Source organism: Chlorocebus sabaeus, chromosome 7, assembly GCF_047675955.1.
Source record: "Chlorocebus sabaeus isolate Y175 chromosome 7, mChlSab1.0.hap1, whole genome shotgun sequence".
Taxonomy (NCBI): domain Eukaryota; kingdom Metazoa; phylum Chordata; class Mammalia; order Primates; family Cercopithecidae; genus Chlorocebus; species Chlorocebus sabaeus.
Genome location: NC_132910.1, coordinates 11,462,886 through 11,534,974, shown reverse-complemented (window position 1 = coordinate 11,534,974; position 72,089 = coordinate 11,462,886).

Below are 72,089 nucleotides of genomic sequence, written 5' to 3'. Positions count from 1 at the left end.
AAAAAATTATCACAGTCATAGATATGTACGCATCTAACGCTGGAGCTCCCAAATTTATAAAGCAATTACTATTCTACCTAAGAAATGAGATAGACAGCAACAAAATAATAGTGGTGGGCTTCAATACTCCATGGACAGCACCAGACAGGTCATCAAAACAGAAAGTCAGTAAAGAAATGATGGGTTTAAACTTTATTCTAGATAAAATGGACTTAGTAGATATTTGCAGAACATTCTACCCAACAGCTGCAGAATATACATTCTATTCATTAGCACATGGAACATTCTCCAAGATAGACCATATGATAGGCCACAAAATAAGTATCAATAAATTTTGAAAAACTGAAATTATATCAAGTATTCTTACAGACCACAGCGGAATAAAGTTGGAAATCAAAAGGAAACCTCAAAACCATGCAAATACATGGAAATTAAATAACCTGCTCCCAAACAATCATTGGATCAATAATGAAATCAAGATGGAAATTTAAAAAGTCTTTGAACTGAGCAATAACAGTGACACAACTTATCAAAACCCCTGGGATACAGCAAAGGCAGCACCAAGAGAAAAGTTCATAGCCTTAAATGCCTACATCAAAAAGTCTGAAAGTTCAAAAATAGACAATCTAAGGTCACACCTCCAGAAACTATAGAAACAAGAACAAACCAAACCCAAACCCAGTAGAAGAAAAGAAATAACAAAGATCAGAGCAGAACTAAATGAAACAAAAGAAATACAAAAGATAAATGAAACAAAAATCTGGTTCTTCAAAAAGATATATACAATTGATAGATCATTAGCAAGATTAATCAAGAAAAGAAGAGAGAAGATCCAAATAATCTTAGTTAGAAGTGAAATGAGAGATGTTACAACTGATACCACAGACATACAAAAGATTATTCAGGGCTACTGTGAACACTTTTACAAGCATAAATTAGAAAATCTAGAGGAGGTGGATAGATTCTTGGAAATATACAACCTTCCTAGATTAAACCTGGAAGAAACAGAAACTCTGAACAGCCCAATAACAAGTAACAAGAGTGAAGTGTTAATAAAAATATTGGCCAGAACCAGATGGATTCACAGCTGAATTCTATCAGACATTCAAGGAAGAATTGGTACTAATCTTATCAATACTATTCCAAAAGATAAAGAGGGAGTCCTCCCTAAATCATTCTATGAAGCCAGTATCACACTAGTACCAAAACCAGGGAAGGATGCAACAAAAAAGAAAGCTACAGACCAATATCCCTGATGAATATAGATGCAGAAATCCTTAACAAAATGCTAACTAACCAAATCCAACAATATATTAAAAAGAGAATCCACCATAGTCAAGTGGATTTAATACCAGGGATGCAGGGATGGTTTAACATATGCAAGTCAATACATGAGATACACCACATAAACAGAATTAAAAACAAAAATCACATAATAATCTCAATAGATGCAGAAAAAACATTTGAAAAAATCCATCGCTGCTTTATTATTAAAAGCCTCAGCAAAATTGGCATAGAAGGGATATACCTTAACGTAATAAAAGCCATCTATGACAAACCCGCAGCCGACATAATAATAAATGGGAAAAAGTGGAAAGCATTTCCTTTGAGATCTGGAACAAGTCAAGGATGCCCACTTTCACCACTTCTATTCAACATAGCTCTGGAAGTCCTAGCCAGAGCAATTGGACAAGAGAAAGAAATAAAGTGCATCCAGATCAGTAAAGGGGAAGTCAGACTCTCACTGTGTGCTGATAATATGATTGTATACCTAGAAAACCCTAAATACTCAGTCAAAAAGCTCCTAGAACTGATAAATGAATTCAGCAAAGTTTCGGGGCACTAAATTAATATACACAAATCAGTAGCTCTACTATACACCAACAGCAACCAAGTTAAGAATCAAATCAAGAACTCAACCCCTTTTAACATCAAAAAAATAGAATTCTTAAGAATATAGCTAGATGACTGAATAGGAACAGGTGTGGTCTGCAGCTCCCAGTGGGATCGATGCAGAAGACAGGTGATTTCTGCATTTCCAACTGAACAACCTGGTTCAACTCACTGGGACTGGTTGGAGAGTGGGTGCAGACCATGGAAGGTGAGCTGAAGCAGGGCAGGGCGTTGCCTCACCTGGGAAGCACAAGGGGTTGGGGGATTTCCCTTTCCTAGCCAAGGGAAATCATGACAGATGGTACCTGGAAAATCGGGACACTCCTGCCCTAATACTGCACTTTTCCAACAGTCTTAGCAAATGGCACACCAGGAGATTCTATCCCATGCCTGGCTTGGCGGGTCCCACACCCATGGAGCCTTGCTCACTGCTAGTTCAGGAGTTCGAGATCAAACTGTGAGGCTGCAGCCTGGGCTGGGGGAGGGGCGTCTGCCATTGCTGGGGTTTGAGTAGGTAAACAAAGCTGCTGGGAAGCTCAAACTGGGTGGATCCCCCTCAGATCAAGGAGGCCTGCCTGCCTTTGTGGACTCCACTTCTGGGGGCAGGACATAGCTGAACAAAAGGCAGCAGACAACTTCTGTAGACTTAAAAGTCCCTGTTGACAGTTCTGAAGAGAGCAGTAGTTCTCCCAGCTTGGAGTTTGAGCTCTGAGAATGGACAGAGGGTCCCTGACCCCCATGTAGCCCAACTTGGAGAGACCTCCCAGTAGGGGCCTCCCAGTAGAGGCACACCTCGTACAGTCAGGTGCCCCTCTGAGATGAAGCCTCCAGAGGAAGGATCAGGCAGCAATATTTGCTGTTCTGCAGCCTCCACTGGTGATACCCAGGCAAACAGGGTCTGGAGTGGACCTCCACCAAACTCCAACAGACCTGCAGCTGAGGGTCCTGGGTGTTAGAAGGAAAACTAACAGGCTTCAGAAGGTTGGTAATAACAAACTTCTCTGAGCTAAAGGAGGATGTTCAAACCTATCGCAGGGAAGCTAAAAACCTTGAAAAAAAATTAGACAAATGGTTAACTAGAATAAACAGCATAGAGAAAACCTTAAATGACCTGATGGAGCTGAAAACCATGGCACGAGAACTACATGATGCATGCACAAGCTTCAGTAGCCGATTCGATCAGGTGGAAGAAAGGGTATCAGTGATTGAAGATCAAATGAATGAAATGAAACGAGAAGAGAAATTTAGAGGAAAAAGAGTAAAAAGAAATGAACAAAGCCTCCAAGAAATATGGGACTGTGTGAAAGGACAAAATCTACATTTGATTGGTGTACCTGAAAGTGAGGGGGAGAATGGAACCAAGTTGGAAAACACTCTTCAGGATATCCAGGAGAACTTCCCCAATCTAGCAAGGAAAGCCAACAGAGAAAACCACAAAGACACTCCCTGAGAAGAGCAACCCCAAGACATATAATTGTCAGATTCACCAAGGTTGAAATGAAGGAAAAAAAATTTAAAGGCAATCAGAGAGAAACGCAGGGTTACCAACAAAGATAAGCCCATCAGACTAACAGTGGATCCTTTGGCAGAAACTCTACAGGCCAGAAGAGAGTAGGGGCCAATATTCAACATCCTTAAAGAAAAGAATTTTCAACCCAGTATTTCATATCCAGTCAAACTAAGCTTCATAACTGAAGAAGAAATAAAATCCTTTACAAACAGCAAATGCTGAGAGATTTTGTCAAAACCAGGCCTGCCTTACAAGAGCTCCTGAAGGAAGTGCTAAACATGGAAAGGAACAACTGGTGCCAGTCACTGCAAAAACATGCCAAATTGTAAAGACCATCGATGTTAGGAAGAAACTGCATCAACTAATGAGCAAAATAACTAGCTAACATCATAATGACAGGATCAAATTCACACGTAACAATATTAACCTTAAATGTAAATGGACTAAATGCACCAATTAAAAGACACAGACTGGCAAACTGGATAAAGAGTCAAGACCAATCAGTGTGTTGTATTCAGGAGACCCATCTCATGTGCAGAGACAACTATAGGCTCAAAATAAAGGGATGAAGGAAGATCTACTAGCAAATGGAAAACAAAGCAAATAAACAACAACAAAAAAGCAGGGGTTGCAATCCTAGTCTCTGATAAAACAGACTTTAAACCAACAAAGATCAAAAGAGACAAAGAAGGCCATTACATAATGGTAAAGGGATCAATTCAACAAGAAGAGCTAATGATCCTAAATATATATTCACCCAATACAGGAGCACCCAGATTCATAAAGCAAGTCCTTAGAGACCTATAAATAGACTTAGACTCCCACACAATAATAATGGGAGACTTTAACACCCCACTGTCAATATTAGACAGATCAACGAGACAGAAGGTTAACAAGGATATCCAGGAATTGAACTTAGCTTGGCACCAAGTGGACCTAAAAGACATCTAAAGAACTCTCCACCCCAAATCAACAGATTATACATTCTTCTCAGCACCACATTGCACTTATTCCAAAATTGACCACATAGTTGGAAGTAAAGCACTCCTCAGCAAATGTAAAAGAACAAAAGTCACAACAAACTATCTCTCACACCACAGTGCAATTGAATCAGAAATCAGGATTAAAAAACTCACTCAAAACTGCACAACTACATGGAAACTGAACAACCTGCTCCTAAATGACTATTGGGTAGATAAAGAAGTGAAGGCAGAAATAAAGATGTTCTTTGAAACCAATGAGAACAAAGACACAACATATCAGAATCTCTGGGACACATTTAAAGCAGTGTGCAGAGGGCAATTTATAGCACTAAATGCCCACAAGAGAAAGCAGGGAAGATCTAAAATTGGCACCCTAACATCACAATTAAAAGAACTAGAGAAACAAGAGCAAACAATTCAAAAGCTAGCAGAAGGCAAGAAATAACTAAGATCAGAGCAGAACTGAAGGAGATAGAGACACAAAAAACCCATCAAAAATTAATGAATCCAGTAGCTGACTTTTTGAAAAGATCAACAAAATAGCTAGACTGCTGTGCCCGGAACTGGTTCCTTCCAGTGGATTCTTGGTGTCGCTGACTTCAAGAATGAAGCCGTGGCCCCCTGTGGTGAGTGCTACAGCTCTTAAAGATCGTGTGTCCAGAGTTGTTTGTTCCTCTTGGTGGATTCGTGGTCTCACTGACTTCAGGAGTGAAGCCGCAGACCTTCACAGTGAGTGTCACAGCTCTTAAAGGTGGCGCGTCCAGAGTTGTTTGTTCCTCTCAGTGGGTTCGTGGTCACACTGACTTTAGGAGTGAAGCCGCAGACCTTCACAGGGAGTGTTACAGCTCTTAAAGGTAGTGCAATCCCAAAGAGTGAGCAGCAGCAAGATTTATTGTGAAGAGCGAAAGAACAAAGCTTCCACAGAGTGGAAGAGGACCCGAGTGGGTTGCCACTGCTGGCTCGGGTGGCCACCTTTTATTCCCTTATTTGTACCCACCCACATCCTGCTGATTGGTGCTGTTACAATCCTTTAGCTAGATACGGAGCACTGATTGGTATGTTTACAATCCTCTAGCTAGACAGAAAAGTTCTCCAAGTCTCCACTCAACCCAGGAAGTCCAGTTGGCTTCACCTCTCACCACTAGCAAGACTAATAAGGAAAGAGAGAAGAATCAAATACATGCAATGAAAAATGATAAAGGGATATCACCACCGATCTGACAGAAATACAAACTACCATCAGAGAATACTATAAACAGCTCTATGCAAATAAACTAGAAAATCTAGAAGAAATTGATAAATTCCTGGAAAGATACACCCTCCCAAGACTAAACCATGAAGAATTTGAATCCCTGAATAGACGAATAACAGGCTCTGAAATTGAGGCAATAATTAATAGCCTACCAATCAAAAAAAGTCCAGGCCCAGATGGTTTCACAGCTGAATTCTACCAGAGGTACAAAGAAGAGCTGGTACCATTCCTTCTGAAACTATTCCAATCAATAGAAAAAGAGGGAATACTCCCTAACTCATTTTATGAGGTCAGCATCATCCTGATACCAAAGCCTGGCAGACACACAACAACAAAAAAACAGAATTTTAGACCAATATCCCTGATGGACATCGATGCGAAAATCCTCAATAAAATACTGGCAAACTGAATCCAGCAGCACATCAAAAAGCTTATCGACCAAGATCAAGTTGGTGTCACCCCTGGGATGCAAGGCTGGTTCAACATTTGCAAATCAATAAATGTAATCCATCACATAAACACAACCAAAGACCACGTGATTATCTCAATAGATGCAGAGAAGGCCTTCTACAAAATTCAACAGCCCTTCATGCTAAAATCTCTCAATAAACTAGGTATGGATGGGACATATCTCAAAATAAAGGGAACTATTTATGGCCAACCCACAGCCAATATCATACTGAATGGGCAAAAACTGGAAGCATTCCCTATAAAAACTGGCACAGGACAAGGATGCCCTCTCTTGCCACTCCTATTCAACATAGTGTTAGAAGTTTTGGCCAGGGCAATCAGGCAGGAGAAAGAAATAAAAGGTATTCAATTAGGAAAAGAGGAAGTCACATTGTCCCTGCTTGCAGATGACATGATTGTATATTTAGAAAACCCCATTGTCTCAGCCCAAAATCTCCTTAAACTGATAAGCAACTTCAGCAAATTCTCAGGATACAAAATCAATGTGCAAAAATCACAAGCATTCCTATCACCAATAACAGACAAACAGAGGGACAAATCATGAGTGAACTCCCATTCACAATTGCTACAAAGAGAATAAAATACCTAGGAATCCAACTTACAAGGGATGTGAAGGACCTCTTCAAGGAGAACTACAAACCACTGCTTAATCAAATAAGAGAACACAAACAAATGGAAGAACATTTCATTCTCATGGATAGGAAGAAGCAATATCGTGAAAAGGTAATTTATAGATTCAATGCCATCCCCATCATCTACCAATGACTTTCTCCACAGAATTGGCAAAAACTACTTTAAAATTCATACAGAACCAAAAAAGAGCCCTCATTGCCAAGACAATCCTAAGCAAAAAGAACAAAGCTGGAGGAATCATGTTACCTGACTTCAAATTGTACTACAAGGCTACAGTAACCAAAACAGCATGGTACTGGTAGAAAACAGAGAGATATAGACCAATGGTACAGAACAGAGGTCTCAGATGTAACACCACACATCTACAACCATCTGATCTTTGACAAACCTGACAAAAACAAGAAATGGGGAAAGGATTCTCTATTTAATAAATGGTGCTGGGAAAACTGGCTACCTATATGTAGAAAGCTGAAACTGCATCCCTTCCTTACACCTTACACAAAAATTAATTCAAGGTTGATTAAAGACTTAAATGTTAGACCTAAAACCATAAAAACCCTAGAAGAAAACCTGGGCAATACCATTCAGGACATAGGCTTGGGCAAAGACTTCATGACTAAAACACCAAAAGCAACGGCAACAAAAGCCAAAATAGACAAATGGGATCCAGTTAAACTAAAGAACTTCTACACAGCAAAATAAACTACCATCGGAGTGAACAGGCAACCCACAGAATGGGAGGAAATTTTTGCAATCTACCCATCTGACAAAGGGCTAATATCCAGAATCTACAAAGAACTTCAACAAATTTACCAGAAAAAAATCAAACAACCCCATCAAAAAGTGGGTGAGGGATAGGAACAGACACTTATCAATAGAAGACATTTATGCAGCCAACAGACACATGAAAAATGTTCATCATCACTGGCCATGAGAGAAATGCAAATCAAAACCACAATGAGATACCGTCTCACACCAGTTAGAATGATGAACTTTAAAAAGTCAGGAAACGACTGGTGCTGGAGAGGATGTGGAGAAATAGGAACACTTTTACACTGTTGGTGGGACTGTAAACTAGTTCAACCATTGTGGAAGACAGTGTGGGAATTTCTCAAGGATCTAGAACTAGAAATACCATTTGACTCAACCATCCCATTACTGGGTATATACCCAAAGGATTATAAATCATGCTACTACTATAAAGACCTATGCACACATACATTTATTGCAGCACTGTTCACAATAGCAAAGACTTGGAACCAACCCAATATCAATCAATGATAGACTGGATTAAGAAAATGTGGCACATATACACCATGGAATACTATGCAGCCATAAAAAAGGGTGAGTTCATGTCCTTTGTAGGGACGTGGTTGAAGCTGGAAACGATCATTCTCAGCAAACTATTGCAAGGACAGAAAACCAAACACTGCATGTTCTCACTCACAGGTGAGAACTGAACAATAAGAACACTTGGACACAAGGTGGGGAACATCACACACTGGGGCGTGTCATGCGGTGGGGGGAGGTGGGAAAGATAGCGTTAAGAGAAATATCTAATGTAAATGATGAGTTAATGGGTGCAGCACAGCAACATGGCACATGTTACACAGTATACATGTGTAACAAACCTGCATGTTGTGCACATGTACCCTATAACTTAAAGTATAATAATAATATTAAAGAATATAGCTAATGAAGGAGGTGAAAGACCTCTATAAGGAAAACTGCAAAACACTGCTGAAGGAAATCATAGTTGACACAAACGTGGAAACACATTCCATGCTCCTGGATGTGTAGAATCAATATTGTGAAAATGACCACACTGCCAGAAGCAATCTTCAAATTCAATACAATTCTACTCAAAACACCACTATTATTCTTCACAGAACTAGAAAAAACAATCTAAAATTCATATGGAACTAAAAAAGACCCGACTTAGACAAAGGAAAACTAAGCAAAAAGAACAAATCTGGGGGCATTGCATTATGTGATTTCAAATTATAAGGCCATAGTCACCAAAACAGCATGGTACTAATATAAAAGTGGCACATAGACCAATAGAACAGAATAGAGAACTCAGAAATAAAGCCAAATACAGCTAACTGATCTCTGACGATGCAAACAAAAACATAAAGTGGAGGAAGGACACCCTATTCAACAAATGGTGCCAAGATAATTGGCAAACCACATGTAAAAGAATGAAACTGGATCCTCATCTCTCTCTCACCTTGTACAAAAATCAGCTCAAGATGGATCAAGGACTTAAATATAAGACTTGAAACCACAAATGTTCTAGAAGATAACATAGTAAAACCCCTTCTAGACATTGGCTTAGGCAAAGACTTCATGACCAAGAAAACCCAAAGCAAATGCCACAAAAACAAAGATAAACAGATGGGACTTAATTAAACGAAAAAACTTCTGCAGAGCAAAAGAAACCATCAGCAGAGTAAACAGACAATCCATAAAGTGGAAGAAGACCTTTTCAATCTAAACATTTGACAAAGGACTAATATCCAGAATCTACAAAGAAGTCAAACAAATTAGAAAGAAAGAAACAAACAATCCCATCAAAAAGTGAGCTAAGGACATGAAGAGACAATTCTCAAAAGAAGATATACAAATGACAAACACATGAAAAAATGCTCAACATCAATAAGGATCAGGGAAATGCAAATCAAAACCATAATGTGATATCACTTTACTCCTGAAAGAATGGCCATAATCAAAAAATAAAAAAAGAATACATGTTGGCAGAGATGTGGTGAAAAGGGAACACTTTTACACTGCTGGTGGGAATGTAAACTAGTACAATCCTATGGAAAACAGTGTGGAGACTCCTTAAAGAATAAAAATTAGAACTACCATTTGATCCATCAATCCCACTACTGTGTATCTACCCAAAGCAAAAGAAGTCATTAATCAAAAAAGATACTTGCACACACATGTTTATAGCACAAAATTCACAATTGCACAAATATGGAAACTGCTCAAATGCCCATGAATTTATCAATGAATGGATAAAGAAATTGTGATATAAGGCCGGGTGCAGTGGCTCACGCCTGTAATCCCAGCACTTTGGGAGGCCGAGGTGGGCGGATCGTGAGATCAAGAGATCGAGACTATCATGGACAACATGGTGAAACCCCATCTCTACTAAAAATACAAAAAATTAGCTGGCCGTGGTGGCATGGGCCTGTAGTCCCAGCTACTAGGGAGGCTGAGCCAGGAGAATCACTTGAACCCGGGAGGCAGAGGTTGCAGTGAGCTGTGATCAGGCCACTGTACTCCAGCCTGGTGACAGTGAGACTCTGTAAAAAAAAAAAAAAAAAAAAAAAAAAAAAAAAAAAAAAAAAATTCATGGAATACTATTCAGCCTTAAAAAGGAACAAAATAATGACATTGGCCAACATCTGGATGGAACTGGAGACCACTATTCTGAGTGAAGTAACTCAGGAATGGAAAACCAAACATTGTATGTTGTCACTTATAAGTGGGAGCTAAGGTATGAGGATGGAAAGGCATAAGAATGATACAATGGACTTTTGGGACTCAGGGGAAAGGGCGGGAGGGGGTTGAAGGATAAAAGACTACGAATAGGATACAGTGTACACTGCTCAAGTGATGGGTGAACCAAAATCTCAGAAATCACCACTAAAGAACTTACTCATGTAACCAATTACCACCTGTTCTCCAAAAACATATGGAAATAAAAATAAATGGGCAAAAAAGAAAGATTTGCAACTAATGTATATATACACATTATACACACCTGCATGTGTACCCACACACACAGACACACACACACACAAAATAACCATGAAGGTTAAAGCTAAATCTTTAGTTTATATGGTAACTCCCTTTATCTTGGGTATTATTCTATAATTACTTTCTTTTTCCTCTCCCTTCCCGCTTACTGCCTGACTCATTTTTTTTTTTTTTTTTTTTTTCTGTGCTTTAGAAAATAGTTTTACTGTGTTGATTACTTGCATTGTGGTTTAAGTCAATTATTTTTGGATGCAGTTGGGGGCATAAATAAATAATGCCCAAATAAATAATAGACTTGTTTTTAGGCATCCATATTCTCTCCTACAAGTATTCATTGTGCGAGTTAATTGGAAATAGAACTAAATATTACTTTCATTAATTAGTATCCCTTAACTTTCCTTAGCGTACTTTATAGAACCCATGAAGTGTCTGTTGTCTCCTAAGATATCTAGAACAGTACTTTTGGTTAGACAGCATTGAATTCTTTCTGTATTTTAATGAGTATTACATATAGATATTTTTTTGTTCGGCATTCCATATTGTTCCTCTGCTTTGAAATGAAAATTGCAAATGCTTAAATAAATTAATTGAAAAGTATTTACCATCACTGTAACTCATACACGTATTTTCATGTCCTCAGCTGAAATGCAATTTTCTAATGCTTGGCACAGGTAATACTGTGTAATGAATCACTACTGAGTTCACTTTTAGCTCCTTTAAACTGAAAAAAATCTCCATCAAAACTCCCTTTCTTTTTTCACTTATATGAATATAAAAAATGTGGAAATGTGCAGGCTGCCCACGATCTAAAAAACAATCTCAGAGTTATCGGTACATCTGTTTTTCATAATAACTTTCTAGAAACATAAATTTGGAGCATACAACTTTCTAGAAACATAAATACCAATCCTATATTACATTGGAGCAACTGTGTCCTACTGTTAAAATGAATATTTCAATATACAGATGTGGCTAGTCATGGACAATAATTTGACTCTTGAATTCTACCAGCACCTTTTCTGGTCATTCTGCTTTTTTGGGCATTTGCTTCTCAAAAAACTTTTCATCCTTATGTTGTGTTTCCCAGATAGTATTCAGCAAAACACTACTGAAAGCTGTAATTTGGAAATAAAGATTCTTGATAAAATTCATAAGGAAAAAAACTTACTACACCTCCATTTTGTTGAAGAGTCACAATTTTTTTTTAGCTTTTTCATTTTATTGATGTTCTTTTAATATATGTATTTAAGATTAAACTAGTGTTCAAAACTAATAATCCAGCAATTCTGAATGAGGGCTTTATTTTTTAAAAAATACAAGCACAGTTAGAGAACAGAGATGAAATTGTTGTCAAACGTAAAAATATGAATTGAATTGCTTCTTTTTAGATGAATCTTTAACATTGACTTGACCATATGGACAATGTCTGCAAGCAGAACCACAACATTCACGTCTTTGCAAGTGGGCAATCTGTGTGAGCACCACGTAGCCAGTAGCTGGATCCGCATAGTTTAGCTGGCCAGCCTGGGAGCGCCCAAGATGGCCGAATAGGAACAGCTCCAACCTCCAACTCCCAGCGTGAGCGACACAGAAGACGGGTGACCTCTGCTTTCCCGACTGAGGCACGGGGTCCATCCCACTAGGGCACATCGGACAGCTGGCGCTGACCCACGGTCAGCTGAAGCAGGGCGAGGCATCGCCTCACCTAAGAGTCACAATTTTTATTAGTGTGAGGCTCTGAGAACTCTTGTAGGAAGGACGTATGTTATAGTGTCAAATCTAGCATTTTCATAAAGGAAGTATTTTTCCACTCAATACAGACAGACAAAATATTAACAACCTGAAGAAGTAGTCTACTTGTTATTGTTATTGTTGTTTTTATGTTCCATGGAATATACTTTGGTTAGGGATACTCTAGAAATGCTCTTCTATCATTTGGGGCTTATTCCTGTGCTCTCTGTTTCTTAGGGAATCATGGAACCGTGAGCATCAGAGGGGCCTCTAAAGATCATGTAGCTCAGTGGTTCTCAAATTCTAGTGTTCATTATAACCACCTAGAGAAAATTTGTTAAAACAGATTGCTAGACTGCACTCCTGGAGTTTTTGGTTCAGTAGCTCTTAATAAGGAGGCTAAGAATTTGCATTTGAACAAGTCCTTAAGTGATTTTGGTGCTGCTGTTCTGGGATGATCCTTTGAAAACCATTGAGGTCATCCATTATATCCACCCATATTCCAGTGTTTTAAACTTTCTTAGACATTTTTTGCTCTAAATTTTTCTCAAGTGTCCTTAATTGCCTAGGACTGTCACTTATTCCCAAACTACTAGGTTCGAATGTATAAACCAGGTGGTCACTCATTAGCCTTAGAGTTATTTCGGGAAAGAATAACAGCTTGCTCTCTCAATGACCTCTGCTGCCTCTGGCTGACTTAGTTCCTTAATTATTTATTAGTCTGGACATTCATTAATTTACTTGTTGAATAAATTTTTACTGGATGCATACCATATATCGGGGACTCTTTCAAATCCTGGGTATGCAGTGGAAAACAAAACAGACAAAGGTCCCTGCTCTTATGGAGTTTACATTTTAAGAGAGAAAACAGAAAATAAACCAGTAAGCAAGTACATAAATGAGATCATTTCAGATATGATAAATGAAAAACAAACAAAAACTAAACAGGGGATGTTGAGAGAACTTCTATGATGGACTATCGGATATTGTGGTTAAGAAATGGTCTCTTTGGGGAGATTGCATTTGAGGGAATCCTCAACTATTTGTCTTTTCTTTGTAGATTATTCTTTGGACTCAGACTCTCCTTTGGATTGCCTTCTTTCAGCTTTGCTGCTTTGCTGAAGGCTGTGCATCAGAGGTGCTTCTACCTAAGAGGACTTCCACCCCATGACTTCTGTCACTCGCCGGCCACTCGTTCCAGTACTAACCCCCAACTGTCCCTCCACCTCTTTGACCCTACCAGCAAGACTAAGTAAGATCTCTGCTCACTATCCCTTCACCAACTCCATTCTTGAATAGTTTCTAAGAAAAAGAATGCTCCACTTTTTGAGGTTTGTCTTTCCATCTCTGAAATGTTCTTTAAGAAAACTTTTTAAAATATAGTGAGCTGCATTTAGTTCTCTTGTAATTGCTTCCCCTAATTGAACCCATTGGTGTAATGCAGACCTAATCTAATTCCTTTGCATGTGATGACTCTTCAGATATTTGACAACAGCCACTGTGTCCTCCGCATCTGCAAGATCCTTCTGTCTTAAGTCAAACTTCCTTATTAACTTTGAATCAATCATTCTGCCTGAATATGGCATTGAATCTCTCTCTCTTGCTTTATCTCCTCCATATTCCCTTTACTTTGTCTATTTTTCCTCAGATGTGGAATACATCTTCTATTATTCCTCATAGGGGAATACATCCTCTATTATACATCCTGTCTATTATTCCTCAGATGTGGAATACATCCTCAGATGTGGTTTGAATACAGGAAACAAAGAACTTCTGTGTCTCCTCACTCTACTTACTATTCATCTATGATGCAGCCTACATGCACAAGGGGCTATTTATTTATTTATTTTTGAGATGGAGTTTCACTCTTGCTACCCGGGCTGGAGTGCAATGGTGCGATCTTGGCTCACTGCAACCTCCACCTCCCGGATTCAAGTGATTCTCCTGCCTCAGCCTTCCAAGCAACTGAGATTACAGGCACAGGCCACCATGCCTGGCTAATTTTGTATTTTTCGTAGAGACAGGGCTTCACCATGTTGGCCACAGTGATCTCGAACTCCCGACCTCAGGTGATCCGCCTGCCTCGGCCTCCCAAAGTGCTGGGATTACATGTGTGAGCCATTGTGCCTGGCTTTATTTCCTTGTTTTTGAATATTAAAGTCACTTTAAAAATTTAAATTGAGTTAAATCAATTCCTGACCTCTTCTCCAACTATTTTCTCTTCACATTTGTTGCAGTGAAAAATGCCCCCTTTATTGCTGCACTTACTTCGCATTAACTGTATATCAGACATTTTTCTAAGGCTTAAAATACATTTAATTCTTAAACAACTATTGCAGGATGGCATTATAATTAACCCCACTTTATAGAAAAGGAAAGCAAGTCACAGTGAGGTTAAATCACTTACTTAAAGTCACATGACTCTTTGATTGTGGCCATGGTAGGATTTGAACCCTGACAACCTGACTCCAGAGTTTGAGCTCTGAACCATTATTCTATAATGCTCTCAATCCCACTGCCATCAAGTGCAGAACCCTTCATCATCCTTGTAACATTTTATGTCTTTAGATTTACTCCAACCTCTCATATCTGTCAGAATTCTTCTGTGTTCCTGGCAGTATCATCCAATGTATTCAATATCTCAAAAAAGTTCGTGCCTTCCATAAATATAAAAACAATCTATTAAATTACACTCTATCTATCTATCTATCTATCTATCTATCTATCTATCTATCTATCTATCTATCATATTTCATATATCTTCATCAATCCATTTATAAGTGCAATATATTATCAATCATCTATTCATGTGTCCTGAGAACCATCAGGGATGAGAATTTCACTAAAGCTCAAGTTAAATGCTTGTTGTCTGTACCTTCCCTTCCAATATTTTTAAAAATTTTTCATGTTCTAGTGAAGATCCATGATGACTGCCAGAAGCCCTGGATCTGCTATACAGAAACAAAGAACAAGTATCAAACTGGATGTTAAACAGAAATTGTATGACCTTCATGTTTCTTTCCAGGTAATGGTTGTAAAAACAGAGGGTAAAGGTTGGCAGACAATTAAGTGCCACTGAAGTCCTTTGACATTAAGCAGGACATCATAAACATATTTTCAGTTTGGAGGGATTTGACTATTCTGTATCTGGAACAAATGATAGCTATAGATATGACAAAAATCCAGGAGATTGGAAGAAAATGTGAAAGCTATTGTCACTGTAGGATGCTGGGACTGCAACTTTATAATAAGAACTCTGTCATAATGACCCATAAAGGTGCTTTTCCAGTTAGAAAATGAATGCATGTTTTGCATTGAAAGAGGTATAAATGTACCCCATAATATATAACATTACATAACATTTAGCCAAAACAAGTGGTCGCTGTTAGTTTCTTTAGCTTTCTACTAAGTCCAGTGTTAATATACCCACCAATTTTGGATTCCCACAGGGTACAAGACAGTAGCCAGACAGTCTTTTAAACTATCCTAGTATAGGGATATTTGGAGACAACAAACATAGAACAAAATGTTTGTTTTGCTTACTACCTTGTCCCTGGAGCAGGGCTTCTCAATAGAGGCACTATTGACATTTGCATTGGATAACTCTTTGTTGTGGGAAACTGTTCAGTGCATTGTGGATGCTTAGAGAATGTTAGCCTGATCTCAACTCACTAGATGCCAGTAGCGTCTTCTCAGTTGTGATAACTAAAAATGTCTCCAGCCACTGTCACATATCCTCTAGACAGAAAAATTCCCCACCATTGAGAAACACTGAGTTATAACGTCAAATATAACAGACACTCAAGTATTTGTTAATGAATAAAAAATTGGATGAATGAAATTTTTCCTGAGGTCCATAATCATATAAATTTTTCATTGTCTAATATATCAATAATGCAGGAAAGGGGAAGGGAGTTAGAAATTAGGTTTTTAAAAGGAGCAGTTTTGTTAGATCCTATGCCTGGTCAATAGGAACATGCATTTGAGGTTTAATGCTACACAACCCAACAGAAATCATTCTATCTTGTGAGCCCTTGAATTACCCACCTACCAGAAACTTCTCCCTGTTGACAACTAAAATTCCACCAAAGTAGATGCTTTTTACTTTGAAGTTCCATTTTCCTGAAGAGTTTTTTTAAAAAATAAATACACCCGGTAGAATTAATTGCTGAATCCTTATTGTTAACAAGAAAAAGATCATGTATTTGATTTTCTTCTACGTAACTGTGAGCACTGAGGGAGTCCTTGGGATTTTGGAGATTTTAGAGGTCATATTGCAAAAAGGTGAGGGTAAAGACAAACTTCACTAACAACTGAATTTTATCAAGTGGTTCTCATCAGAGTTATTTGTTTATTAAATAAACATACTGTCTCTAGGATGCTTTCTTTGCATGTTCCTTCTTCAAGGACATGTAGAAAACATTAAATGCCCAAATATTCAAAATCATGATACCCCGAAACTTGTTTGCTACTTTAATTGTTAATTTCATGGTTATCATTCTTAAACAGTAGTTAATTTGAAGACTGTATTTTCCAATTTTGTATTTCCAAAATTGTTGATATCTGTGAAGAATGAGTGCTGAAGCCTCTCAGATTTGATTCTAACAAGAAGTCTCAGCTAAGCCGTAGTCTTTAAACATACGCTATTAAGGTGCTTTCTTCAGTACAGGCACTGATAGCTGTTATTTAAGCCCTTGCTTGAGTTGATTTCTGCTTATTATTCATTAAAAAGTATGTGTTAAAACAAGCACCCCCTGATCTGAGCCTCTCACTTAGATGTTGTTTCTCTTTTTCCAGCAGAGTTACAGTAATCATACCTACTAGAGAATGAGGGCATTTCCTTTGGTCAGTATATAATTACCAAGATAGTCATTACCATCACTACAAAGGGCAGCAGGGATGTTTCTCGCAGAGAAAAATTTTACATGGAGCAAGTTGAGCTATTCATAGTGGTAGATAGCTACCCTTCAAGCTATCCATAGGATAGTGTATTCAGTTCAATTCAATGTCCATTTATCATATACCTATTGATATTGAGGGGAGAAGATTCAACTAAATAAAGCTACTTACTGGGTGGAGGAGTAGATTTACTTTCTGAACAGTTAAATGTTATGGGCCATTTTTTATGTGTTCACTTACCTTGTCCTTGACAAAATAAAAGCTAATTATGGGAAAATTAGGAAGATTTCACAATCAGAGATATCAATATCTCTATGGCCTCTCTGGGGTAGGCACCACATTAGTCTTTAATGTTTCTGGAGGTCTTTCTAGACTTATTCATTGATCTGTGTGAGAAAACTTTCTGATGAATGATCTAGTATGCAAAATGTCCATAGTACCTCCTGCAGCTGGTTTCTTTTATAATCTGTGTTTGTCTCATGAAAAGAAAGGGCAATTTATAATTTCTTATTAAATTTCTGGCTTGCATGAGTGTCTCTAGGCTTTTGTTCATGATTTATATCTCAAAGCAATGCAATGGATTGCCCGTAGGAATCTGTTTGCTGGGTGGTGGTCATGTTTGTCTCGGGAGTCTCAGGATCCACTTTGGCAAAAAGGACATATTGTACAGCTTTCTGAGGAGGGGTAAGATATTGTAATGGCCAAAATTTTGAGTATCGTGCTGTTGTTTGTGATGTACACCTTTATTCACTCATCTGGAGAGTTCCATCTTCCTGTAGTCTTGCTATTTCAGATGAAACAGACTTTGACAATAAAGATGAACAACAAATCCTTCAGTCCTGTTTTATTTTTGTTGGGCAGTAGTCTTTCATTGAAGAAAAGAGAAAAAATATTTCAAAAATGTTTTAAGTGCTGTATGTATTGTAAAGTATAGAAACTAACTCTGCCTTGAGGAGTCCTTAAATTTCTTCATGGTAAGGGCTATTGTATTTTTACTATGTTTACTTGAGAATTGTAGATATTTGTCAGGTGGTAGATAGAAACTCACAGAACAAAGCATCCTTCACAATAAAACATAGAAGTGGCTCACGTGCTTCATCAACCAGAGTACAGCCCCTTGTTCCCAAAGGACAAGCTACCAATTGTGTTACCTGTAAGTTCTATGAAGTTTCCTTCCACACCCAAAGGAAGAGGAAAAATATGGCTCCCATATTTCACCATATTCCTCTCTTTTGATGTTTTCTTCCAGTTTCTGCTGAAGAACCTTGTAAGAATTTTTGACTACTTATTAAAATCAAGAATTTAGGAGAAGACATTGGTAGCAAAAATTGTGGCTGAGGCACATGCCAATCACTGAGTTCCATTAATTGGAGGTGAATTATAGTAATGGGATTAATGTTTGCATTAGATATACTCTAGCCCCTTTGGAAATTACTTAGTGGGAACATCCATTTATATTTTAGAAGCAGAAGTGGAAACCAGCACACTTGAATTTTCTTGTCTGCAGAAACTTTTATATTAGTGGGATACACCAATATACCTTACCTACAAATCCTAATCTCTTTTACGAGTGTGGAAGAATATTTAAAGCTGTTTTCCATTTGGCCATAATTGTCTTTGGAAACACTGTTGCTTGAGGACAAAGTGTGTATGCAACTGGCAGTGTATGCCTAGTGAATAAAAAAACTTACATCTACAATGCAGTTTGAATAAACACTCCAATGAATACATTAAGTGCGATACAATAGGAAATATTTATTTATTTTTTCTGAGTTTTGTGACACATATCAATGTGAAGCCTATACAATGGGTAAGATTGTTTTCCATATTTTCAGTATATGAATGTCAAACCTGGAGCCTTTTTAATTGCAAAAGTGGCCTCCTTGGCATTAAATAAACCTTGCATAGATTATGACATTCATTCCACAGCCCAAGAGCTTATTTAGAAAGAGGCGAGCTTGTGTTTTATACCTAAGTCTTAGCTTACATGTTATACACACACACTTTCCTAAGTACAAGCCAAGTTAAACATCATTTCATTGTAACCTTTAAAAATTTTTCAGCATAATGACTAGCTGTGACATGAATAAGTGTGCCAAAAAAGCCCTTCAACAAACCTATTCTCATGCTTCATTTACATTATTCCCAGAACACAAATCGTAAGATATTAAAACTGGATAAGACTGTCAAATGAGATACACTCACCTGACAGTTCTGTCACTTTAAATTGCTTAGTTGTTTATGCCCTGGTTGCAATCTCAGTCCTGTTACTTGTTAATTGCTTAGTCAATGCAATTGTATCACAACAAATTTATCAGGATTTTAAGAGAAGAACTGTCTCTCACTTGGATATGAAATTACTTTGATGGATCAAAGGTGATTATTATCATTAAATGTGACAAGCACAAAATAAAAATTCTAGCTTTAAATTCCTCTGCAGCAAAGGTACAACAAAATTCTATATGAAGACTTCTAATAAAGAAATGAAACATCATGTGAGCAAATGGCCATCAAATATCATCAAATGAAATATTTTTTGAATAATTGAGAAGTGAAGAACACTTTAAATATTGGTTGTTAAGCTGAAACAAACACATGGTACTTATTTGCATGTAACTTATGAATGTATTCATGGGTGTGTGTGTGTGGTCAGATTTGGTGAGTGTTTACTGGGGCATCGGCACTGGTTTCATGACACTGAAGGTTTCCTTAGGCCCTGCCAATGGAGTTATCCTACTCTTCATTTTAAATTCAGCTTTCTCCTTATGCAAATTTGTTTTAACCACTTGTATCTATGTTTACATTATCTTCTTTCATCTAAAATCAAATTCTGAAGAATTTATACCATTTTCAGGTAGCAGAATATAGTAGTAAAAACAGTAGATAAGTGTCTAAAACGGAACTCATTATCTCCCCAACCCTGTCTTATCTATTCCCTCCAAATCTATTCCTTTTCTTAAATATTTATGCTATTTGTTAATATTACATATTTAGATTATTGGCTCAGGTTTCAAATCTTACCATCATCTTTTACTCCTTTCCCTTATTTCATATGTGCAACTCATCACCAAATCTTTTCCATTCTCCTGTGTGCATCTGACACTCCTCTGTATTCATTATCACTTTCAGTTCAGGTCCTCACATTATTTCTTCTTCTTTATGACCTTCAAACTTCACCTCCAGCTCAGTATCCGTGTTGCTACATGTTGCAACACCTAAGAAAGGCCCATAGCACATTTAGGTTACACTGTTGCAACACCAACATTTGCTTCTAAATTATAAATCTGATCTTGTTACTCTTTGCTTAAATCTGCCAGTGGATTCCTATTAACTACAGGGTCAAATCCAAATTTGTTGACTTATAATACCTCATAGGTTCTTGTTATTGATCGAGTCCAGTCCTTCACTGCATTGTCTGATTTCCCCAATACCTTTACTTGTCCCTATATTATGAAAATATTCACCCATATATGATTCCTTGAACCAGTCGTTGCATTTTATGACATAGCTTAAATTTGTTTCCTCTCTTCTCCTTGTATGAGTGTTAAACCGTGGATTCCTTGGAAATCCATAATACTCGATATATCTGTATTATATTTAGTTTCCTTATCCACTGTCTTTCCAATATGCCTTAAAGATCTATCAGCATTTATAGTAGCAATTGATGTTTATGAAGTGCTTGTTATGTGACTGGTATGGTTCTGCATGCCTCATGTACTTTCTGTAGCTTACTTTTAAAGTTCGTAGTCTTGCTCATGATGAGAGACAAACTGGAAGCAGTGAGATTAGGATTGGAATCAAGTGGTTCTGCATCAGACCCTGGGGTCTTAACCTTGCATTATGTGTTCACCCCATTGGAAATGATTTATATAGATGCATACATCTTCCCCTGGAATGTGAACTTGTTATATTCAGGGACTATTCTCTATGTTTTTATTCCCTAAGTATAAAATGGAACTGAATGTAGAATAGACATTCAGTACATATGTGCTGAATAAATGACTAGGAATTAATCATGGGTTCACCTTCTACCTTTTGAATCATTTGAAAAACTCATTCAACATTTTAGAAAATAAAGTTCTTCCTTATATGCAAAACTGGAATTATAATGCCTACCAATATTTCAGAGTGCTCATGGGAAAAATAAATAAGATAATAAGGTAAAAGTGTTTGAAAACATCAAGAGTTACACAAATGAATGGAAAGGACATATTTTTATGAGTAACAATCCAATAAATTGAACAACATGTAAAGGTCTACTATATACAACACTATTATTGGTGATCTTAGAAATATAAAATGAATATAATATAATTCTCACCCTTCAGGTATTTAGAATCAGGTAGCACTTAGTAATTATAAATGATTTTTCCTTTGTAAGTACACAGCCTTAATAGAGATTGCAGATCACCTTAGCCAAATACATACAGAAAAATAATTTGATTCATTCATTCATTTATGCTTTCATTCTTTCAATGAATATTAACGCTGCCCACAGTGTGATATGCACACTGCTAGACCCTGGAGATACAGTGGTGAGGAAGTAAGACAAAGCCCCTGCTATGTGAAGATGAAAGGTAAAGGATATATAAACTCAGACTATAGAACAAAAGAAATTAAAAAGACAGAGAGTAATAGGATACATGCAACTATTTTACTTTGTCTTTTCTTTGAGGAGATGATTAATATTAATATTTTTGGGTAAACATCACTAGACTTAATAATACAGTATCCCTTTAGTATGACTATTTATCTAACAAGATGTAGTGGAGACTGTCAATGGTCAGCCAATATCCCCTTTTTTGCCTTTACAACTTTTGTGCATGCCGGCTTGATTTGAAATGGGCAAGATCTGTGTCTTTGGGCTGCTGGAACACACTTTGCCAGCTCATACTACGGCCCAGCAATAGCTGGTCGTTAATGTCCACTTCAGGTAACCTTTAATCAATAATATGGGTGTGGTGGTATAATTACCCCATCCCTTGGGGATAATTGTATTATTATTCAGAATAATTCTGAAGCATGTATTTTACACTATTTCCCAGGTGTAAAGCTTTAGTTGCCCACTGTGGCAGCTTCTTTCACAACATTCTTTGTACTTGCATTAAGAAACCAAGCAGATCCTAAGCAGCAGTATGATGGTAACTGCTAAGTTGGCTGGCCAACCTTCCATAGATTTGGATGGTAAGGAGAAAATAAGCTCAAATGACTTTAGAGAGCTTATTACTTAGGCAGATAGCAAAAGCAAGATCAAACAGGTGTTGGCTCCCAATGTCCTGGCCACATCACAGGACAACTGAGAACCAGTGCACATCACATGAACAGAGAGTCACCTTACCGTTGAAAAACCAACCATAAATTCACACCAGGCAGTTTTGTGGTTTGTAGCTGTACCCAAAAGGAAAACAGGGTAGAAAGCCCTATGCATCACCAGAAACAGAGAAGCTTCAAAGCAGCCTTCTACAAGGCAGGGTTCTCCTGTAAGATAGGGACACAGGTGAAAAGTGACCACATGATGGATTTGCACAAGCTGCTTATCTCCTCATGTTCTTGAGAAGATTACAGGGTTGGATGGTGATGGAGTCTTGCTTTTTTTTTGGACTGTGATACACACAAAGCCACCACAGCACCACATTACCACATTCCCCAGCAATTTATCAATATCCCCACTCCCCCATGACACCACCTCCTCCCTCTTCTAGTATTTCTGCACCTCCCAAATAACCTCTTTGCACTCAGTCTTTGTCTCAGGGACTGCTTTTAGGCAGTGCAGGGGACCCAACCAAGACATTACATCCACAATTACATCTGGGAAAGCTTGGCTGGACGTGGGGGCTCACTCCTGTAATCCCAGCACTTTGGGAAGCCGAGGCAGGTGGATCACTTGAGGTCAGGAGTTCGAGACCAGTCTGGCCAACATAGTGAAACCCCATATCTACTAAAAAAACAAAACACAATAATTAGCTTGGTGTGATGGCATGCACTGCAGTCTCAGCTACTAAGGAGGCTGAGGTGGCAGAATTGCTTGAACCCTGGAAGCAGAGGTTGTAGTGAGCCAAGATTGTGCCACCGCACTCTAGCCTGGGTGACAACGACTCTGTCTCAAAACAAAACAAAACAAAACAAAATGAAACAAAACAAAGAAACAGAGAAAAGAAAGCTGACTTTGTGGAACTGTTAGAATGACTTTGTTATCACAGAATTTGCAAGATTCGCCTTGATTTCAGCTACAGAGTGTGCATGTGTTTTGAAAAGGAAAAACAACAAACAACAACAAATCTATTCCATAAGATATCCGTTTTGTGAAAGATAGAATCCCTTTTTCTGTTTGTAAAGAAGAAAATGACTTTTGAATGAAAAATTTCGATATCAGGGTTTAAATATGAATGATTTGGGAAGGCAGTATTACTTTAAGAAAAAATAAAGCAGATGTGTGCAGGTATAAGTGTAGACATTTATGGCATAAACATTTACAAAAGATTGTGCATGCAAAGATGGAGTAGGGCTCTTGAAAATCTGTGACATGAACAGATCCCTTCCTAGGCAGAAGACATGTATTTTTTTTTTTCAGCATTGTCAATACCTGCTGTGCACAGGTGGTTTGGGCAGTTGGGTGCTCTTGCACATAAATATTGCTATTCAGATTCAAATTTAAGCATACAGACTTCACATCTCCCAAGGGTCTCAGTATCTGAACCTACCTAGTTCTGACTTCAGGGGCTCTACTCTTTGCATTTTGCTATACTTTTTTCTAATACCTATTAATACCTGGAACAATAATAACAGTAATATTAGCTAATTTTTATTGCATATTTGCTTTGTGCTAGACACAATTCCAAGTGTTTTATGTATATTAACTCTTAATTCTCATACCAACTTATGACATATATCTTAATTCTATCACCATTTTTTATTTTAGGAAACTTGAGCATAGTAAGGCTAAGTTACCTTCCCAAAGTCAAAGATCTAATACATGATAAAGGCACTATTTAAATTCATGCAGTTCTATTTGATTTTAAACACTACTCTTATATTTTACCAGAATCTTTCAAATGATGTTATTAAAAGTACGGTTCAAAAACTAAATTTGATAGTTGCACAAATTCTCTAGGGTGCCTGTGAAAATGCTCTAAATTTTAAATCCACATGTAAAATTTAAAAGACAAGACTATTTAAAACAACTTTACTTATAATGTTAATGTCTGCATGCAGAAATCTTATTGGAGAATTTACCTCAAAGAGTAGTATCTGACAATACTGATAACACAAAGTGATGTTAAAAACAATGAAAACCAATGTTAAGATGCACCATTTCTCTTGAGATAAAAAAAGAAATTAATAAAACACAACCGTTTCTAAAATCAAAAACATGTTTATTTTTCCCACTTTGCTATTAACTCAGTGCTTAAAAAATAATCCATTCTTAATATCTGTTAGAGTTCAAAGATGTTAATTATAAAATTGTTAGTTAAAATCAATGATTTAAAAATATTAGTTAAAACCAAATTGTTGTCTGGCTTTGCTCTAATTAAGATTATTTAGAACTTTGCTAATTTAAATAGGTAGACCTCTCAATATAAAAGTAGATTTCTACACATAAATGGCAATAGCATTGAAATCAGATGATGCTTGTTATTCAGCGTGGGTGGGATGGGAGGAGGAAGGGAATCTACAGCTATTAAATGATGATAATATATAGATAATAAAGAGAAAAAAGTTAGTTAGAAGGCATCAGTTTGCTTGAACTTGATAACATGATTAACTCAAAAACATTCTCCTTGAGAATGTAGAAAGGAGATTGTAGCTGAGCCCCTTGGTGCCAGTGTGTAAGATTTAGGGCTGAACATTAGCTTAACCAAGTTTCTTGGATCCACTTTACCACCTGTGATCCTTTGGAGCCATATTCCCCAGTAAGCACATATAGAAGAGTTGGGACATATTGAAACAACTATTTTAGTATCACTTGATTTATCATAAAAATAGACTAATGTTAGAAGGGAGAAGCATATGGGCTGAATTCAGCTCATGGTGAAAGAGAAACAGCAGGGATAGACCTAGAAAAAGATCATGGAAATTCTGACTTCTGGCTACTAGTACTAATTACCAAAGTTAACGTTACTTAATAGGCATAGGCATACAATAAATGATCAGTTTGACATTCCTCTTCTGATTCAATAATAATTGTTCACCATTTCTGCCCATGAGCAAACAGCCTCTTATTGATTCCTTTTTAAAATAGAGACAGAGTTTTGCACCAACATTTTCTTAGTAGTAAGCAATAAATATAAACTTCAGCTAATTTTAGCAGGATAGAAATGTATTAAAGGTCTATTAGGGAGCTCTCAGTATAGTTGGCAGGAATGGAGAATCAGTTTAAGTGCTTAAACGCAGGATTTACACCCAAGGCACACTTCAGTACTGCTCTGATGATAAAACTGTTGCTGCCTTCATTTGTACGAGGTGCCATAGTTTGCACTCTGCCGACATTTCAACTTTATCACAACTGCTAATGCTGTCAAGAAAGATACCATGCCTCTTGCACCATTAGCTTCTGAATAAAAGTCTGACTTCGGTGCATGTAATTGGCAGAGCCCAGGTCCATTGTTTACACACTAGCTTCAAGGGACCCTGGAAAGTGAACATCTTATCTTTTCTCACTTCTGGGTTGGGAATCCATTTCTGCTGCTATGAAGACTCATGAATTGTGGAATTGCCCCATATGGGAAGGATGCCAAGATCTAAGTGACCGAAAAGAATGATTGTCTAGTCCATGGCATCTTTATGTAAAGCACTTCTGAAGAGCCTCTGGCTTCTGGTCTTGTCAGAAAAATCAAGTTAAGTAGTCTCTGAAAATGCTCCAAGGATTCTTACTAACTCTGTTGCTCAAATAATAGATCTCTCAGAGATATTGACATGATCTTGAATTAAAATTCCTAAACTCATTCATATCTAAGTGGATATCAATAACTCTATCAGCTTTTATAAAGAAATTCAATGGCACTTTTTTCTTAGTATTTTTTTTTCCCCCAGGCTAGAGTTCCATGTGTGATCTCAGCTCACTGTAACCCCCACCTCCCAGGTTCAAATGATTCTCCTGCCTCAGCCTCCCGAGTAGCTGGGACTACAGGTGTGTGCCACCATGCTCAGCTAATTTTTGTATTTTTAGTAGAGACGAGATTTCACTATGACGGCCAGGCGGGTCTTGAACTCCTGACCTCATGATACGCCTGCCTCAGCCTCCCAAAGTGCTGGGATTACAGGTGTGAGACATCACACCCAGCCTCTTAGTATATTTTACCTACAGTCCTAAACTGTAAAACTTCCTTTAAAGCTTGTATTTCTAAAATGTTCTCAAAGCAATAAGAATATGAGTAAATATATTGAACAGTACTTTGAACTTTCTGTATATATGGAGCACACGTGATTGGGCAGAAAATTTTTGTGTCATGAAATTCAATTTTTCGTCAGATATAATGTGTGAGATAACACAAACACAGTCCCAAAATTTGTTTTCCAGCTGCAAGCAATAATTATTTTCTTAAGCGATGTATATTTTCATAACATTAACATAGGGAAATGCCCATTCAACAAAATTTGTCCAAAATGGTAGTTGGATTAACACCATTAATGCTTCTGTAATACGCTCTGTGCGCTTTCAATTTTTAAAGAACATTCATGTACGTAAATGAAGATGGGGGAAGAATATAGAGTTTGAAACCACATAAACATGTTTACCAGCTCTGGATCTGCTATTTAACAACTTTCTTACTTAATTTATTTGACCTCTCTGAGTTTATATCCTTGTCTGTAAAAATGAGAGTGATAGGCTGGGCGCGGTGGCTCAAGACTGTAATCCCAGCACTTTGGGAGGCTGAGACGGGCGGATCACGAGGTCAGGAGATCGAGACCATCCTGGCTAACACGGTGAAACCCCGCCTCTACTAAAAAATACAAAAAGCTAGCCGGGCGAGGTGGCAGGCGCCTGTAGTCCCAGCTACTCGGGAGGCTGAGGCAGGAGAATGGCCTAAACCCAGGAGGTGGAGCTTGCAGTGAGCTGAGATCCGGCCACTGCAGTCCAGCCTGGGTGACTGAGCGAGACTCCGTCTCAAAAAAAAAAAAAAAAAATTAGAGTGATAATATCTTTCATGAAGGACTGTAGTAGGAATTACCTGAGAAAATGCAAAAGCACACTGCATAGCCATGGGCATTTTATGGTCTCAATAATAGTGGTGGTTATTTTCAGTTTTAGATTAGGGTACTGTAATGGAAACAAGAGGCAAGAAAAGGAAAATACTTTTAAGATACTTATTGCATAGACTCTCTGCTTTCTAAAAGAAATGGAGGAGCATTGCTTGGAGTCTCCACGTTCTGGAACCTACAAGGATAACTTGGGCCTTTTCTATAAGATACCAGCATGTACACATCAGGGTTGCCATCAAGAAATAAAGCTAACATACATACATACACACATTAAATAGCTGGGCTGAGGCAGGTAACCATGGGGCAGAAATGGTCAGATTGAAAGAGTCTGATGGTCATAACTACTGAGTTATTATCTAAAATCAAGTAGTCAGGCCAGTGGAACTTCTGGTGGATTTTTGTGTGGCGCTGACCTGGCATATACAGTGTCTTAATCCTCAACTGAGAAATGTGATCAACAGAGAAGCTCACCAGCCACTTTAGAAAATAGCACCACCTAATAACTTCACAAAAAGCAGCAGGTGCTAAGATGGGAAAGACTTGGAAACTTTCGTGTGTATGTATGCGTGTGTGTGTGTGTGTGTGTGTGTGTGTGTGTGTGAGAGAGAGAGAGAGAGAAGAGAGAGAGAAAAGAGAGAAATAGCAGTGAGTTAGAGACATTGAATTTCATATTAAGAAACTTGGCTTAAAAATCTCTTCCCCACTTACTAGTTGTGTAATCTTGGGAATAGTATTTTACTTCTTCCACTATTATTATTATTGAAATAAAGATTAAAGTAGTACTTTTCAAGATAATTACAATGAAAGTTAACTGTATTTAGGCACAGGAAATCATCTAGAACAGTCCCGGTAATTATTTGGTATCTAATAAATATTCAGCCTTTAAAAATTACATTATTATATATGTCATTATTTGCCTATTTTGATTGGTCAGTGCCTATGCTGAACAGGTATCTAAATAGTTTGAATATTATCTAATTATTGAAATAAATTTTATCATTTTACTAAATGCTAAATTCTAATAGCTAAAGCATTCTGAAAGTCAATAACTATTTTCTCAAACAAACTAAATGCTTTTCTCCCAAAGGACTGTGTTTCTCTTTTTCCCTCTTTTCACAGCTCATTTATCCTGATACCTCGACATCGTTATTACATTTGAGCTCTTTCTGAAAGCCCAGCAGGTATTTCCACAAAAGTTCTCTCTGTATGCGCTGTTTCCCCTCCTGATCTCCTCTGTGAAATGCAGTTGAATTATTTATGTGTGCCATGCTTATTATTTATGTGCTCCACAGAGTGGAGAGCAAGAGGGAGTACTAACATTTATTCCCCAAGTGGGAGGAGTCAGTAGAAACAAAAAATGGTAGGCCAAATAAATCACTTAGTAGAATGAAAACAATGGAATCTTCCACCAAATACCATTAGCTCAGGACTTGGAGTGTCAGAAAGAAGACATCTAAACCATTTGGCCCACTCAAATGAAGGACACGAATGTCCTTTCCCGTGGCACCAAGGAATCATGGGTTAAATAAAGTTAGGTGTAAGATACTGAGTAAAGTTGAAGTCCTGAACTTACTTTGATTATTTGCATGGGTGAGCCTGACAAAGACTCAACTCCTAATGACAGAGCCCGTTAACAGGGATTGTTTGGTTTTGGAGGCAAGAGATGGAAAGCTGATAAACTCGGAGAAATTAAGAAAGCCACGCTACTAAGTGATTTTGTTCATCCATGGTGGAGCTTTTAGAAACAAAGAAAAGGGAAATAAAACTCTTCTTCTGAGAAGGATGGTAACTTCTTTCTTTCCTTTCTCTTCCACAGGTATTTATACTGTAGTTATTTTTTAAAACATGTGAAGATTCTGTGTAATGCGAAAATTCACAATATATCACAGCCAATGACCCAAGCAAACAAAAGGGGAAAGTTTTTAGCTCCTACATGTTTCCTGTGAGATTTTGAAATACAACTTCAGAGTATTAATTACAGTCAAGTTAGATGAAACTAAAGGGCTAACCATTGTGTTGATTCAATTTCATAAGGGACTGAGGTTTTAGTGAGATTTCAATTCATTTTCTTTCTTCTGCAGGTTAAGTTTCTGTAAGTATAGAGTGGATTCTGATAACATATGTCTATGTTTTTTTCATTGAATGAGTTTTGCAAAGTTGCCTCAGAGAATTTCCAAATTGAAAAGAAGAGATGTGTATTGGTAGTTTTTATAGACAGAGTGCACCCAAATACAGAAACTATATCTAGATCAACACAAATCTCTCACTACCTATGGGAAATAATTCAAAAGTGTATGCTAGACCAATAGTGGGTCAGGAACATTATCTTCATAAGAAAGATAGCACATTATACTTACTTCCCATTTTCACTATTAATTCTTTGTTACCTTAGGCAAGTCATCTGGGAGAAGGGATTTAATAATAAGAAAATATGTGTGTCCTTCCTTTCCTAAGTTGGCCAAGGGCACATTTCACTGCTTGAGTTGCTCTACTCACTAAGAAATAATTCAAGCTCTGTGCTTCCGTACAATTTATGTTTTACTTGGAACCAGAATGTGAAAGGATCTATTTGCTATGCTCACTTTAATTTTGCTTAATATTAGAAGGCCTACATTTATGCAATTATAATTTTAAGCCCATACATTTATAGATAAAATTAATTTCTTAAAATATATTCCATCATATAATATATTTTATAATGCATAATGATGGGATCCGTTATTCCTTATCCTAAACAGCATCTTCCTTTCTATTCTTTGCATGATTTAGAATATCCAAGAATTAATTACAAAACATTTGTTGAACATTTTTATGGAGAGAGTATCCAAACTTTCTTTGGCTTCTGAAAGCCAAGAACAACCTTAATCTTAGTTTGTTCTGGCCACTATAACAAAATATTTTTGACTAGATAATTTATAAACAACAGAAATTTATTGCTTGCAGTTCTAGAGGCTTGTAAGTCCAAGATTAAGTTGCCAGGAAATTCAGTGTTTAGTGAAGGCTTGTTTTCCTGCTCTAAAGATTGCGCGTGCTTGCTGTGTCCTTACATGGCAGAAAGGCAAAAAAGGGATAGATTTTTCTCATGCCCTCCTATAAGGTCTCTAATTTCATTCATGAAGGTAGAGTTCTCATGACCTCATCATCTCCTAAAAGCCCTACCTTTAAACACTATTGCACTGCAGATTAAGCTTCAACATGATTTTTGAAGGGACACAAACATTTAAACCATAGCAACACTCCTCACAATCTTATGACTACTCATTACTTTCTCTATACTCCCTCCGAGGACAATCTCATCCTGTCCAGAGTCTCAATTACCAACAAATTCCTTTATACCTGATGTAAATGACAAGTTGATGGGTGCTGACGAGTTGATGGATGCAGCACAGCAACATGGCACAAGTATACATATGTAACAAACCTGCATGTTATGCACATGTACCCTAGAACTTAAAGTATAATAAAAAAAAACAAATTTATATTTCAAGTTCATTCTTCTGAGTTCTAGATCTTTAAGACATTTATAATTGAAAGTTCAGAACTAAATGAATTTATCTAATTTGGCCATCTATCCTCTCCCAACCCCCATACACTTGCTCTTTTGTCTGTTGGCCCCAGATTAATTGATCAGAACATTATCAGATTTGCAATCCAAACAAACATATAGGCTTTTCCTTGTTCTTTTATCCCTATGTCCAGTTACAACCTTTCCTGAAGTCTACTTTTCAAGTCACTTTCATCAATTTTCTCTTTTCTCCTTTCCTGCTGCCCTTGTTCTCTTAAACCATCGCCTAGTGCAGTGATTTCCAAGAAGGACCACATACACACACTTGAGGGTGGTCCATGGAAGCCAAGGAAGAATATTTTAGAATTTTTGTTTACTTATTACATAGAAATAAACAATTCCTTTATATTTTACTTGATTTTTTTGAATTTCTACATGGCTTTTATGGCATATACTTTAGAAGAGTATATCAAAACATATTATAAAATATGCATGTATGAGAATGCATGCTTGATTTTTAATGATAAAGGTTCATCATCAAAAATGTTTGGAAACAACTGAGCATTGTTGGAATCTTGTATTAGGTGATTTGTCTCTGTATTTACATTCCCCAACCTATTTAACACAATTATTAAAAATATTGCTGGTATGAATATTGAATAGAACCTTTTTCTTGCCAAAGTAAACTGTGTGCTTCATTATCAACTCCAAATGTACTTTTCCCATTTTCTCTCTCACCATTTTCCCTATCGTATATCCTTTGTATTGTGCCAGGTGAATGTTAGCATTCTGCCAGATGTTCTCTCGTTCATGATCTGCCGTCTTTTTGTGTGGGCTGAGCCTTTTCTTTTTCGCCTAGCAAACTACTGCTCTTTAAGACCCTGGTCAAAATTACTTCCTCCTGAAGACTTCTCTGACTCTGGAAACAGAATTAGTCACATTCTTGTGTAAAAGAAATAAATTTCTGGACAGTGCTATGATAGCACGAATTGGGTTTTATTTTAGGTGTCTCTTCACGATTTGTCTCTTCCTGTAGACTATATCTTTAGATTGCATATTATTCATCCTTATACCATCCACCACTCCTAGTTCATTGGTTGCCATGCAAGACAACTAATGAATTATCTTGCAGAAAATATGCTAATTTAGTGAAAAAATAACAAGAGCTACAGTATCAGAGTATTACTAGAAATTTCACATTATTTTGATATATTTGCTAAGAGTTAGAAAATCAGACTGATGTCAAGATCAGTAATTCAGTTGTGCTGTATTAAAACAAAAACACTTTCTTAGTATATTTGTCTGGGAAAGCCTAATTTTTCAATTTAATCAGTATTTACAGCATATATTTTAGTTCTTGAGGAGTGGAATCTATAGAGACATTTACTTATACAGGATAAAATATATGTAATATTTGAGCAAGATTTAATACTATTTCCTATTGCATCAAGACTCAGTGAGAAGAAACGAGTGGATCACTTTTACAGGTACACTGAACTGACAATAAAGGAGTTTCCATCACTGTAGCACATTTCCCAAATATCCATGAGTTCTTACACTACTTGGTCTTTTCTATCCAGCCAAAGGAGGTTCTGCTCTTCAGTGGATCCCAACAAGTGTCATTGGACAGATATGTGTTCCCTTAGGATGTCCCAGGCACTCAGTCTTATAAGGTCATTTCAGTGTAGATGAGAGTCACCAGCATATCCAAGCACATCAAGCACGGGCAAGTGTGCATAAAACTCGTCTTTTATTTTAAAACATTGGGTTAAACGTTATTCATTCATTTAACATTTCAATGTTAGCAGCAATGTTTCGACTACTCTCAACAAGTTGCATCAGCAAGATTGGCATTCATAGCTTACAGACTCAAATACTGTGGAGGATGGTCTGAAGACCAGAAAAAATCTGACCACAGAGTATTATTTCCTTGGAATACACTAAGCCCTAGGTGGGGAATATCTGAAAAATAATAATTAGCTAAGAAACTCAGTCATCCTGGTTGGCCTCCTATAGGTACATTTTTGTTGAAAAGTGAGGGAGGAAGGTATTAGTTTATACTTTAAATGTCTCAATCTCTATTATACCAGTATATAATTAATATCTATTATATGTAATAGTTCTGTGTAATTTTATTACATGTGTAGATTGCACGTATAGGTTCCTGTAACCACTACCACAATCAAGGTACAGAACTATTTCACTATTCTACTACTCTGAAGATCTCCCTCATGCTACTTTATAATCAATCACATTCATCCTACCTGCCTCACCATGATCACTAACCTCTAATCTGTTCTCCATCTCTATAATTTTTTTATTTTAGGAGTGTTATATAAATGAAATAATTAGTATATAATTTTTAAGATTGACTTTTTCACACAGCATAATGCCCTTGTATTGATAGTTCATTCCTTTTTATTGGAACAGTATTCCATGGTATAAATGTATAATAGTTTATTTAATCATTCACCTATTTTAGTATATTTTGGTTGTTTCTAGTTTGGGGCTATTTCCTATGGACTTTAAAATACATTACAGCTATTTTATAATCTTTATCTTTTAAGCCAACATCTGAGACTTTGTAAGATTTTGTAAGTTTATTTCTATTGACTAGATTTTTAAAAATCTTAATTATGGTCTGTGTTATATTTTCATGGCCTAACTGTTATCCCCCTCTTTTTTTCCCTTTTTTTTCTTATTTTTCTTTTTGGCAAAATGACTTTGTTTAATTAATGAAACAAGCTTCCATATTAGCTACTGGTGTGGTCTTCTAGATATTTTCATGGTGTTTTATAATATCTTCTTTCCCTAGTTATTCTTTTATTTTCACTCTATGTGTATCACAATTCCTCACATTTCCTTTACATTTGGTAAAAGAGTCAGACAATAAATTTTTATGGGAAAGTATTATTCTTGGCAATAAAGATAACACTGTATTTCAAGTCATATATTCTTAGGGTTAAGTAAGAGTTTTTATTTTTAAGTATGTTTTAATTTTTATACTAAGAGATTTAAATGTGTTTTTGTTAAAGTTGCAGCTCAAAGTTACTTTTGCTTTGAAGCACTTCCTGAACTTCAAGGCAGAGGCAAATATTCCAGCTATGATATTCCCCAAATTATATAAATATGTCTATCACTGTACTGATTATATTTATTATATTGATTGATTATAGTTATTTTGAGCATAGACTTTTTTCTGTTTGATATTACAACCCTGAGGTAATGCACATGAAGGTAGGAAATATATTTCATTCATTTCTATACATTTTATTTATCTATTTATTGCTTAATTTAAGTTTGAGTTCTGGGATACGTGAACAAGATGTGCAGGTTTGTTACGTAGGTAAACATGTTGTGCCATAGTGGTTTGCTGTACAGATCAACCCATCACCTAGGTATTAAGCCCAGCATCCATTAGCCATTCTTCCCGATGCTTTCCCTCTCCCAGCTCTGCACCCCCCAACTCCGACAGGCCCCAGTGTGTGTTGTTCTCCTTCCTGTGTCCATGCGTTTTCACTGTTCAGCTCCCACCTATACGTGAGAACATGCGATGTTTGATTTTCTGTTCCTGTGTTAGTTTGCTGAGGATAACAGCTTCTAGCTCCGTCCATGTTCCTGCAAAGAACGTAATCTCATTCCTTTTTATGGCTGCATAATTTTCCATGATGTATATATACCACATTTTCTTTATGCCGTCTACCATTTTTGGGCATTTGGGTTGATTCCATTTCCTTGCTATTGTGAATAGTGCTGCAGTGAACATACATGTACATGTATCTTTGTGATAGAATTATTTATATTCTTTTGGGTATACATCCAGTAATGGCATTGCTGGATCAAATGGTACTTGTGGATCTCAACCTTTGAGGAAGCACCACACTGTCTTCCAAAATGATTGAACTATCATTCCTACCAACAGTGTAAAAGCATTCCTATTTCTCTGCAACCTCACCAGCATCTGTTGTTTCTTGACTTTTTAATAATTACATTCTTACTGGCATGAGATGATATCTCAGTGTGGTTTTGATTTGTTTTTCTCTAATGATCAGTGATGTGGGGTTTATTTTCACACGTTTGTTGGTCACATAAATGTCTTCTTTTGAGAAATACCTGTTTATGTTCTTTGCCTCATTTTTAATGGGGTGGTTTGTAATTTTCTTGTAAATTTGTTTACGTTTCTTGTAGGTTCTGGATATTAGCTCTTTGTCAGATGGATAGATTGCAAAAATTTTCTCCTGTTCTGTGGGTTGTCTGTTCACTCCGATGATAGTTTCTTTTGCTGTGCAGAAGCACTTTAGTTTAATTAGATCTCATTTGTCAATTTTTGCTTTTGTTGCAATTGCTTTTGACATTTTTATCATAAAACCTTTGCCAGCTGGGAGTGGTGGCTCACCCCTGTAATCCTAGCACTTTTGGAGGCTGAGAATGGTGGATCACGAGGTCAGGAGATTGAGACCATCCTGGCTAATATGGTGAAACCCTGTCTCTACTAAAAATACAAAAAATTAGCCAGGCATGGTGGCGTGCACCTGTAGTCCCAGTTACTCAGGAGACTGAGGCAGGAGAATCGCTTGAACCCGGGAGGAAGAGGTTGCAGTGAGCCAAGATCATGCACTGCACTCCAGCCTGGGTGACAGAGCAAGACTCCATCTCAAAACAAAAACAAAAACAAAAACAAAAACAAAAAACCTTTGCCCATGCTTATGTCCTGAACGGTACTGCCTAAATTTTCTTCGAGGGGTTTTATAGTTTTGGGTTTTATATTTAAGTCTTTAATCCATCTTGAGTTAATTTTTGTATAAGGTGTAAGGAAGGGGTCCAGTTTCAATTTTCTGCATATGGCCAGTCAGTTCTCCCAGCATGATTTGTTACATAGGGAATCCTTTTCCCATTGCTTGTTTTTGTCAGGTTTGCTGAAGATAAGATGGTTGTAGATGTGCAGTCTTATTTCTGAATTCTTTATTGCGTTTTATAGCTCTATGTTTCTGTTTTTGTGTCAGTACCATGCTGTTTTGGTTGCTGTAGTCTTGTAGTATAGTTTGAAGTTGGGTATCACCATGCCTCTATCTTTGTTCTTTTTGCTTAGGAATGCCTTTGCTATATGGACTCCTTTTTGCTTCCATATGCATTTTAAAGTAGTTTTTTCTAATTCTGTGAAGAATGTCAGTGGTAGTTTGATGGGAATAGCATTGAATCTTTAAATTACTTTGGGCAGTATGGCCATTTTCATGATACTGATTCCTCCTATCCATGAGCATGGAGTATGTTTCTATTTGTGTCCTCTCTGCTTTCCTTGAGCAGTGGTTTGCAGTTTTTGAAGTGATTCTTCATTTCACTTGTTAGCTATATTCCTAGGTATTTTCTTCTCTTTGTAGTACTTGTGACTTGTAGTTCATTCGTGATTTGGCTCTCTGCTTGTCTGTTGTGGGTGTGTAGGAATGCTAGCAATTGTTGCACATTGATTTTGTATCCTGAGACTTTGCTGAAGTTGCTTATCAGCTTCAGAAGCTTTTGGGCTGAGATCATGGGGTTTTCAAGGCACAGGATCATGTCATCTGCAAACAAAGACAGCTTAACTTCCTCTCTTCCTATTTGAATATGCTTTATTGCTTTCTCCTGCCTGATTGCTCCAGCTAGAACTTCCACTACGATGTTGAATAAAAGTGGTGAGAGAGGGCATCCTTGTCTTGTGCCAGTTATCAAGAGAAATGCTTCTAGCTTTTGCTCATTCAGTATGATATTGGCTGTGGGTTTGTCATAGATGGCTGTTATTATTTTGAGGTATGCTCCTTCAATACTTAGTGTATTGAGAGTTTTTAACGTGAAGGGACATTGGATTTTATCAAAGGCTTTTTCTGCATCTGTTGAAGTAATCATAGGGGTTTCATCTGTAGTTCTGTTTAGGTGGTTAATTATGTTTATTGATTTGTGTATTTTGAACTAGCCTTGCATCCCAGGGTTGAAGCTGACTTGATCATGGTGCATAAGCTTTTTGATGTGCTGCTGGATTTAGTTTGCCAGTATTTTATTGAGGATTTTTGCATCAATGTTCATTAGGGATATTGGCCTGAAATTTTCTTTTTTTGTTGTATTTCTGCCAGATTTTGGTATCAGGATGATGCTGACCTCATAAAATGAGTTAGGGAGGAATCTCTTCTTTATACTTCTTTGGAATAGTTTCAGAAGGAAAGGTATCAGCTCCTCTGTGTACATCTGGTAGAATTCAGCTGTTAATCCATCTCGTCTCAGGCTTTTTGTTTGATTGGTAGGCTATTTATTACTATCTCAATTTCAGAACTTGTTATTGGGCTATTCAGTGATTTAAATTCTTTCTGGTTCAGTCTTGGGAGGGTGTATGTGTCTAGGAATTTATCCATTTCCTCTAGATTTTCTAGTTTATTTTCATAGAGGTGTTTCTAGTATTCTCTGCTGGTTTTTTATATTTCTGTGGGGTCAGTGGTGATATCCCCTTTATCACTTTTTATTGTGTCTCCTTGATTCTTCTCTCTTTTCTTCCTTATTAGTACAGCTATTTTATTAATTTTTTCAAAAAACCAGCTCCTGGATTGTTTTTGAAGGTTTTTTTTTGTGTGTCTCTATTTTCTTCAGTTCTGATCTGATGTTAGTTATTTCTTGTCTTCTGCTAGCTTTGGGGTTTGTTTGCTCTTGGTTCTCTAGTTCTTTTAGTCAGATGTTAGGATGTTGATTTGAGATCTTTCTAGCTTTTTGATGTGGGCATTTAGTGCTATAAATTTCCCTCTTAACACTGCTTAAGCTGCATTCCAGAGATTCTGATATGTTGTCTCCTTGTTCTCGTTGATTTCAAAGAGCTTCTTGATTTTTGCCTTGATTTCATTATTTACCCAGGAGTTATTCAGAAGCAGAATATTCAATTTCCATGTAGTCGTATGGTTCTGAGTGAGTTTCCTAATCTTGAGTTTTATTTTGATTGTGCTGTGGTCTAAGTCATTGTTTGTTATGATTTCAGTTCTTTTGCATTTGCTGAGGAGTGTTTTACTTCCAATTATAGGATAAATTTTAGAGTTAAGTGTCTTGTGCTGAGAAGAATGTATATTCTGTTGTTTTTGGGTGGAGAATTCTGTAGATGTCTATCAGGTCCACTTGATCCAGAGTTGAGTTCAAGTCCGGAATATCTTTGTTAACCTTCTGTGTCAATGATATGTTCAGTATTGATAGTGGGGTGTTAAAATTTCCCACTTTTATTGTGGGGGAGTCTAAGTCCCTTTGTAGATCTCTAAGAACGTGTTTTATGAGTCTGGGTGCTCTTGTATTAGGTGCATAGATATTTAAGATAGTTAACTCTTCTTGATGAATTAAACCCTTTACCATTATGTAATGCCCTTCTTCATCTTTTTTGATCTTCGTTGGTTTAGTGTCTGTTTTGTTGGAAAGTAGGATTGTGACCTCTGCTTTTTTCTGCTTTCCATTTGCTTGGTAAATTTTTTTCCATCTCTTTATTTTGAGTCAATGTGTGTCTTTGCACATGAGACAGGTCTCTTGAATACAGCACAATATTGGATCATGACTCTTTATCGAGCTTGTCATTCTGTGTCTTTTAATTGGGGCATTTAGCTCATTTACATTAAGGTTAATATTATTATGTGTGAATACAATCCTGTCATTATGATGCTCGGTTATTTTGCAGACTTGTTGATGTAGTTGCTTAACAGTGTTGGCCTTTGCACTTCAGTGTGTTTTTGTAGTGACAGGTAACAGTTTTTCCTTGTCATATTTAGTGCTTTTCTCAGGAATTCTTGCAAGGCAGGCCTGTTGGTGACAGATTACCTCAGCATTTGCTTTTCTGGAAAGGGTTTTATTTCTCTTTATTTATGAAGCTTAGTTTGGCCAGATACTACATTCTGGGTTGGAAATTCTTTTCCTTAAGAATGTTGAATATTTGCCTCCAATCTCTTCGGGCTTGTAGAGTTTTTGCTGAGAGATATTCTGTTAGTCTGATGGGCTTCCCTTGGTAGGTGAACTGGCCTTTCTCTCTGGCTGCTGTTAACATTTTTCCTTCATTTCGACCTTGGCAAACCTGATGATTATGTATCTTGGGGTTGTTCTTCTCATGCAGTATATTACTGGGGTTCTTTGGATTTCCTGAATTTGAATGTTGGCCTGTCTTGCTAGGTTGCGGAAGTAGTTCTGGATGATATCCTGAAGTATGTTTTCCAACTTGGTTCTGTTCTCCCCATTTCTTCTCCCCTGTTCTTTCAGGTACTGTAATCAGTCATAGGTTTGATCTTTCTGCATAATCCCATACTTCTCGGTGGTATTGTTAATTCCTTTTCATTCTTTATCTTTAATATTGATTACTTGTCTTATTTCAACAAGATAGTCTTCGAGCTCTGAAATTCTTTCCTCCACTTGGTCTATTCAACTATTGATACTTGCAGTTGCATTGTGAAGTTCTTGTGTTGTTTTTCGGCTCCATCAGGTCAGTTATACTCCTCTCTAAACTGGTTATTCTGGTCAACAGCTACTGTGATGTTTTATCATGGTTCTTAGCTTCTTTGCATTGGACTAGAACATGCTCCTTTAGTTCAGTGTAGTTTGTTATTACACACCTTCTGAAGCCTAATTCTGTCAATCCATCTATCTCAGCCTCTGTTCAGTTTTGTGCCCTTGCTGGAGAGTTGTTGCAGTCATTTGGAGGAGAAAATGAGCTTTGGCTTTTTGAATTTCCAGCATTTTTTTTTTTTTTCATTGATTCTTTCTCATCTTCCTGAGTGGAGTTTATCCAGCTTCAATCTTTGAGGCTGCTGTCCTTTGGATGGGGTTTTGGTTAGGACTTTCTTACTGATGCTTTTGTTTTTTGCTTTCTGTTTGTTTGTTTCTAACAGTCAGATTCCTCCTCCATAGGGCTGCAGCAGTTTGCTAAGGGTCTACTCCAGACCCTATTTACCTGAGTTTCTCCTGCACTTGGAGGTGTCTGCAGGCTGCAGAACAGCAAAAATGGCTGCCTGCTTCTTCCTTAGGGATCTCTGTCCTAGAGGGTCACTGACCTGATGCCAGTGGGAAGACTCCTTTATAAGGTGGCTTGCGACCCCTGTTGTGGGGGTCTCCTCTGGTCAGGAGGCACAGGATCCAGGACCTGCTTAATGAAGCACTCTGGCTGCCCCTTAGCAGAGCATGTGCACTGCACTGGGAGGAATTCCATTTGTCCAAACTGCCCAGATTCCTCAAAGCCAGCAGCCATTTCTGTATTTTTTCATAGTGTCTGTTACCCAGCACATGTTTACAAAATACTTATTGATTAAATACATAATCAAATTAAAGAATAAGTGTATGAAAATGAGATTTGTCTGTATTCCCTAGTGTATCTTGAACAGTGTCTTGAACATTATAAGCACTCATGAATTATATAAAAAGATAATTGAAATATTTCATGGAAATCCCTTTAATTTCACTAATTGAAATTCTATCTGCAATGACTATTCCCTGAGCCTTCTATTTTTAGGCAGAGGGAAGCAATATAAAGAAACACCAACCTAAGAATCAATTTTAGCTCTGATACTCAATTTTTGTTTTTGTGGTATGATTTTGGACAATTCACTTTTACCTTTACAACCCTCAGTATATTCATCTGTAAAATGAAGACAAGATCCAGCCTACACACTTCCCAGATTGTGCTGAGGACGCGATGAGATGCTCTAATTAAAAGGACTTTGTAAGTAAAAGAGCCTTGTAGAAACATATTGCAATAAATATATTGTCTACAATTTTTGATAAAAGTTTTGAAATAAAAAGATAACATGGTATGTTTTTATTATGTATGATATGATGTCTAATATAATGTTTTAAAGTATATTATGGAAGATCAATTGTATCACATTCAAACGGAAATAATGACTTGAAGGCCCTTTTATTGTGTTGGTCAAACCAATTAGAAGTGAATAGAAGGTCTTTAGCTCATTTCTAAAAATAAATGTTATGAATACACAAAAAAGGTTTGACACATTTAAAAATAAATTTTGAAATGCTAAAATATTCAAATTCTAATTTATGCTAAAGTTGTATTCTGAGAAAGTGTTTTAAAAATTAGATATGTCTAAGTATTTGTTTTTGAGCCAGAAGTGATAATCAGGTCCTTTACATATTTTACTTTATATCTCACTGGGAGAAATTCATATTTCTAAATTCCAGACTAATAGTTGATGTTGGGGCTAATTTAGTTTTTAGCCAAACATAAATCCAAAATTCCAGGTCCAGCACTTGTCTATATCAGAATTTCCCAGTTTCCTTGAAAATTTTTATCCTTTATAGACATTTTGAAGGTGCAATTTCAAATTTGTCTTCAAGTCATTAAAGCAACTCTCAATAGAAGTAAATTGAGTTCACCAATTATTCTAATATTAAAATTTAATTAAAGTTTTAAATAAAATTTACACAAAATTTAAAGCAATATCTAAATGTAAGTCTCCATTGGAGGATTTCTTTTCTTAGAAGAGAAAGGCCGGGCGTAAGAGCAAGAGTAATTAGAAACTTATCAGCAACCTTTTAAAATCGAGTGTCTGAAAAAGTTATTTAATTTAGGTTGGAATTTAACACAACTACTCTTGATTGGTTGTTAAATGAGTATCCATTAATTATTAAGAATAACATTTGAAGGTTAACATTTAGCAATTTTGATGAACTATACTCTGTGTTGAAGTAGACACTTTTCACCAAATATGTTTAAATACGTATTTGGTAAAGGCTTCCATTTTGTTACTTAAGACCTTACCTAAAAGGGTCTCATTTTATACTGCTGTGTTCAGATTAACTTGTTGATAGAGTATTAGAATACAAATAGTGAAATATGCTTTTGAAAATAACATTTAAGTTAGAACTTAAATTTTCAGCAATATTTAAATTTGTTTTAAGGGACACGTCACAACTCTATTAATGCCAATTTGAAAATTCAATCAGCATTTATTGGACATTTATTCAATACTATTATGTTAAAAGCATAATGAGGATGCCACAGGGGACTCAGGAAGGTAAAATATATTTCAATTGCTTTCAAAAAATGCCTGCATTAAAATAGGAGGAATGCAAGGTAGGATGTAATAAGATGCAAAATGGGCCAGATAAAATAATAAGGTTGTTTAGGAAAAATCCAACATTACAATTGGCTGGAGTGACTACGAGAGATTCCCTGAAAGAATATCTTAAGTAGCCTTTGAAGGGTGAAAAACAAGAGTATGTGAACACTGAACAGGAAAAACAAACTATATGCAGAGTAGTTTGAACAAAACTGTAGAAGAGAAACCATGGGGACAAGTTTGGGAATTGGTGGAGAGTGTTTGCTTGAGTGTTGACAAAATGTCCTGGTAAAGGGAAAGAGATCTGGTAAAGGGAAATAACCTTTATAAAGAACATTTATGATTTCAATCTAATTATATAAATATGAATTTATGAGGCTAATTAATGGATGACTAGTTAATTTTAAAAAGTAATCATATCCTTCACGAAAGATGTAAAGTAGGTCTCTTTAAAAAGCATCCAGCTTCACTCATAATTTTTATTCACTTATAAAGCCCACATTTATATAAAGTACTCCAGAGAGTATATATATTTTGGAAAATTAGATCAGCTATACAATTAACATTAAAGGAGCTCTACCAGTCAGTTCTTTCACCTAATCTGGGTTCATGAAATCATTAACTTCATGTCAATGCCCTTCACTGATTAGCATCATCTGGTTTTATCTTTAGCAAAAGCTTGAGTCTGAATCACAGCAGTCAGGAGAAAGCGTAGACTTTGAGAATATAAAATTTTACCAAACACAGAAGAGAAATAGCAATAACCAAAACAATGATAATAATATAAACCATATATTTTACAGTTTCAAAGAGATTTGCATAGTAGAAAGAGCATGGTTTTGAAGTCAAATCATCGTTTTCCAGCAATTTTGCACATCATGCAACTTACATTATCTGAGTTTCAGTTGACTTGGTTGTAAAACAGAACTGTTAACTGCTTGCTTTACATGATTATTGTGTGGATTGAACCTGGTAACATAAAAATAAAATATTAAGTTCTTGGTGGAAGCAAAACAATTGTTAATCTTCCTCATCTATTTTTCATACACATTATCATAACAACCTTGTGTAAGGAGTTATCATCTATTCATCCACCAAATATTTTTTGAGCTCTTACTCACATTGACTTTGCATTGGTCTAGAAGGGGAACATCAAACAACAAAACATACAAAAATGCCACATTTATTAAGATTTTAATAACAGAGCTCTGGGAGAAAATTAGTAAATGAAAAAAGAAAAAATGCAGGATATCTTTTTCCTTGAGTTTCAATAACTCACCCAGCATATGCTTTAATTTAGATTGATTGGTTTTGCTTTATTTTAAAACAAGAAATTCTTTTTGGATCCACAGATTTATTTTACCCTTGTATTAGCGATTTCCAGAGAAACAGAAACAACAGGAGATCTCTCGATCTCTCTCTCTCTCTTTCTCTCTCTCCCTCCCTCTCTCTCTCTCTCTCTCTCTCACATACTTACATACACACACACACACACACACACACACACACACACACACACGGAAGAGTTGATGTTGTATCTTGAATCCAAAGGCAGTCGGGAAGCAGAATTCTCTCTTCCTCAGAAACCTTAGTCTGTTTCTCTCAAGGCTTTCAATTGACTGGATGAGGCCGTCCCACATTATGAGGATAATGTGTTTTACTCAGAGTTTACTTTTAATGACTTAAAATGTTAAGCTCATCTAAAAAATATTTTCATAGCGACATCTATATTGGTGTTTGACCAAATATCTGGGTACTGTGGCCTAGCCAAGTTGACATATAAAATTAACTTTATTGTTTTTATGTTAGGAAAATTTTATTCAGTGATTAAGTATAATTTCTTTTTCATTTATTGTATTTCCAGTAATTTTCTGAAGTTTAAAATTTAATAGGTACAGATTTGTAAGGCTGAAGTGGGCATACTAGTGAAAACTATATAGACATCATATTTTAAAAACATTTCAAAACTAAAATGAAGGAGAAAAAATTATGATTTTAAGTACTTATTTAAGCACACTCTGTCTTTTAAAATATGATTTCCATATAGTTTCATTAGGCACCTATTTCAGACAATGTGAAGAGTTTTATACCCTGCTAAGATGGATGTGTTCAACAGACATTTATTCTCAACTATATAAAGACTTAGGAAATACAGTACTGTGGATGCAATATAGGTTTACTCTTTTTTTGTTGTTGAGACGGAGTTTTGCTCTTGTTGTTCAGTTGGGAGTGTAATGGTAGAATCTTGGCTCACCGCAATCTCTGCCTCATGAGTTCAAGCTATTCTCCTGCCTCAGCCTCCTGATTAGCTGGGAGTATAGGCATCGCCACCACGTCCAGCTAATTTTGTATTTTTAGTAGAGACGTGGCTTCTCCATGTTGGTCAGGCTGGTCTTGAACTCCCCATCTCAGGTGATCTGTCCACCTCGGCCTCCCAAAGTGCTGGAATTACAGGTGTGAGCCACCATGCCTGGCCAGGTTTACTCTTAAAAAGAAGATACATAAATCTAAAATACAAGTCGAAATTAAAAAAAAAAAATTAAAAGGGAGCTATTTATCATTAAAGATAAATTATGAAGCAAATAATTTGTTCCTGAAAACACTTTATTCATGGGTTGCATTATAAATTATCTTTGTGTTGAAGAAAACACTGGATGAAATAACATATTTTAAGAAGCAGAAAGTAGACAATAGCCTATATCCTGATTAGTTTTATTAAGGCAAAAGTTCCACACCTATTTTTGACTGTTCAGTTCTCTATCATATGTGATGATTTTACCTCATGAGTTTTCAAAATTATTTCTTAAATAGATGAGTACTTCCATGTAAATAGTTTTATAAGAGAAACTTCTTTGTCCATCTGAAATGTAAACTATATTGGAATAAACGTCAAAGTTTGTAAAATAAGTTTGAGATAATTGCATGAAGCCATAAAAGAAGGCTAGGGTAGGAAAGAGAGAATTCATAAATTGTACCTATTGTTAATAACTTCAGAAGTAATTAAGCTCAGCCAACTCTCTGGCTTGTGTTTTTCTTCCTTCTTGCTTCACACTGAGTTCTTCGTTTTGAAAAATATATAAAAACTCATGGTAATTTTCAGTGTTGCAGATGACTTTTAAATGTTATCTCTCTAATGGAGCTGCTTATGGCAAAGTTAAATTACGTAAAATGATTCCCAACAGCTTCTGAACCTAAGGCACAACATGGATATTTGTGTTGACAGCTAGTATAAGTCCTTTATAAACAACAAACGCCCCACTCCATATTGCCTGACAAGTAAGAACAAATGAGTTGGGGGATGAAGAAGCTATGGAAAAAGTTGTTGGTGAAGATGAAAATGTAGTATTCTACGATTAAACAACAGGAGTAAATGCAACATTAGACTAGAATTTTAAAATTCAAGCATTGTCAAAAGTAAAATAATAATACAATTCACAAAAATAAGAGGAGGAGAGAGAATGCTACTTTCTCACCTTTCATAATGCAGAGTAATCTAAGTTCTCTAATACTGTGAAATATTCAGGACAAACAAAAAGCAAGTTGTTTTAAATATTCTTTTCATAATGTCTTTTCTTAATATTAAAAGGTATTTTTTCTTACAACTTAGACTTAAAGGAAAAATATCTTAGATCTTGCAGTTTCATTTTCATTTTTTTATTCTTAAAAATTAAATTTAATAGTTTTTGTTAGTAACAGGATGAATCACACATTTTCATTTTAATGCAATAATCTGTGTTCCTTCTGTATATATGCATAAACAGATGTATGGAGTGATGTTCCCTAATTTTAGTAATGATTCTTTATTTTTTGCGTTTTTTTCTGAAATGTTTTATAATGACCATTATATTTTTAAGAAAAAGTATTTATTATTCTAAAAAGAAAGAAATTGAGAATCAGAGAAGTGAAATAACTTGAGAAGTTGACATAAAATTTTACTGTAAATACTTTTCTAGGGCAGCTTTAAAATATTGGCTCAAATGTTTCACTTTTTTTCTAATTTTTATTATTTTAAAAATCAGATAAAATATGAACAGATTACTTTTTTTAGTATTTTTGAAAGGACCAAGTAAGAGTAATTGATAATTTATAGGCCACTTAGTTTCAGGTCTAATACAATGATAGAAAATTATAACCTAAACATTCTGAGAGCTACAAACCTCTCCTCAAGGAATTAAGAGAGGACATAAACAAATGGAAGAACATTCCATGCTCAAGGATAGGAAGAAACAAGATTGTGAAAATGGCCATACTGCCCAAAGTAATTTATAGATTCAATGATATTCCCGTCAAGCTACCATTAACTTTCTTAACAGAATTTTAAAAAACTACTTTAAATTTCATATGTAACCAAAAAAGATCCTGTATAGCCAAGACAATCACAAGCAAAAGAACAAAGCTGGAGGCATCATGCTACCTGACTTTAAATTATACCATAAGACTATAGTAACCAAAACAGCATGGTACTGGATAAAACAGATATATAGACAATGGAACAGAACAGAGGCCTCGGAAATAACTCCATACATCTACAATCATCTGATCTTTGACAAACATGATAAAAATAAGCAAGGGGAAAGGATTCTCTGTTTAATACATGGTGTTGGGAAAACTGGCTAGCCATATGCAAAAAACTGAAACTGAACCCCTTATTTACGCCTTATACAAAGATGGATTAAAGACTTAAACGTAAGATGTAAAACCAAAAATACCCTAGAAGAAAACCTAGGCAGTACCATTCAGGACACAGACATGGGCAAAGACTTCATGACCAACACACCAAAAGCAATGGCAACAAAAGCCAAAGTAGACAAATAGGATCTAATTAAACTAAAGAGCTTCTGCACAGCAAAGAAACTATCATCAGAGTGAACAGGCAACCTAAAGAATGGGAGATAAATTTTGCAATCTATCCATATGACAAAGGGCTAATGTCCAGAATCTACAAGGAACCAAATTTACAAGAAAAAAACAACCCCATCAAAAAGTGAGCGAAGGATGTGAACAGACACTTCTCAAAAGAAGACATTTATGCAGTCAGCAGACACATGGAAACATGCTCATTATCACTGGTCATTAGAGAAATGCAAATCAAAACTGCAATGAGGTACCATCTCACTTCAGTTAGAATGGCGATCATTAAAAAGTCAGGGAACAACAGATACTGGAGAAGATGTGGAGAAATAGGAACACTTTTACACTGTTCTTGGGAGCATAAATTAGTTCAACCATTGTGGAAGACAGTATGGTGATTCCTCAAGGATCTAGAAGTATAAATACCATTTGACCCAGCAACCCCACTACTGGGTATATACCCAAAGGATTATAAATCATTCTACTATAAAAACACATGAACACATATGTTTATTGCAGTGCTGTTCACAACAGGAAAGACTTGGAAACAACCCAAATGCCCATCAATGATAGACTGGATAAAGAAAATGTGGCACATATACACCATGGAATACTATGCAGCCATAAAAAAGGATGAGTTCATGTGCTTTGCAGGATCAGGGATGCAGCTGGAAACCATCATTCTCAGCAAACTAACACAAGAACAGAAAACTTGAACAAAACACCACATAAGTGGGAGTTGAACAACGAGACCACATGGACACAGGGAAGGGAGCATCACATACCAGGGCCTGTCAAGGAGTCAGGGGCTAGGGGAGGGATAGCATTAGAAGAAATACCTAATTAGATGATGGGTTGATGGTTGCAACAAACCACCATGGCACGTGTGTACCTATGTAACAAATGCATGTTCTGGACATATATCCCAGAAGTTAAAGTATAATAATAATAATAATAATCAATTCTTAAACATTTTTCTCTTTCACTTGCTTTCTTTCTTTAATGTGAGTGGGCCTGCACACAGCGAGAGAGAGAGGAGAGAGAAAGAGACAGACAGACAGAAAGAGAGACAGAGAGAGAGAAAATAGAGAGGGAGGTGGAGAGAAAGGAGAAATAAATTATGGGATTTTGTTTCTTACTTGTGCCATCAGTTCCTTTTCACTCCATGATATTCCATTTGAATTATCTCTATAGACATGTGTGTGTATGCATATATATGCATATAATTACACTTTAAATCTGGATTTATCTCACATAAGTGTTCCTGGTCTTTATCTATACAAGGTTATAGAAACTAGAAAGCAGGTCATATATTTTAGACTAATCTATTTTAGAGCACCTGTAAATTGTATTCAACATAACAGTTTTATTAAATTCCTTGACTTAAAGTGTTACTGAATTATTTTGTGATCTACAATTCTCAGGTGAAGAGACAAAAATCCCATCTAGCTGAGGAGACAGAAATCTAATTCCACAGAATAAAATGTGCTTTTAATAAACTGTGACAAGAAAGGCAAGAAATAGAAAAAGGTTTAGGAGACAAAAATCTGGGTCTTAGACTAATGAAAACATTCAATCCACATGTCACAACCAAATAAAACAGCAGAATATGGTGAGTGGACACTGACCTCTCAAGAATACATCTTCTATACACCATAGCAAACCCACCTAGAAGAACAATGAATCCCTGGCAAACATTTATCTTTCAAAGAAATGCAATAAATTGGTTGAAAGAATACATTTTCAATGCAGCAACAAAATGAAAGCAACCTAGCTAAAGGAATCTACTTTACACAATATGAAATATAATAGTTGTTGAATTGTAAGTCACTTCTGCGCATTCCTAGTCACATGTACATAGTGTAGACAGGACTGGTTGTGGGCTGCTTCTATCTTCCAAATGGATGCTACTTGAAACTTAAAGTATAAAGTAAATATTCTGATTGTAAGTAACATACGCATTTATAGAAATATGAAAACTTATAGAAAAGTAAAATGCCAGAAAGTAGAATTGAGAAAAATATTCATATTCTTGAGATAATTACTATTAATATTTTTGTGCATTCATTTTTATATTTTTTTGCTAGAAACTTTTAACATAATTGAGATAATACTTTTATCTAATTTTGTATTCTTTTCACTTAACTTCATATTTTCTCAATTTACTTTCTATGAATGTTATTTTTGAAACTAAGGGCAAGAATAGTTTGAAGTCTCTGGTTTATATCACCAGTTGCTCTCATATCAATTTATCAACATTCATGTCAATTTATATAGCACTATATATGGTTGCTACTCACCCTGGGATAAAGAAAATATTGATTACAATTTTCAATGTTTTAATAAGTTGTTAGATTTTAAAAGTCTCTAATTTAATTTTACTTTATTCTTAAGTGTACTGATATTACAATTTTATAAAAAAATATGTTTTTATCATACTGTCAACTATTTATTTTGTTTCTTATTTTTTTTATCTTTTACTCTGTTGGCAACCTCGGGGCTTTTCATATACTAAGGTTCACAACTTTTGTCTCTTACATTTTTTACTTTCCTGTTTATTACTATTTCTTTCTCTAATAGCAATTATATTTTCCTAACCATCCAAATATTTATTATTTATTTTTTGTCTAGATTATTTTTCAGCTACTAAAATTTGAGAGTGAACTATTAAAATTTTCAATCACAGATGTGTTTCTATTTCCCCCAGCATTAATAATGCATTAAACAGGCTGGGCACTGTGGTTCACGCCTGTAATCCCAGCACTTTGGGAGGCTGAGGTGGTCAGGTCACTTGAGGTCAGGAGTTTGAGACCAGCCTGGCCAACATAGTGTGACCGCATATCTACTAAAAATACAAAAATTAGCCAAGTGTAGCAACACATGCCTGTAGTCCCAGCTACTTGGGAGGCTGAGGCAAGAGAAACACTTGAACTCGGGAGGCGGAGTTTGCAATGGGCCGAGATTGTGCCACTGCAATTCAGCCTGGGTGACATGGAGAGACTCTGTCTCAAAAACAAAAAACAAAAAACAATCAAACAAAAAAACCACAGCAAAACAAAACAAAAAGAAAAACAAACCCAAAACACACACACACACACACACACAATGCATTAACAATGCTGCAGCTGATGACTGGCATTTATGGAGTGCTCTTTGTGTATCTGGCTCTATTCAAAATGTCTGCCATCGTACATAATTTGATCTCACAAGAGCCAGTGAGAAAGGTCCTATTACGAATTCAATTTTTTAGAGGAGGAAATGGAAGCACAGAGAAGTTAAAAATAAAAAATAAAAAACTTGCTCAGTGTTACCCATAAGAATTAAAACCCAGGCTATTTGACTCTAGGGTACATGTTTTGCTTAAGGCATTTTGGTATAATACTATGCTATTCAGTGCCTAGAGTTTGGCCTAGGTTAGCCTATCTTCATCGTGTGTTGGATTTTTAATCAGTTTAAACATTCTCTCTATATTACCTGTGTAAGAAATTTAGGATGATTGTGCCAGTTTAACTGTGAGAAGTAAAAATAAGAAGTGGTTTCATTGTTCTTCAGTCACTGACTTCAGCCATTTTCTTCCTGTTTCCATTCTTGATGACAATGATATTTTTGTCTCAAGTACTTTTCATAGCGGTTCTAGAAAGACCTTTTTTGGTCATTGTGGTATTAAAAAGATCACCTGCTGTACAGGTTACTTGTATGGGAGGGCAGTGGTAGCTCTTCGAGTTTCAAATGCCCCTCTTCTGTTGTCTGTTAGTACATCCCATTGTCTCTTGCTGCTGAGCTGCCCTAACCCAGTGGGCAGCTCTTTGGGGCAACTGTCCTAAGACAGCTCAGTGTCTGTTACCTTCTGCAGAATCCTGTGGATTCTGCAGAATTCCTGTGGATCTGCTGGGAGCTCACACATTCTCTCATCTGATATGAGGTAGAAGTGCAGGCTGCTCTACTGTTTCTCTTTAATCTTTCTAATTTTCTCTCAACCATGGGGCTTTGCAGGTGAGGCACTGGTGGCTCAGCCAATCCATGGCACAAGCAGATATTCAAGTGAGAAATGAGAGGCCTGTTTCCACTATACATTCCTGGTTCTTATGAGTAATTATCTTAGGATCGTTGATTTCAGGGTTATTTTTCTTTTTCTCTCAATCATTGTCTCTCTCTTTGTCTTTCTGTTTCCCTGTCTTTCTCTGTATCTCTTTCTCCCTCCCTCACATCCTCTGTGATGTATATTTATACAGACTAAAAGGGTTGGGGAGTGGGCTAGTTGGGATGATAGTTGAGGACAGCAAATCAGTTTTACTCTGTCATAATAAGCCCTGGAAACAATGTCTGGCTTCTGCTATTTACTTTACTTTTGTTTTTTTGAACTGCAGTGTATGTATTGTCTTTTTGCTTTAGCATTTGTATTAGTCCATTCTGACATTGCTGTAAAGAAGTATCTGAGACTGGGTAGTTTATAAGAAAAGAAGTTTAAGTTCCTCAGGGTGTACAGATGGCATGGCTGAGGAGGCCTCAGGAAACTTACAATCATGGTGGAAGGCAAAGGGGAAGCAAGCACATCTTCACTGGTGATGGGATATAGAGAGTGAAGGAGGAAGTGCTACACACTTTTAAACAATCAGATCTTGTGAAAACTCACTCACTATCCTGAGACCAGCAAAAACGAAATCTGTTTCCATGATCCAATCACCTCCCACCACATCCCTCCCTCAACACTGGGAATTAAATTTGACATGTGATTTGGGTGGGGACACAGAACCAAACCATACCAGCAATGGATCCTAATTTCCAATATGGATTAACCAGAAAAATCCAGTTACATATTTACTCTGTTTATTTCACTTTTGCTAGCCCTAATGACTTTCAGTTAGTTTGCTTTATTGGTATATACCTAGATTTTATTTCACTCTTTAAAGATATGTTCTTTGTAAGCAACATATAGTTACATTTTTCAAGTCAGATGAAACAGTTTGTCTTTTTATGGTTCAGTAAAGTAAATGATGTGCCCAAGGTCACACCATTAGCTAAACGGAGCATCAACATTCTATCTCAGGTGTGTCTGCCTGCAAAGACCATGCCCCTAATCACTACATTTCTCATTTTTCTCCAGTAAGGTGGAAAATATTATCTTGATATCAATGTTATAGATTATTGTAATTTTTTTTCAAAAGTCACCTGAAGCTCTAATTGTCCAATTCAGGGATAATGTAAGTTTTGACTAGATAAGGACACTAATATACTTTATTTCCTGACACTTCTGTCTACACATTTCCAATGTTTGTTTTTCTAATTAGTTTAGTGATTTAAGCTCATGGGTCTTAGAATTAAAGAGATTTGGTTTTAAAGCTCAGTTTTGACACGGTATCATTTATGAGGATTAAAGAGTTAAGACGACAAAAAGGAAATTGTAATGCGAGTCTTATATTTGTCTATTGGTGAAATTTAAACATGATGGGTCATGAGTGGCAACTGTAGACATAAACCTAGTGAAAGTCAATTTCATGTTGGGTGAGGATGCTTCTTATGCCTGGGTGCAGTGGCTCACACCTGTAATCCAGCACTCTGGGAGGCCAAGGCAGTCTGATTACTTGAGGTTCGGAATTCAACACCAACCTGGCCAACATGGTGAAACCCTGTCTCTACTAAAAATACAAAAATTAGCCTGGTGTGGTTGCATGCTCCTCTGTAGTCCTAGCTACTTGGGAGGTGGAGGCAGGAGAATCACTTGAACCCAGGAGGCAGAGGTTGCAGTGAGCCAAAATGGCGCTACAAGACTCCAGCCTGGGCGATAGAAACACTGTCTCAAAAAAAAAAAAAAAAAAAAAAGGAACTGAATCTCCTGTGCAGCTGCAGTTCAGACTTACCTGGACATTGATGGAGAATTAGTGATGTAGCCTAGAAAATATTTTTTTCAGGGGTGGGACATGTTAACTTGTTTTGAGAACAAATGAACTTGACCCAAAAATAAAGCCTAATGATCGTAATTTTGAGTGCAGTCTGGGGCCTTTTACTCAAATCTCTTTTTACCCTAGTCTCCAAAAATACTTTTTTATTAGAGAAAGGGGTGAAAGTAAATACATTCTGAGGAGCTTTTTTTTTTTTTTTTTGAAACTGAATTTGTGAGCACAAATGTCACCACTTGTGAGATCTCTGAGAATATATTTAAGACTATGAAATAGGAAGTGAATTCCTTTTCCCCCTTTTTCTCTTCCCCATTTTCTACAGCTACAGTGTAGGGTGCCACCCCTCAAAAACAGCCTTAGCAGTCTGGAACTGCTTTTCCTAGGTAAGTAGTTAGGACCACTGCAAGCCCGGTGCACCAACCAGTGCCACAGTGAGAAGGGAGAAAGGGACAGGGGAGCAAAAAAGAGCAGTGGGATGGAGAATAGATGTAAGTAGTGGCTTTCAGGTGCCATTTTGCCAGATCAAGTAATAGTAATACATACATGTTCCAAAGCCATGCATGTAGTGTGATGATGTGCACAGTGAAGGTTAAGCAGCAGAAGGTAAGTTTATGGACATGCACTCTTGGTTTCTGCCCTTAAATATGCTCTAATCTCAATATCCTACATCTCAGTAAGATCGCATTTTCACCCTCACAGTTATCTAGGTTCAAACCTGCTGAGTCATCCTTAGGTTCTTCCTTTTTTTCTCATCCTACATCCAAACCATTAGAAAATTCCATTGACTCAGCCTTCAAATATATCCAGAATCCAAACATTCTCAGTCCCTCTGCTGCTCCCATGCTGGTGCTGGCACCCATCATCTCTCACCTGGTTACTGCAGAAGCCTCTTCTCTGGTCTCCCTTTTTCTGCACTTGCCCATCATTCTGTATTCTCAACATGGCAGTCATAATAAGCCTTTTAAAATAAAATGCATTCTGATCTCACCCAGGGTAAAAGTTAAAGTCCTCCCAATATGTTATAAGACTTTAAATATGATCTGTCTTCCCTCCACAATCTCCTTGACCTTACCAATGAAGATGATTATATTAGTATACATTATTCTATATGTCACATATAATATGAAATATTTTGTGCAACATGTATAACATATACCTCATAGGGTTGTTAAGATTGATAAATTAATAAGTGAAAAATGCCTAGAAGAGTGTCTGCCACATAGCATGCACTCAATAAATTTAATGTATATTTATTATTGAATTCTTACTATACAAGAAGGTAGAAGCATGAAAAGTAATGGGTCGCTAATTCCAGGAATAAAGTAACTGCTGCTCATTAAGATTGAGAGACTTGTCCAGAGCCATTGTTGGGATGCGATAGAACAGAGATTCAATTTTACATCTCTTGACGGTCAGAGTGCCCAATGTGTCTTCAACAAATTATTAATAAACAGTGTAATTCACCTTGGAAAATGATGTCCTGAATTCACCTTTTATTTTACATTTTCATTTAAACTTTCTAGAATAAAAGGAATTTAAAATAATTCTAAATTACATTTACATAATTTTTTTACAGTTAATAGAACTATGACCATAAATTTCTAAATAAATGCCTCCACATCTCCTAAAATTAAAATCTTTGAAATGAAGTATTGAGTAATTGTAATTTTTGATTTCCTAAAATTGTAAGCCCAAGGCCAGGAAAATAAACAAATACATAGCAATGATAAGGAGTATTAATGTATCTTTATTTGCATTGATTTGTCAGTATTTATATTGCTGACCAATAACCTAAATTCTCATAACTTACTATCAAAGCTTTGCATAATTTGTGTTTTCTTTCTCTTTGTTTCCTTGTGGTTATTTGTGGATCTTTTACAGTTTGTGATTCACATTTATTTATATTACAACACTATATTTATCACAATTAATTCCCAGACTTGACGTTAAAAGTTGCATCTCACAAAGCATAGTCATTTCATTCCCAAGATGACATTCATATAAGTGAAAAACACTAAGTCAGCTCAAGAGTTGTATTCAAACTAATAAGAACAAGATCTATATACCTTTTTGCCAAGACTATTTCACGACTGCTAGATATGAGAACAAAACACTACTAGTAAAGGGATTCAAAATGATCAACTCAATGTAAGCAAGCTCAGGAGTAAGTCTATTTGAAAAGTCCATTCCAGTTATCTGTTTACCTTTGCATGTGCTACAATATTATATAGGCATTTGCCTTAATTTAAAAATGTTGGTATTCTGGTAAGCCTGCATTTCAGTGCCCTTTCTCTCTTCAGTTTTAAATTTGCTAGATTCAGTGGCTGGGCTGTCAGGGATAATGATCATGCTAGTTAAGGTGGATGACTATGTTTCAAGGGATGAGTTGTTGCATTTTTTTACTGAGAGCACCTCAGATGAACATAAATATCACACCATAGAGGCCTTTGCTGGCGGCTGGTGATTGTCGACGCAGAGGCACCGTGATGCCGCACAGATGGCAAGAAGGAGGAAAAGCACAGCTTGAGGCCATTTTCTTCCAGGCTTCCCTTGTGCCAACAGAAGTAGTAACAGCCTCAGTTTTTAAAAGATTGGGATATTATTGTACTTTCGTTTCTTCGCTTAAATTCAGGCAACACTGCTTTCTGTTCTGCTTATAAGACAGAGAAGAATTTTCACCTCCAGAGTCTAAAATAGTAGAGGGAGGGTTTGGCCTAAGATTCTGTCTCATGTCCTGGACTGTGAATGAGCAAGAGAAATTTGATGATTTCCAATGATCAGAAATGTTTTCCAGTGAGAACCTTTGGCAGATGTAACATTATGATTTCAAAGGAGCAGTTTTTATGTTGTTTCTTTTTGTTAAAAAATACATTCTTTTGTGTAATCCTAAAGTTAAATTTATTCATCTGTTGCTTATTCTAAATATCACTTTTTGCCATCATCTTCTCTACGCATTTTAGAGACATCCTACAGTATCTACTTAGTTTGACTGCTAACTTTTCTTTTCATATCTAAACTTTTAAAGAACAGTATATTTATCATCTACCATTATTTATTATCAATTATTTCTCAGACCTTCGAAGTCTTGATCTCTACCTCTTCCAGTACCCAAATTCTTCATGTGCTGTGGGGTTTAATGTATTCCTAACTGCCAAAAGTGTAAAAAATTTCCAGCCTCAAATTTTGAAGGTTGAAAATGTATGCCATATCCCATTAGAGGAGCCAAGTAGAAAAATGATCTCTGAAGAAAATTCTAGCATTTTGATTTTATGGTTTCAGATAATAAGTTCCTTGAAGTTTCTTGAAGTATGTGCTCATTTGACTATAGTGATTAAAACCAGTTTACATTTATCACTGGGGAATTGATGTGACACTAAGGAGGCACTGGTGAGCAAAAAAATCTTCTGCTACATCAATTTCATATTGAAACAATGTGACAGCTACCTTCTCTGAGACATTCAGCTACTTGTGGGGTAGAATATGCCTTCCATATACAAGAGATAGGTATTAGAAAAAGCTTTGTAAATTTAAAAGTAAAAAAAATCACAGCCAAACTAAATTGTAAGTGTGATTCTGTTAAGTAGAAGGTTTTGTGAAATTTCCATGTAGATATACTCTAGAAGTTAATGTTACAGGCTATACAATAAATTTGTTTTCCCCTGTTTTCTCCTTACCATCATCTTTATAGCAGATTTTATACCTTTTATTACAGTGCTTGGAAAACCAGTCCCTGAAAGTTTTGTTAAAGCTAAAAAAAGTACATTATATGTATGCATATAATACTATATAATATGAAGGACCTGGAATTCTAAACAACTGATTCCATTCTGTGACTGTTGCTCATCGTCTTCACGATGATTGAGAGTCAAAAATAGGCCAAGCCACACATTTTATTTCTGATAAGCTTCAGACTCAATCTTAATCAAGGCCATTGAGAAGGTTAAGTTTAGCTAACAGGTGGGACTCCTCTTTTCACTCTAACCTCTTGTCTAAGCCTGAGATTTAACATCCTAGGGATTATGATAAAAATGTCTAGACTCTGACAGCTAGCAAAAAGATGAGTTCAAAGCACTGGCACTAGAAAAAGATAGAGATGGTTAAACTCTGTACACTGAGTTCCAGGTCCTAAATCCAGTCTTTGCTCTCCAGCCTTGGAGAAGGAAGAGCATCCAAGAGAATGCCTGTCACATAGAGAGTGATCAAAATTTTCTCACTCCACCGCCCTAATATTATCCAACCTAACCCATTACTTAGATCTCTTTCTTTACATATGGGGAAACTGGGAGTGAGAGTTGGGGAGGAGAGTTGGAAGCTTTCCTTACCCACTTTGTCCTATAATCAGATTGTAAACAATGAGCTGGAGGACAAAGGTCTCTGCTTCTATGCATCTCTGTTTGGACTGTCTTTCCAAAAATGTTTACTGCTTTTTAGTCAACAAATGACAGAGAGATGAAGTCTGCTCCTGTCTGCTCCTTTGAATAACCACAGATTGTGGGAATAACAAAAAGGAATTGATATAACGGCAAGCAAACAATGAGAAAAACAAAAAGCAAATACAAAAACAATACTGTTGAAGCTAATGAAATATATTATATGATAAAGCATGGAATTTTGTTTTATTTTTTACCTTTGGTAGAACTTAATAAATTTAACTCTTAAAAAAATTCTCAAAATTTAAGCAGTCTAAAATAATCCCAGGATTTCACCTTTAGAACTAGTAAGAAGGACAGATTTTGCAATATAGTTACCAATGTATGTTTTCATCAAGATAATCTATGGAAACTTGGTTTCCCATTAACAGTGGGAAGGCTTCTTTTTCTCAGATTTAGTTCCAACCAGTTGTTTCTAACTTTGTGGACACTATTTTATTTTAGTTTGGGACACAGTAAATATTCTTTTTCTAATCCATCTAAAAAATAAATTTGAATTCAAGAACTAGCTTAAGGCTCTTGTCCACTGCTCTGACTGTTCTGATGAAGGTTTCTAATTACAGTAAACTGCTTTACTTAATTCTTCAGATTTTTTTTTTTTTTTTTTTTTTTTTTTTGGAATTTATAGAAACTCCAAAGCATCCTGTTTTCATAAAGGCCAATTTTGTGTTGCGTCAAAACTGCAGTCCTATTTATTTTCTGCTTTTTCTTCAACTATAATCCTACTTTTATCCTTAGGATGTGTTAGCTTTGTGTGTTTGGCAGACTAGCCAGTGAAAGATATGCTATCTCCTCCTTTTGGGATTCTAAATTCTGTTGTCAAGCTAGTCCAATAGGGATACACCCATGTGCTGTGTAATTGTCAGTGGTCATAGAATAGCATTCACCACGTTTTAATTTTGTTTCTTTCTCCTGGCCTTTAGGAAACACTGCAGGGAGGCTGTGATTCACTGTGTGTGCTCACTAGATTTTGTTTCCTCTTCCTGGGAACACAGCTGGACTATCTTTTCCAGTCTTTCTTTTAGTCAAATTGGGTGTGCAGTTGGGTTTTGGTCAGCGGGATGTAGACACAGTGATGTGTACCTGGATCTGGCCTATAGCAATCTTTCTCTCTCCTTCTCTGCCAGTCAGATGCTGAGGATTCCTGGAGCCCTGGGGCTGGGGGAACAAATAGATAGAAGTAGCTGAGGCCTTGAGTGATTGCATGGAAGAAAGTGCCCCACAACCCCACAACTCCTGTTACGTAGCGATATAGGTGAGAAGTAAACGGTTACTGTGTTAAACTATTAAGAATTTGAGATCATTTGTTTTAAGAGTCAGTTTACTTTAACAAATATAGGGACATGGTGGTTAGGATTGTGTCTCTGAAACTGAAATCATTTATTAACTACATGACTTTGAACAAGATTTGATTCTCTCTGTACCTTAGTTTCTTCATGTGCAGAATTGGAACTATAATAATACCTCATAAGATTATCATTAGAATAAAATGAGGATGTGTAAAAGATTAAAATTAATATGTGTGAAGTGCTTAGGACAATTCCTGACACACTGTAAATACTGAATATACATTAACTATTGTTATTGTCATTGACAGAAATAGTCATGTGAAATCCATTACAATTTCTTTTGTGTGTGTGAAATGTTATCAGATATTATTTTCCCTTCTGTGCTATTTCTTTCCAAAAGGAGCTTTGGTCAGGAGAGATGCATGCCATACAATAAGATCAAAATAGGTGAGCAGAATAGGAAGAGGGCAAACTGGAGAAAGCCCTGGGTCAGAGCCGTTCACAAAATAAGAGCCAGGGTCCTGTAATGTGAGACCAAGAGCTGACTACAAGAAGTATGTCATGAAGCTTCTGTTTATTATTTCAAAACTCGATAAATTAAGAGTGAAAATGAAAAAAAAAATTAAAATAGGATACAATTCAAACTGTTAGTTTTGAGGAGAGATACGGGAGTGAGAGAGATGATGGAATCAAGGTGACAGTTCTAAAATGTTGGCTGAAAATCAAACATGGTCTTTTAGGGAGGGAGGTAAGATAGGGTAAATAGGCTAGAATAGAGATCGGAGTGACTCACACTAGGTTTGGCTGTATAGAATTTAGCATGTAGTCATCTTGGGTGGTGGATTTAAAGCCATCTAAACAGTGCAGCCAAATAAAAGTCCTACTATTATCCTGGGGAAACAGGCATAAAATGGGACTGTCCTGGCATACCTGTTGTATTATTCAGGGTTCTCCAGGGAAACAGAACCAATAGGAGATACAAGTGTGTGTGTGTGTGTGTGTATGTGTGTGTGTGCACACATATGTGTGTGTGTATGATGTACACACCTATATCTAATCTACAGCAGTCTTCAGCGCCTTTGTCTTCCCTTATCTGCCACTTAGAGAGAGAGAGAGGGTGACACAGAGAGAGAAAGAAAGTGAGAGAGAGAGACTGATTTTTAGGAATTGGCTCACAGGATTGTGAAGGCTAGCAAGTCCAAACTCTAAAGAGTAGCCAAGGAAAAACAGATGCTGTAGTTTGAGTCAGAAGGCATTCTTTTGATAGATTCCCTTTCTCTTGCAAAGGCCAGTCTATCTTTTTTTAAGACCTTCAACTGATTGACTGAGGCCCACTCACATTATGGATGGCAATCTGCTTTACTCAAAGCCTACAGATGTAATTGTTAAACTCATCTGAAATATGCCTTCACAGCAACATTCAGATGTGTTTTACCAAATATATGGGCAAGATGGTCTAGCCAAGTTGACGCACAAAATTAACTGTCACACCTTGGTAAAAGGTCAATCAGTATGGAAAGGATGCACCCACTGGCAACCCTTTGCTTGAATTTGTCCTGTAAGTATGACGTGGTTTGACTCAGGGTTTCATAAGTTTTTCAATCAATATTTTAAATTGGGAAATTCCTTAGACAGACAAAATATATTCAAGTTTCCAGCTTCTCTTAATCATTGTACATCCACCTCCACTGGGTCCCCATTGCCTCATAGCAACAGATGGAAGTCAGTAGCAGCCACCTCCTTAGGGTGGGATACGACTTCGTTCCTTTCCCACAGTCCCTACTTTGTCATATTGTTTGTTTCTTACACGCCATCATTCTCACACATTTGCATGTGTTTTCTAGATTTTGTAAGTATTTAGGCTTTGAATCTTGACTATATAATCTGGGTGCAGTGAAGATGAATTGAAGAAGCTCCTTGACGCTTTGCCCTACTGAAGATAATCATTTCAATGACATAAGCTCAAACTACTTCAGCTGCCCCAGGGAGAGCACAGCTACCTTGTATGAAGACCCATATTCCTAACACAGATACTTGAGATTACCTGGGAGCTTTTGACAACACAAACAATAACAGAGAAGACTTGTTTTCTCTTTGTAGTGCTTATTGCCCAAGGAAAGCCAACTTACATGTTTATTTTTTTCTGTTACTATAACTTATAACTTATTTTTTTCTGTTACTATATTTTAATGGAATATATAGTAGAAGTTCTAAGATAAGTCATGTGGAAAAATGAAAGTGTTGCCTAGCTTTCTTTAGAATTGTCATTCAATGCTGTTTTTTTTTTTTTTTTTTTCCTATTCTAATGGAGACCTTTATAAGAAAGGTGAATGGAAATGCATCTGTGTGTTATAGGGAAAATATGGCTTTTAAGATTGTGACAGCCTAAAATTTCTTAATAATGAGATTCACAATTGATCTGTGATGCATTTCCTTAGCTGTATATGTGAACGAATATGAACTATATTTCTATGGGCCACTGCTTTCTGTGACCCTGCTCCTTAACCCTTTTAAGAAGGCTTTTTTGGGTTGGCAGAAAATATAAAGTACCCTAGAAATAAATACATAAGAATCTGTTCACGATATTAGTAAGTCAGTTGAACCAAATGTACTACTTTCTACCTGTCAAAAGCTTTCAGGGGAGAATGACTTATATAGGCAATATTTCTAAGGCTGGAAGCAATTGAGCTCCTGTTTTTTCCTATTTATTATTTTCTGGTGTCTTGGAATTCAGTATAAAATCCATTTCTCCTTAAAAACTTCGGTTGATTAACTCCCAACCAAATAAGAATACAACAGTAGTAGGGAATGATGGCTGAGTCTACAGGAAAGCCCCATTTCTCTTGTGTGCTGCTGAATAACCCACAGACATTGAGTTGTATGAACACATATGTTTATGGCTTTTGTGTACTTGGCATAAAATGAAGGCAAAGAGAGGAGGTATATGCAATATATCTGATGAGAGAGCAGGATGGTACAATATCAGGTCCTCAGGTTGGCCTCAGGGCACGGTCTGATAGGTATAGAAAGAGAGGCATTATTCTCATTTTATGCACGAAACATAGTCTGTCTTCAGTTTAATTATGAGTAAAAGTAACGTACAAATTTGGCATTGGTAGAGGTTTGTTGCTTTGGAGTGTGCCAAGGGAAAAATGCTTGGTCAGGGCAATGTCAGTGGACCCGAGGCCTGTGGCCAGTGATAGTGAGAATCAGTTGGTCACTGCAGATGGTAAATAGAGGTTTGTCAGGAGACTTCTTCTTGAGGTAGTGGTGTGTGTGTGTCTGTGTGTGTGTGTGTGTGTGTGTAGCTGAGGGCAGTGGGGAGCACTTTGCAAGGAACCAAATTTCTGGAACTAAATAAGATGTAGGGTAGGATCAGAGTAATTTTGGTTCTACAAGACTACTCTTACGTTGACAAAATTAATTAACCTGGATACTTAAAAGAATGGAATTTGTCAATAGTTTGATCTATTCCTAGACTCAACAACAGTCAACTATGAATCAAGGAAAGCCTCATTATCACTCCTGCATAGCCAGAATTTACTTAAAGAAAAATTTCTTTAAGCACTCCACTTTCCCTTTATAAATTTAATTTTTAGTTTACATACAGTAAAATTTTCTCTTTTTGAATACAGTTTCATGATGGCTAACAAATGCATACAAAAGTCTGATCATCAGCACACAGAACAGTTCCATCAGCCCCATTTTCCTTGGTGTTTCCCCTTTGCAGCCAACTCATTCTTTACTCTTTCTTTGTTGACTTACAAACAAAACAGTTTCCAGATTGCCTGAAATACAAACGTCTTAGTCGAGAGAAATAATATAGGCCTCTGGCTGATCACCTCTGATTCCTTTGCTTTGACCCTTTCGGTTAAATAGCAATATTCTTTTGTATTTGTAAACCCAGCTGGCCAGGGTTATGTGAGTAATTTAACCTTCAAAAACCTCAGTCACTGCTCTTCAGAGAGTAGGCAACGCCTGGAAGTTTAGAGTGTAAATGAAGGTTTCATAGAGCTTTGCTAGTCTCTGATCAAACAACAATAAATATCTCTTGTTAAATTAATAACGTTTCTCATGGGTAGGTGTTTAGATGCTCTGCTTCTGAGGCTGCAAGCCCATTTAGCAGTTATCAGAACATGCCCTGATTTCTTGTCTGTGCCTCCAGTAGCCACTCTATTGTTGATAAGCCTTCGGGAGCAGTCCAGAAAAAGCCCTGAGCCCTCTGTGCGGTAAGTGGTAGGTGTTATTGCTGGGGCTCAGAAAAGGATACCCTAAAGTGAAGGCCTCAAAGTCAACCTCAGAAGCAACGTTTCTCTCTGAACTTCTCTTGCCCTCCTGCCCCTCAGCATCCTTCTTCCCTAGGGCAAGCCATAGAAACTAGAATCTCGGCCAGGCACAGTGGCTCACGCCTGTAATACCAGCACTTCGAGAGGCCGAGGCGGGCGGATCACCTGAGGTCAGGGTTTGAGACCAGCCTGGCCAACATGGCGAAACCTCGGCTCTACTAAAAATACAAAAATAGCCGGGCATGGTGGTGGGCGCCGGTAATCCCAGTTATTTGGGAGGCTGAGGCAGGAGAATCAGTTGAACCCAGGAGGTGGAGATTGCAGTAAGCCGAGATCGCACCATTGCACTCCAATCTAGGCGACAAGAGGGAAGCTCCATCTCGAAAAAAGAAAAGAAACTAGAATCTCTCTTCCCCCCGTCATAAGAACTAGGGACCGTTTTCCCCAAAGCCAGTCAAAAGCCTAAAATTATTACTCTAACATCCCCAAACCTTTCTGTGTAGGAACTGGACGTAAAGAAATTCTCTAATCTACGTTGTTTGACTGTAAGTTCCAAGACTCCCATTCCAAAGAGAGTCCTGTTCCATGCCTGGAAGGAAAGAATGCTGCGCAGAGTGGAAGAATCTGTGCAGACAGTCCTTGTGAGTTCTCCCCATCCAGCGTCTACCGTCATACCCTTTTTGGCCAATCACATTCCTACACGGCTGTTTCTGGTTCATCGAACCGAAGCATGAAAGTCAGAGAGTCTTCCATGTGTATCTGTGTCATTCTGAAGGCCCTTGTGTCATGTAAAACTATGGCTAAATACATTTGTTATGTTTTTCTTTTGTTAACGTTTGTTATAGGGGTGTAGGTCATGACTCATATAATGGGAAGGAAAGGGATCAACGCCTGCCTTTCCTTACAGTTTCTTTACTGCATTAATTGGCATAAAAGCAGCTTCTTCTTTTTTTTTTTAATTGCCAAATATTAGCACGTTCATTTATTTGTAACATTATTTCATTATCATCTCTTTTTTCTTTTTTTCTGTTAACTTTTGAATTGTCAATAAAATTATGTAGTACCTTCTGGGTATTACAACCAAAATACAAAATACAAAGGAAAATACACAATGTAAAAAACATACAGAACAAAAGTTGTAGGAAGGTATAGATTCGGATTAGTAAACAGGTTCGAGGGTTTAGAGAGGTTATTTATCCTTTCCTCTTCTTTTGAAAATTGGGCCTTAAAACCTTGCTATGGAATTTACTCTCTAGGCCCGCCTTATTTATATTAAAGCATCACAGGATGAACAACCAGACTTTTGCCTTTCCGGGAAATTGTTCACATATAGCAAATAATTAATAGTTGAAGCTTAAGGCAAGAAATGGAAGAAACTCTATTTATGGGAGCTATTTAAACATTCTTGTTTGTATCTTAAGTTTGAAGATTAGTGTTTTTCCTCAAAGAGAAGAAAATTTTTAAAAATCTCTCTGCTTATTCTTAGAGAAATTTCCTAATTATACTATGCTTCAGCAATTTTGGAGGAGGGGTCGTTGTGTCAGTGTATTGCACCTGTAGATAACAGCATTTTACATATATCAAAGCATTTTACTGTACATTAAGTCCTTGAAAATCAAAATTTAAATCAAGGCCTTAAACGTATGCATAGACCTTACACCAACTCCTATTTCAAACATTTAGATCCTATTAAATATTAATTGCTATAGATCCTGCCTATCTGCCCACAGATAAACTAATTCTAATAGTTACAAATGTTCATTTTACTTTATACAACTTTGAGAATTCAGGAATTCATGGACACACAATCCTCTGTGAAAGAATGATGAGCTGAAAGAAATGATAACCAAGAGGAATCTTTTGCCAAGAGGTTAAATAAGAAACCTGGTTACAGTTGGAAAATTCTGAATTTTTCTCCATAACATTTGTATTTCAGACATCTATCTGGGGAAGAAGCAAATAGGGAGAAATTTGCATTATGCTATATTTTATGAATTATGTCTATTTTAGAAGGGACTGGTACTACCTACAGGTAGTAATGATAAAACTATAATAATAATTCTCTCAGTTTTGCAAAGCAGAGTTGGAGTTCATATAACCCCATGAAGAGAATGCCACCACAAGTATTATATATAGACGAGGAGAGATTAATAAACATATTTTATAGGTACAAGCTGCATTTAATGAAATTGTTATGTTCCCTAGTGGACCAGTCACAAGTTGGAGCTCCAGGGAATTTTCTTAGGGGCTGATATAAACCTGTTCTTTATGTTTCTGCACCATCCCAAATTAGATCCATCTTCTCTTCCTGTTTGGATCCCTGTCTCAGCAAATGGTCCGATTGTCTGTCGACTTGTCTCCTTTCTTATGTAACCTACCCTTTACCTTTCTACCAAAAATACCTTAGTTCAGAACCTCAGCATTTCTTGCCTAAAGAAATTTCCTCTATTTCAGATTTTCTTAGCATACACCTTCCTTCACTGCAACTTGAGTACTTTTCTAAATTAACAATAAGGTTATTATATCCCTTTCATTCACTTCCTGGTTCATTCATTTAATAAATACTTTTTGTGCACCTATTATGCACTATTCTGTGTCCTGAGAATAAAATTGTGAACAAAAGTCTCTTAGAATCTTTCTATGAGGGGATGTAGACAATAAATAATACATAAAAGTAAATAAATGTAAGAAGATTAAGGTACAGATAAATGCTATATAGAGAAAATAAAATAAGATAATATAGCAAAGTGACTCGTGAAGGTGATAGGCCATATTAAATAGTTGGAACAGGAAAGGCCTCTCTGATGACATGACATTGCCACATGGTAAATAAGCTATGCCTGTGAAGATCAAGAAAGGGTACTCTAGACAAAGGAAATAGCAAGTGCAAAGGTCTTGAGAATGTGTTTGAGAAATAGAAGACAGTGATGGATGCATCATAGTGAGCAAGGGAGAGGGTAACAGAGATGAGGTCAAGATCAGAGAAGAAGGCTGGGGCCAGGTCATTTTGTGGTTTAAAGGCCCAGGTCAGAGTTGTGATTTTATTCATCTGCCCTTGTTGGCCCCTTGAGTACTTTGGTGCCTCAACCATCAAGATCCCTTTGTATCTGGCTTTATCTCTGGGTTCTTTATTTTGTTCCATTGGGCTCTGTGCCTGTTTTTATACCAGTACTATGCTGTTTTGGTAGCTATAGCCTTATAGTATAGTCTGAAGTTGAGCAATGTGATGCCTTCAGATTTGTTCTTTTGGCTTAGACTTGTTTTGGCTATGCAGACTCGTTTTTTTTTGTTCCATATTAATTTTGGGATTGCTTTTTCTAGCTCTGTGAAGGACGATGATGATATTTTGATGGCAATTGTATTGAATTTATAGACTGCCTTTGGCAGCATGGTCATTTTCTCAATATTGATTCTACCCATCTGTGAGCATGGGATGTGTTTCCATTTGTTTGTGTCGTCTATGATTTCTTTCAGCAGTGTTTTGTAGTTTTCCTTGTGGAGATCTTTTACCTACTTGGTTAGGTACATTCCTAAGTTTTGCTTTTTGTTTATTATTATTACTATTATTATTATTATTATTTGCAGCTGTTGTAAAAGGGGTTCAGTTCTTGATTTGATTCTCAGCTTGGTTGCTGAGTGCTATTTGTGTGCACTGATTTTGTACCTGAAACTTTACCAAATTTGTTTATCAGATCTAGGGGCTTTTTGGAGGAGTCTTTAGGGTTTTCTAGGTATACAATCACATAATCAGCAAACAGTGACAATTTGACATCCTCTTTACTGATTTGGATGCCCTTTATTTCTTTCTCTTGTCTGATTGCTCTGGCTAGATCTTCTAGTACTGTGTTGAATAGAAGTGGTGAAAATGGGCATCTTTGTCTTGTTTCAGTTCTCAGGTGAAACGCTTTCAACTTTTCTCTGTTCAGTACTATGTTGGTTGTGGGTTTGTCATAGATGGGTTTTATTACCTTAAGGTTTGTCATAGATGGGTTTTATTACCTTAAGGTATGTCCCTCCTAAGCTGATTTTGCTGAGGGTTTTAATCATAAAGGAATGCTGGATTTTGTCAAATGCTTTTTCTGTGTCTATTAAGATGATAATATGATTTTTGTTTTTATTATTGTTTATGTGGCATATCACATTTATTGACTTGTGTATATTCAACCATCCCTGCATCCCTGGTATGAAACCCACTTGATCTGGTTTATTATCTTTTTGGTATGCTGTTTGATTAGGTTAGCTAGATTTTCTTGAGGATTTTTGCATCTATGTTCATTAGGGATATTGGTCTGTAGTTCTTTTTTTGTTGTTATGTCCTTTCCTGGTTTTGGTATTAGGGTAATACTGACTTCATAGAATGACTTAGGGAGGATTCCCTCTTTTTCTATCTTTTAGAATAGTTTCAGTAGGATTGGTATCATTTCTTTGATTATCTGGTAGAATTCAACTGTGAATCCATCTGGTCCTGGACTTTATTTTGTCAGCATTTGTTTTTTTTTTTAATTACTGTTTCAATCTCACTATCTGTTATTGTTCTGTTCAGAATTTCTATTTCTCCCTGATTTAATCCAGGAGGGTTGCATAGTTCCAGGAACTTATCCATCTCCTCCACGTTTTCTGGTTTGTGTACATGAAGGTGTTCACAGTACCCTTGAATGATCTTTTTTATTTTCGTGGTATTGGTTGTAGTATCTCCCATTTCTTTTCTAATTGAACTAATTTGGATCTTCTTTCTTCTTTTCTTGGTTAATCTCACTAGTGGTCTCTTGATTGTGCTTATCTTTTCAAAGAACCAGCCTTTTGTTTTATTTATCTTTTTTATTTTTTTTCTGTTTCAATTTCATTTTGTTCTGCTCTGATATTTGTTATTTCTTTCCTTCTGCTGTGTTTGGGTTTGGTTTGTTCCTGTTTCTCTAGTTCCTCGAGGTAAGAGCTTAGATTGTCTAGTGTGCTCTTTCAGATTTTTTGAGGTAGACATTCAATGCTATAAACTTTTCTGTTAGCACCGCTTTTGCTGTATCCAAGAAGTGTTGATCAGTTGTGCTGCTATTATCGCTCAGTTCAAAGAATTTTTAAATTTCTGTCTTGATTTCATTGTTGACCCAAGGATCATTCAGGAGCAGATTATTTAATTTCTATGTGTTTGTATAATTTTGAGAGTTCCTTTTGCAGTTAATATCCAGTTTTATTTTATTGTGTCTGCAAGAGTACTTGATATAATACTGATTTTCTTAAATTTATTGAGAGTTGTTTTGTGGCCTATCTTGGAGAATGTTCTATGTGCTGATGAAAATAATATATAATCTGCAGTTGCTGGATAAAATTTTCTGTAAATATCTTCTAAGTCCACTTGTTTTAGGGTATAGTTTAAGTCCATTGTTTGTTTGTTGATTTTCTGTCTTGATGACCTGTCTAGTGGTCTCAGTGGAGTATTGAAGTTCGTCACTTTTATTGTGTTGCTGTCTATCTCCTTTCTTAAGTCTAGTAGTAATTGTTTTATAAATTTGAGAGCTCCAGTGTTACATGCGTATATATTTAGGATTGTGATATTTTCCCGTTGGACTAATCTTTTCATCATTAGGTAATGTCCCTGTTTGTTTTTTAAAACTGTTGTTACTTTAAAGTTTGTTTCATCTAGTATAAGAATAGCTCTATTCATACTCAGTTCTGGTTTTCATTTGCATGAAATACCTTTTTCCACCCCTTTAGCTTAAGTTTATGTGAGTCCTTATGTGTTAGGTGAGTCTCTTGCAGATAGTAGATACTTGGTTGGTGGAATTTTATCCATTCTGCCATTTTTTTTTTAGTTATTTTTATTTCAAGAGTTTTTGGAGAACAGATGATGTTTGGTTACACGGGGAAGTTCTTTAGGTATGATTTCTAAGGTTTTGGTTCACCCATCATGCAAGCAGTGTACATTTCACGAAACGTCTAATATTTTTATCCCTCACCCCTCCTCCCACCCTTCCCCTCAAGACCCTGTAGTACATTATATCATTCCTATGCCTTTGCATTCTCATAGCTTAGTGAGAGCTAAGTTGTTTGGTTTTCCATTCTTGAGTTACCTCACTTAGAATAATGTCCTCCAACTCCATCGAGGTTGTTGCAAATGCTATTATTTCATTCCTTTTTATGGCTGAGTATGGATGAGTAGTATTCCATGATGTTTGTGTATGTTTATATATATACACACACACACACACACACACAAATATCACATTCTCTTTATACACTTGTTGGTTGGTGGGCATTTAGGCTGGTTCCATAGTTTAGCAATTGCAAATTGTGTGCTATAAACTGTGTTTTCAAGTGTCTTTTTCGTATGTTAACTTCTTTTCTTCTGGGTACCCAGTAGTGTGATTGCTGGATCAAATGGTAGTTCTACTTTTATTTCTTTAAGGAATCTCCATACTGTTTTTCATATTGGCTATACTGGTTTGCTTTTCCACCAGCAGTGTAAAAAGTGTTCTGTTTTCACCACATCCCTGCCAGCATCTATTATTTTTTTTTACATTTTATTATGGTCATTCTTGTAGGTATAAAGTGATATCACATTGTGCTTTTGATTTGCATTTCCCTGATCATTAGTGATGTTGAGCATTTTTTCATATGTTTGTTGACCATTTGTATATCTTCTTTTGAGAATTGTCTATTAATGTCCTTAGCCCACTTTTTGATGAGATTATTTGTTTTTTTCTTGCTGATTTGTTTGAGTTCCTTGTACATTCTGGTTGTTAGTTTTTTTTCGGATGCATAGTTTGTGAATATTTTTGCCCTCAAAAGCTTCTGTCATCAGGAACTGCTTTCTGCCCTTTCATAGCATGCGCTTTCATATCTTCTGGTCTTTGTACATATAGTTCAGTTGTTTAATGATTTATTTCCCATTTTGACCTTTTGGACATCTCCAATTTATATTTCATGACTTTGATTCAATGTTACTTCTGTGAAAACTCCTATGTGTTAGTGAGGAGATCCCAGTAAACATTTCGTTGTTTTTCTCCCTCACTGTGTTCAATGGTCCTCTGTTCATAGCACTTGCTATATCACTCTATCCATATTATTATTATAGTGCATTGTAATGCATTGTAATTATTTATATGTATGTCCTTCCACTGAGATTGGAATTCCCTTGAAGTCAGTAATGGTGGCTTACTGTTTTACCTCCAGTGCTTAGGCTCACATGTACATGAATTTGTTGCTCAATAAATAGTGGAATAAAGAAAAATGAATGCAACCAAATAAGTAATTCTGGAATCCCTTTTTACTTTTTTGACTCTAAAATTAATATTTTCCCTGGTACATTAAGATGTCTCAAGAGATTTTGGTTTTTTAAAAGTTAACATATCCAGATATGTTCTTTTTTTCTTTGCTCACCTCAGCATCTCATCACAGAGATAATACATTTTTTTCCAAGCTGTTATGTTTTATGCCTAAACTTGTTCTGAGAATCAGTCCACTTTATCACTTTAAGTCATGAGGAAATAATATAAAATTCTCAGTACAAAGCTAATTGATATATAATTGTGTTCAGCAATACAAACAAAATAATACATAAAGCATGATATTAGTTACCTATAATTTGAATTTTCTCCAGAAAAACTTGGCTGCCATTAAGTACATACTTCTGAACATCCTAATTTTACAACAACCCCTACTTTTTTACACTTTCATTTATATCGGTAGAATGTAGATTCTCTAAGGCAGTAAATCTAGGTAATACTCTAATATTATAAGCTGTAGGACATAGTTCCAGATATGTCAAGTTGTTACTAACTCATGAGATATGGCTTGCTCAAGTTATTTTAAGTAAGTTGCTTGAAAATTGTTAAATTACATATGATTGTTCTGGGACAAAATTCTCCACGAGTCTCTTATTTTTCCATACATTTTGCATGTGAGACACTGGCTGCTGTGTGTTCCAAAGCATTTGTTTTTCAAAGATGTTTGATTAGCAATCAAAAGTGGAAGATGGAGAGTATTTCTCCCTAGATCAAAGATCAAGCATCCTTACTTCCAATTATAAAATGTTTAGGTTCCCTAAACTCATATTTCCTCTCTTGTAACAATATACTACAGATATCATGTGTCCCTGTTTGCATTACCATGTAGGTGGGCACTGGAGCTTCAGTATCTGGCAATGAATAAATAATACAATAAAATAACTGGTACTCTGATTACAGTTATTGCTGTGTATAATAAACTATTCTTCATCTCTGACCAGCAGTCTCATGTCTTTCATCAGCATCTGTGAAACTATAGTGGGTTAACTTGTTAGTTTACAAACTGGTGAAAATTTCAATCTTAGACTTCACAGTTCTTGATAGGTGGCTGGTTGGTCTTCTTGGGCATATGACTAACCTATAGTTCACAGACTGTTTTTCAGTTTTGTGTGGCTATGTGACTGAGTTCTGGCCAATGGATTGTAGACTGGATCTCTAAATGAGTGAATCAATTAGCTCTCTAGTGAGCCTCATTAGACTGGGATGAGAAAGTAGGGGAAAAAGTCTTCATTAGATTACACTTTTCAGATTTAGGGGTAGTTTGTTAGAGCAGTGAGACTTACTTGATTAGTATACACACTACAGTCAAATTCATATTTAAAGTCTTTTTAACTGCTAAAATAAATGTAACAGCCATTTAGAAATATATTATACTAGTGTGATTTTAATTTCAACCTATCTTTCACAGGGAGTTGGTAATATTTCCCTATTCAATTAAGACTACCTAGTTTCATATCTTAGTCATGCTGCTTTAATCGCTTGCCCTCTTAGTTTTCCCTCTTCTTTCCTCTCACGTCCTCTTTTCTCCATTTCTTTCATTACTTTTTGTGTTACTTCAGGGGATTTTGCATTCCTCTAAGTCACCGTTTTTCCAATTATTATGTAACTAAGGCTTCCCCCCCAACTAGCAGAGCCCTAAAAGTGTATTTTCGCTTCCATTCACACATTTTTTTTTTAAGTTTCTCCCACACATCTCCACTTAATTGGAGATATACTATGTATTTACACAAAATCAGTGATTTTTTATTGTTTGATAAAGTTTCTGTTTCATACTGGATCATTCCTTATATTCACAATCCCAACTCCCTCCTTACAGAGCACACTCACCGAGTAGCTTTCATTAAACTGATTTTACTTTTATTAAACTTTTCCTCATCATATCTCAAGGTAGGTGGCATGATCTATTGCTAAATGTATTCATCATTTATTCAATAAATACTTATGGAGTGCCCACATCATTCTAGGCACTAGACTACAAAGTAAATAAAACCAACACAAAGTTCTGGGGTCCCAGAATTTACATTCTACTGGAGAAAGAGAAAATAGTAGCGCAGTGGCTTGTGCCTGCAGTCCCAGCATTTTGGGAGGTTGAGGTGGGTGGATCGCTTGAGCCTACTATTTTGAGATCAATCTGGGCAACATGGTGAAACCCAGTCT